This window comes from Peromyscus maniculatus, chromosome 13 (assembly GCF_049852395.1).
Source record: "Peromyscus maniculatus bairdii isolate BWxNUB_F1_BW_parent chromosome 13, HU_Pman_BW_mat_3.1, whole genome shotgun sequence".
Lineage (NCBI taxonomy): Eukaryota > Metazoa > Chordata > Mammalia > Rodentia > Cricetidae > Peromyscus > Peromyscus maniculatus.
Genome location: NC_134864.1, coordinates 28,821,896 through 28,892,549, shown reverse-complemented (window position 1 = coordinate 28,892,549; position 70,654 = coordinate 28,821,896). Strand labels below are relative to the sequence as shown.

Below are 70,654 nucleotides of genomic sequence, written 5' to 3'. Positions count from 1 at the left end.
TAGTTCAAGATGTGAGCCTCAACTCTCAGCTTCCAGTTCCAGTGACCATGTCTAACTACATGCTTCCCAGCTACCTGTCAAGACGGTGACAGACTTATCCCTCTGGAACCATAAGCCCCAAACAAACCCTTTTTTAAATTGACTTGGCCATAGTGTTTTATCCCAGCAGCAGAAAGTAACTAATACAAAGCTTTTTCTTGCTTTCTTGTTTTCACAGACTTATTCCAAATCTGCCACTGTTTTTTTTTTATTAAAAACATAAAATATTAATTTAATATTATTGGTTTGGTGGTGCTGGCTGTTGAACCTGGTATCACATGGGATGGGTGAATAACTAACATTATACCCCCAGGCCATGTTTATATTTTTTTTTAATTGCCCTTTTCCTTTTATAGGAAAAAAAAATCCTCACACCAAGTTGAATTTTTGTGATTCCTCATATCAGGAAATACCTCCCCCATCTCTTCTCACTGTGATGCTAGGCAAGGAATAGAAATCAAGGGTTGGGGTGTGGCTCAGCTGGTAGCAAGCTTGTCTAGCGTACACCAGGGCCTGGCGTCAATCCCTGGGACTGAATAAAATGGTGTGGTAATGCACACATGTAATTCCAGCGCTTCCCAGATAGGAAGATTTCAAGTTCAAAGCCCTTGCTGCATAGTGTATTTGAGGCTATCCTGAGCTACATGAGCTCCTCTCTCCAAAAATTAAAAAACCGTAGAAAATACTTACAAAATCTCCTTAGAAGAAGATGGGGGAGGGTTGTTGAGAAGAAGGAAAGTCTCAAAAAGGATTCTTTCATTAGCTTTGGTTGCCCCTGGGCCCTTGCTCTGGTTATTTATTGTTATTTAACAGTCCTAAACTCGGTGGTCAAAAGCAACACCCATTTTATTATTGCCAATGATTCCATGTGTTTACTGGGTCTGTTGGGCCAGCTCTTAGCTGCGTGTGATGTGGGCTGTGGCTGTGTTCATCTGGGCATGTGGCTGGGCGGGGCGGTTTCAGTCACCCTTTCCCATGGCTGCCAGGGACAGAGGCTGGCAGCTGGCAGCTCAGCAGGGCTGTTGGCTGGACACGCACTTGGCCTGTCCGTGTGGCTTGTTCTTTTCACAGCATGGCAGCTGAGTTCCCAATGTCCCCAGAGAAGTAAGCAGACACTGCCAGACCTCCTCTCTTCCAAGCGGGGTCTACAGAGCTTGGGCCTCCCTGGGAAGGCCGCATGCCTGCCATTGGCCATCTTTGTGGTCCTGAAAAGGCTCCTGTCTCCTCCAGCATCACATTCACCCTGGCTCGGCTTGCTTCCCTGGCTCTGCTGTGCTCTCGCCCTTTCATTGTCTTGGGGGTTTTGTTTGTTTGATTTTTTTTTTTTTTTTAAATTTTGAATCTTTTTATCAAAGAAACCTTGAAGAAGGAGAATTATGATCGTCAGGTAGTGGTGTTCTTTTGGGAAGGCTATGGAATCTTTGGGAGGAAGAACCGTACTGGAGGAAGTGGATCACTAAGGGTGGGCCTTGAGACTTAATGGTCCTGCCCACGTTCTGTTTACTTTCTGATTTCTAACACAATGCGGCTCCTGCCACGATGCCTTCCCGCCATGATACGGTGTACCCACATAAAATACAAGCCAAAACAAACCCTTCAGCCCTTAAGTTGTTTGCTGTCAGGTATTTTGTTACAGAGTCCAGAAAGTAACTAAGGGCCAGGCGTGACATGCATGTCTTTAACCGAAGTACTCAGGAGACGGGGGCAGGTAGATCTTTGATCTTGGTGAGATTGAGCCCAGCCATGCAGCCATGGGTATACAATGATACTCTGGGGTTTTGTTTTGTTTTTGGTTTTTTATTTTTGCCATTCCCCCCCCCCCAAGGAGTGAGGGGGAGCTAGTACAGAAACTTATCAAGTAACAATGGGTGTGTTTGCCTCATAGTTTTTGAGATCCAGGTTTAAGACTGGATGAGTCCATTGCTTTGGGCCTTTGGTGAGGATGGCCAATGGCAGTGCAGCAGAGAGAGACAGCATGGATCAGGTCCCACAACCCCCTTCGGTGGTCTTCTTTCAGTCTCCTAAAGACCTCCCACTAGACCTCACCCGAGAAGTTCACAGCGTCTTCCAAGGCACCATCCTAGGACACCAAGTGCTACCCACATGCCAACCATAGCAGGAGTGTGTCCACCGTCATCATCTAGCTCCAAAGCCTCGGGCTTTTGTGGGTGTGTCCTGGAACTTTTATCTCAGTATATTATTGACCAAGTAGTTTCATACCATGAAATAATACAATTGTTCTGTTTGTTTTTTGAGTTTTGAGACACAGTCACAGTATGTATATTTGGTTGTCCTAGAACTCACTATGTAGACCACACTGGCCCTGAACTCAGAGATCCACCTGCCTCTGCCTTCAGAGTGCTAGGATTAAAGGTGTATATATGCCATCACATCTGGCTTTTATTATTATTATTAGTAGTAGTTTATTTTTATTTTATGTGTGTCTTACAGTTTTTATCGCTGTGAAGAGACACCATGACCAGAGCAACTCTTATAAGAAAAATATTTTAATTGAGGGGGCTCATTTACAGTTTCAGAGGTTCGGTCTATTATCATCATGATGGGGAGCGTGGCAGCATGCAGGCAGATGTGGTCCTTGAACTGAGCATCCTACATCTTGCAGGCAACAGGAAGTAGACTGAGACACTGGACAGTATCCTGAACATAGGAAACCTCAAAACCTACCCCCATAGTGACACACTTCCTCCAACAAGGTCATACCCACTCCAACAAAGCCATACCTCCTAATAGTGCCACTCCCTGTGGGATTATGGGGATCATAAACAAACCACATTCAAACTGCCACATTGTATGGATGACCTGTTGTAAACTGTCATGTGGGTGCTGGGAACTGGATCTATCTCTCCAGGTACCCAAAATACTCTCTTGCAGACGTCATTAAAATCACAGTATTGAGAAGTAATAGACAATAGATACAGGTGGGCTGGAGAGATGGCTCAGAGGTTAAGAGCACTGCTTGTTCTTCCAAAGGTCCTGAGTTCAATTCCCAGCAACCACATGGTGGCTCACAACCATCTGTAATGAGATCTGGTGCCCTCTTCTGGCTTGCAGGGATATGTGCAGACAGAACACATAAATAATAATTAATAAATAAATAAATCTTTAAAAAAAAGACAATAGATACAACAATGATAACTATTTATCCCTATGTTTGATTGAATAAAATATGTGCTGCTGATTTCTATTATAACTCCTCCAATTGATTTAAAAAAAAAAAAAAAAAAAGACAGGGTCTTAAAGTGTAGCCCTGGCTCATCTGGAATGAGTATGCAGCCCACACTGGCCTCAAACTCATGGAGGTGTGTACCACTACACCCAGCTCTCTCTTTTTATTCAGTGAGGGACCAAGCTCATGGTTGCTGCTGCCAGTTGGAGTGGCTATTCCCACATCAGTTAACCTAATCTTGAAATGCTGGAGCTGATGAAATGGTTCAGAGGGTGAAGGAACTTGCCATGAAGCCTGATGTCTCTCCAGTCTACTCCAAGAACTTGCATGGTGGAAGACGAGAACTGACTCTTGATCTATAGATTTGCATCGTGGCATGAGGGCAGGACAATACACATACAAACAAACAAACAAACAAACAAATAAAGGTAATTTTTTTTGTTTTATTTAAGAAACTGTGAGAGATATAACCCAGAGACTTGTGCCCTGGGTGGTTCTAGACATTATCAGTTTGACAATCAATAATCAATACTGACTTTCAGGAGCCTTTTTAAATTTTATTTTTATTTTTTTAATTTTTTTTTAAAGATTTATTTATTTATTTTGTATACAGCATGTATGACCAGAAGAGGGCATCAGATCTCATTACAGATGGTTGTGAGGCACCATGTGGTTGCTGGGAATTGAACTCAGGACCTCTGGAAGAGCAGTCAGTGCTCTTAACCTCTGAACCATCTCTCCAGCCCCTTATTTTTATTTTATGTGCATTGGTGTTTTGCCATGGGTGTCGGGTCCCCTGGAACTGGAGTTACAGACAGTTGTGAGCTGCCATGTGGGTGCTGGGAATTGAACCTAGGTCCTTTGGAAGAACAGTTGGTGCTTTTAACCTCTGAGCCATCTCTCCAGCCCCCTTAATGGGTTATCTTAAAGGGGGTCCATTCCAGGACCTATAAAAGACCAAAGACCTCAAATTTTTAATTAAGCCTGCTTTGTTTTCACTTGTTTAGAAACTGGTTTTACTGAGTCCAGATAGAGGGCTCAGCCGTTTAAAGCTCTTTTTGCTCTTCCAGAGGGCCTGGGTTGGTTCCCAGCACCCGCATTAGACACCCCACAGCTGTCCCTAACTCCAGCTCTAGAGATCTGATGCCCTCCTTAGGCATCTGTGGGCACTGCATGCACATAATGCACAGACACACAGGCAGGCCAACACTCATACACACAAAATAAATCTTTCTTTTAAAATTTGGCTTTACTGGGCTGGAGAGATGGCTCAGAGGTTAAGAGCACCAACTGCTCTTCCAGAGGACCTGAGTTCAATTCCCAGCACCCACACAGTGGCTCACAACTATCTGTAATGAGATCTGGCATCCTCTTCTGTATATATAATAAATAAATAAACCTTTTATAAAAAAAATTGGTTTTACCAAGAAGCCAACTGACAAATATACTGTTGGTCTTTGGTCTTTTTTAGAGAACCAGCCACCCAGCTCTCAAATAAATCACACATGAAGGCTTATTATTACTTATATTTATAAGTATATAACTTAGCTTGGCTTAGTTTCTAACCAGCTTTTCTTAATCTAAATTAACCCGTCTATCTTTTGCTTCTAGGCTTTTCCTGTTCTCTAACTTCTATAAATCTTAGTCTTACTCCACGGCTTGCTGTGTGGCCGGGTGGCTGGCCCCTGGAGTCCTCTTCCTCTGGCTGCTTGATCTTTGCCCCTCCATTGATTTTCTTCCTTTATATATTCTCTCTGCCTGCCAGCCCTGCCTATCCTTCCTCCTGCCTTGCTATTGGCTGGTTCTTTATTAGACCATCAGGTGTTTTACACAGGCACAGTAACACAGCTTCACAGAGTTAAACAAACGCTGCAACACAAACAAAAGTAACACACCTTAAAATATTCAACTACACAAATATTTGGTGATTTTTTTTTTAACTTCAATTTACCTAAGATGTGAGGGTTTGTGGCATTCTACTCTGCCTCCTCTCTCTACTCCTTCTCTCTCTGGGCCGCCCTTCCTACTCTGCTCTCCATCCTCTCCATCATGAATGGTCGCTCCTGTCCAAATTCTCCTTGTATATCACGAAGTTAAGTTTCCTTTCCTTCAGTCTTTATACTATGTGTGGTGGTTTGAAAGAAAATGGTCCCCAAAAGGAGAGGCGCTATTAGGAGGTGTGGCCTTGTTGGAGGAGGTGTGTCACTGTGGGGGCGGGCTTTGAGGACTCTTTTGCTTCAGCTCACCTCCTGTTGCCTGCAAGATGTAGGACTCTCAGCTACTCCTCCAGCACCATGTCTGCCTGAACGCCACCATGCTCCCCGCCATGATAATGGACAGAGCTTCTGAAACTGTAAGTGAGCCACTTCAATGTTTTCCTTAAAAGAGTTGCCGAGGCCATGGTGTCTCTCCACAGTAACAGAAACCCCAAGACACCATGGGACTGCAGAAAAGTCTCAGTAGTTAAGAGCATACATCACTCTTGTGGAAGACCCAAGTTCCGTTCCCAGCCCCCACGTTGGGTTGCTCACAGCTGCTTGTACTATCAGTAACTGCTCCAGGGAGATCTGACCCCTCTGGCCTTCATGAGAAAAACACACACACACACACACACACACACACACACACACACACACACACACACACACACACCTAAACGTAAATCTTTTAAATAATAAAACAAAAAACTCTCACTAAGCCTGGAGCTGGGGATGAGGTGGGGGTGGGGAACTCCGAACTCAGTTTCTGCCTGTCCAATCTGCTTAACCAAACAAAGGCTTTAGTCACAGGTGAATTCAGGTGCTTAAATGATGTCATCAAGATTGTATTTCCCACTCTTCCTCTCAGGTTTATTTGTCTCTGTTGCTCTTCGCGTGTTCGCCCCGGTCATATAAATAGCCTATGATTCATGCTTAGAGAGTGAGACCCCTTCCCAGCTTTCCCAGTGTGTCACACAGCAAATCTCTTGGAAGAAATGTGATTGGACTTGCTTGGGACAATGCCCGGTTGCCCTGTGTAAACATGGCTGGGTTGGCATGATTGGATGGGGCGGATTGTGTAGCCAGTCCCGTGGGGATCATTCAGGATCTGGGAAGGCCAATTCTCTGGAGCAAAGAGGGAGGCTTTGTTGAGAAGACAAAGGCCACAGCTGCCCACACCTCACACTCTTTGGGATGGAAATGTGCCCTGGCAGTATCCCTGCCCTCCTCTGGCTCATGCCTCGGGCTGAGGGTTGGCTGAAGGACCTTTACACTTCAAATGCCTATCGGGATGGGAATGCTGTGAAAAGATGAGGCTGTCTTGTGGCCTGGCTTTTCGTTTCCTTTTTTCCCTTAGTGATTAGAAAGGAGCAACAGTTACAAGTTACTTCACGAAAAGCCCTCGGCTTGTTTTTATTTTGCTTGCCTGTAAGCCACGGCTGAAACTGAAAAGCCAGTGAGAGTAAGTAAGAATAGCGGGGAAAGACTAAAGGGAAAATTACCTCATAAACCCCAGGCTTTCCAAATGAAATCATGGCTGCTGTGGTGACTTCACGCTCAAGGGCTCGGTGAATTACAACAGAACAGGGCAACTGGATGTGCAAAAGTGCTCAGTCAACTGGGTAACCCGGTGGTGCTGGGGTCAGGGGGATGCTGGGTAACCCGGTGGTGCTGTGGCCAGGGGGATGCTGGGTAACCCCAGTGGTGCTGGGGTCAGGGGAATGCTGGGTAACCCGGTGGTCCTGGGGTCAGGGGGATGCTGGGTAACCCGGTGGTCCTGGGGTCGGGAATGCTGGGTAACCCAGTGATGCTGGGGTCAGGGGAATGCTGGGTAACCCAGTGGTGCTGGAGTCAGGGGAATGCTGGGTAACCCGGTGGTCCTGGGGTCAGGGGAATGCTGGGTAACCCAGTGGTACTTGGGTCAGGGGAATGCTGGGTAACCCGGTGGTGCTGGGGTCAGGGGAATGCTGAAGCTATTCACAGAAAGTAAAGTGACTGAGTGCTGAGTACTAAGCACAATCATGAGTACTTCGACAGACAGAGTCGGCTTATATCTGATTTTGTGTTGCATGGATCTTTTATTTCCTCCACATACTCCATTCTTTATGGTAAGTGGTGATTTTTAAAGGTTCTGCTTCCTTTATTTCCATTTGAAAAAGACGTAAAGGTCTGGGGATGTGCCTCAGTTGGTGGAGCGCTTGCCTGGTTTGCACAGAGACCCAGGTCCCATCCCCAGCGCGCATAAACCAGGCACGGTGGGACCCTAGAAGTGGAAGCCGGAGGCTCAGAAGTCCGAGGGGGTTGGAAAGATGGCTCAGCAGTTGGGAGCAAGTACTGCCCTTGCAGAGGACTCAAGTTCAGCTCCCAGCACCCACATCAGAAGGTTCACAACTGTCTGTAACTCCAGCTCCAGAAGATCTGATTCCTCTGGCTTCCTCTGATACCCATTCTCACATGCACAAACCCACACACAGACACATAAACGTAATTAAAATAATCTTTTAAATGTCTTTTTATAAAGAAATTCAAGGTCATCCTTGGTTATATAGTGAGTTTAAAGCCAGCCTGCCTGGGACCCATGGTCTAAAAAAAATAAATAGAAAATACAAAATAAGGTTCTATTAGGTTGCATACACTTATGTTACATATAATATCTTGAATCCTTCTAAAAACCCTGAGGTAAGTATGATTATCTTCAATTTAAGAACACTGGCTGCTCTTCCAGAGGACCCAGGTTCGAGCCCCAGTACCCATATGGCAGCTCTCAGCAGTTTGCCTCCAGTCCCAGAAAGGAGATTTTAAAGAATTAAAGATAAGTCCAGGAAAGATTAAGGTGTCTCAATGAAACACCTTGTTGGAGAATATTATAACATGTATTACATTTATTTTTGCTGTGGAACATTTGTTTAGTGATGCAGAGATGTGTTGCAGTCTTTTATGCTGCATTTGTTTAACTCTGTGAAGCTGTGTTACATTGCCTGTCTAAAACATCTGATGGTCTAATAAAGAGCTGAATGGCCAATATTGAGGCAGGAGAGAGAAATAGGTGGGGTGGCCAGGCAGAGAGAATAAATAGAAGGAGAAATCTGGGAGGAGGAGAAGGAGAAGCAAGAGAGATCAAGGAATAAGAAAAGAAGGGGCTGGCCACCCAGCCACCCAGCCAGCCATGGAGTAAGATTGAAAGTAAGATTACAGAAGTAAGAAAAGGTAAAAGCCCAGAGGCAAAAGGTAGATGGGATAATTTAAAGTTAAGAAAAGCTGGCAAGAAACAAGCCAAGCTAAGGCCGGTTATTAATAATTAAGAATAAACCTCTGTGTGTGATTTATTTGGGAGCTGGGTGGCAGGCCCCCCCAAAGGAGCCAAAAAGAGCAAAAGAGTAAAACCAAAACAAACAAACAAAAAACAGTAACACCTGTACCCATTTCTCACCACACCACATACAGGAAACAACCTCTGTGTGTGTCCACAGGTGAATGGACAAAAGGGTGCTACCCACATGCAACAGAGAACTATTCAACACTTGGAAGTCCTGGTGACGTGAGTGAACCTGTCCATGGAGGAAGCCAGGGTCAGAAGTGCTGCACGGTTTCATTTATACGTGGACAACAGCAGAGTGGAACTCGTAACAGGGAAGTAGATGGTGGTTTCCAGGACCTGGGGCTTGGTGCAGTGGGGAGATGCAGGTCAAGAGGTGTGAGCTTTCAGACGCTGTGTTTGTATAGTGTGTGGAGATGGATAGCTGAGATTGGGGTAATAAAGAGCTGAACGTCCAGTAGCCAGGCAGGAGAGAATAGGTGGGACTTCCGGGGAGAGAGACGGCTGTGGGAAGAGGAGAGCTGGGGAGACGCCATCAAGACGTAGGGGAAACAGGACAGGCAGTATGGAGATGAGGAATCGAGCCACATGGCAGAACAGAGATTAAAAAATAGGGGTTAAGGTATAAGAGCTAGTTGGAAACAAACGTAGGCTAAAGGCCAAGCTTTCATAATTAATAATAAGTCTCCATGTCATTTTTTGCAGGCTGGTAGTCCCGGCGAGAAAGTACTACTATGTTCAGTTATGAGATGAATCGATGATGAATCTGGAGATCCAACCTGTAACCCCATGAATGGCACACAGTGGGAAGGTGCTAAGAGAGACCATCTGAAATGCTCTTGATTTGCTAGGAGAGCAAACCTTTTTTTTTTTTATAATGATTATGTTTTTTTTAAATATTTATTTTATCTGCATGTGCACACAGGCGTGTGCGCATGTCTTTTTGTCTGTGTATGTATCCGGAATAGGGTGTCAGATCCCCTGGAGCTAGAGTTACAGATGCTTGTGAGCCACCAAAAATGGGCCCTGAGAACAGAACGTGGGTCCTCTGACAGAGTAGTAAGTGCTCTTAACCCTTGATCAGTGTCTCCAGTCATGGTTATTTTTAATTATTTGAATATGTGTATCTGTGAATGTACACATGTTAAGTGCCAGTGCCCTCAGAGCCCCAGTCTAGGGGCTGGAGTTATAGGGAAATGTGAGCTATAAGCCATAGAAATTGTTGTGCCATCTGCTAGAGTGAACCTTTATTTTTTCTTTCCTTCCTTCCTTCCTTCCTTCCTTCCTTCCTTCCTTCCTTCCTTTCTTTCTTTTTTTTTTAGATAGGATTTCTCCACATAGCCCTAGATGTCCTGGAGCTCAAGATGTAGACCAAATTGGCCTTAAATTTACAGCGCTCTGCCTGCCCCTGCCTTGAGTGCTAGGATTAAAGGCTTGCTCCACCACACCCAGAGAGTAAATCAGTGTACACAAAGACACACACACAGTTGGAAACAATGTCAGATGACGGCTATGTTAATTGGCATAATTTCATGATGTATGTGTATATCAAAACATTATACACCTTAAATATACACACATTTTAGTTGTCAAGTTCAGCTCAATTAACATGGGGTGAGTCTAAACCTAGTGGAGGAGCCCATCTAGGAGGGCAAATCTCCAGTTTTCCCGACAATGATGTCATCTCACTCAAGGCTTTTATTTATACCTATTTTTTGCCTTCCCTGGGTAAGTGCCTCGTGTGCCTTTTCCCAGTTTGACACAGCTTATCTTTGTCCACTGCTGATTCATATCAGCATCTCTGGCTGGTCCTAGATCAGGTAGCTACGCCTGTCCTGACTGATCACCTGTGGGGGAGGTAGGAGGGCAGAGTTCCCTAAATGGTGTGAGTATTCATAAAGGTGACCAGCCTAGCCTTGAACACAGGCACTCCCAAATGCACCATTTTTAATCTATTAATAGCTGGCAGCCGCTGACATTTTAATCACAGGTGGTGCTGGAGAGGAACAATCCAGAGATGAAAGGAGGCAGCGGCTAAGTGGTAGCAGGACCTGACTTGAAACACTAAATAACCACCAAGGGTTGAGTTTTCAGTTCTCCTGTAAGCAGCCTGAGGTGGCCTGGGGAAAACGGTTCACTGCTCCCTCGGCTGAGAAAAGCCAACACAACCAGGCACATTTAGAGGATCAAATCTTGTTCATTCTCTGTTCGCAAAGGTGTCCAAGCCATCAAGGATGTGTCTACCATAAAAGTCACCAAAGACCTGACAGATGTCACTTACAGAAGCAGTGTGAGCCGTGTACCCCGGGGGCCAAGTGGGGCTGGTCCCAGAGCCAGTGGACCAAAATGAATGCTGTTTTTTTTTTTTAATTACTTTTATTTCTGACTCACTGTGTCTACGACTCTGTGTGTGTGTGTGTGTGTGTGTGTGTGTGCGCGCGCGCCATGGTGCATGTATAAAGGTCAGAGGACAACTTGCTTTCATGCGTGACAATTTGGTTTTCTCTTCCCACTGTATGAGTCGTGGGACTTGAACTTAGGCCGTGAGGCTTGGCAGCAGTCAGTCACCTTCACTCTCTGAGCCATCTACTTCGCCTGCCCAAAAGCTGAACTTTTACTTTATATGCTTAAAATGCAAAGTAATGCTGAACTTGAGGATGCGGACACGGATGCTCTGGATGATGGGCATCTCCAGAGGAACAAAAGCTGCAGCCATGTGCTGATGACGGTCAGGCTAGCCCTCCTACATGCTCCCTTGCCTCAGAGATGATCCCCACTGCAAAACAAGGAACACATTGTCTCTGAAACAGAAGAGGAGACTACACAGAAAAAAAAAAAGATATCCCCGAGGACACCGAGGAGACAAAAACTTATGGCATGGGAATGTATCCAGCACAAAATAAATGCAAATAAACATGAAAAAGGGAGTTATGTTTTCAAAAGATTTTCATAACATGAGACGGGGCTAAAATACACCAAGTGGAAACAAAGGCATGTGTGATAAAATGTCTTCATACATAACGCAGTAAGTGAACTCATCGTGCATTTTAAGTAGGTAGAGGACAATGTCAAGCTAAAAGGAGGAGAGTACAGGGAATTTGAGAAGCTGGAAAGCAAAAAAAAAAAAAAAAAAAAAGGAAAAGAAAAGAAAGAAAGAAAACATAAGTTTCCCCACACTGGTACCAGAGGAGGCAGCAAGATCTCAGGATGAGTACATTACAGGCTCTTGTGTTCTGGGGAAGAAAAACTTGGTAGCAGAGTTAGCATCCTTTGTTGGGTTTTTACATAGCTGGTTTGTGACTCTGGTGCCTTTGCGAGTAGCTTTATTTTCTGAGAACGTTTCCCCTATTGGCCAGAATCCTGGGCTAGCCATTTAGCTCACAAAGCAGCCCCTGTCTAGATAGTGAGACAGTTCCTCGGCGTTCACCGCAAAAGCTCTGAAACTTGGCACAGAGAAAGCAAACGCTGGACTGTGTGTGGTTGCCTCCCTGCAGCAAAAAGACACCAAACAGGTTCAACCTGAAATCGCCCGCAACCTTGCCGGTGCTCACTCCAAAGTCCTGAGATCATTCGACCGGAGCGCCAGCTCTCCACATCTAAGCCTGAAGTAGAGGTTGATGTTCTGGGGTCTACAGCTTACGAATGAGCTCCAGGACACAGGACCTCCTCTGTTTGTCTCTGACTCACACCCACGTGTGTTTCGGGTCTTGGAGAAAGGTTTTTTGTGGATTAGGAAGAAGTAAACTGGTTAGATGAAACCAGGGAGAAAACATTGGGTGCGTGGGAGGGTAGATCACAAGCTTCATATATCAACAAAGCAATCGAATGCACACACACGCTTTGTGACTGACTGTTCAGTGATATCATTGTTTATAAAATAATTTCCTGTCTTCCTCTGTCCCTATCTAGTGAAGGCAAGGGGAACTCCAGAGAAAGCCACGCTGGTGGCATGGAGTCTAGAAACAGATTGGAAGAATGTGAATAAAAACAAAGATGTTTGGCTGGAGAGATGGCTCAGTGGGTAAGAGTATGTACTGCCCTTGCAAAGGACTTGAGTTCAAATCCCAGCACCCGTGCCAGGTGGCCCATAACCCGCAGTAACCCTGGTTCCAGAGAATCAGACATCCGCTTCTGGCTGCCCCAGTGTGGTGGTTTGAATGCTTGGCCCATTGGGAGTGGCTCTGTTAGGAGGTGTGGCCTTGTGGAGTAGGTGTGGCCTTGTGGAGTAGGTGTGGCCTTGTTGAAGGAAGTGTGCCACTGTGGGAAAGGGCTTTGAGGTCCCAGATGCTCAAGCTAGGTCTAGTGTCACAGTCACTTCCTGCTGCTTGCCGATCAAGATCTCTCAGCTCCTTCTCCAGTCATGTCTGCCTGCATGCTGCCATGTTTCCTGCCATGACCATGATGGACTAAATCTCTAAAACTGTAAGCCAGCCCCAATTAAATGTTTTCCTTTGTAAGAGTTGCCAAAAGTGTGGTGGCGCACACCTTTAATCCCAGCACTTGGGAGGTAGAGGCAGGTTGATCTCTGTGAGTTGGAGGCCAGCCTGGTCTGCAGAGCTAGTTCCAGGACAGCCAGAATTATTAGACAGAGAAACCCTGTCTCGAAAAGACAAAAAGCAAACAACAACAAACAGAGTTGTCGTGGTCATGGTGTCTCGTCACAGCCATAGAATCCCTAACTAAGACACCCAGGCACCTGCACTCACATGCACATACACAGACACACATATACAAAAATAAATATCTTTAAAAAAAGAAAAAGAAAAAAACAACAACTATGCAAGTGTTTTGTAAAAATGCAATAGTGACCGGTAAGCTTGAGTTTCCCTGAAGAAACAGTAAGGAGAAATGGGAAGAGAATGGCCATAGGGTGACCCCAGGATACAGTTGTGAAGCACAAAGTTTTACATCAAGTCTTCAGAGCAGAAGGTCTTCTGCAGTCTGGCAGAAGTCTCCCCCAGCTGTATCCTGGGACTATTCAGGCACAGCAATGATTAACGTTATTTATACGGTGCCATTTGCACCTCCAAGGTCCTTACCTTTTTAAAATAAATAGCCCCCACCACCACCACCACCAAATAGCTTGTTTAACACTCATAGGAGCACCATGAAATGAACACTGTTGCAGGCTCATTTTACAAATGAAGAAACTGAGGGACTGAACCATTAACTCTTCTGGCGAAGATTGTCACTGATAGTGTCATGCATGATAAAGTAAGGAAATGCCAGCGCTCCCGGGTCCAGCTGTTCCAGTTTTCATACAGACACATCCAGCTGTAGAGCTCACTTAGGATTGTGATAGCTTCGTGTGCCACAGGGTGCCCCGAGTAGGTGTGTTAAGGTGCTTCTGGGGAGATTAGCATTTCAACAGTGCAGGTGGTAAAGCCGCCTGATCGCTCTCTCCAGGGCAGCTGGGGATCAGCCTGGCCATTTCGGGCCTGAAGGCCACAAAAGGTGTAAGAAGGGGGAGTCTGGTGATGTGAGGGCCTCCGCTCCTTGGGCCCTCAGACTGGGATTAACGTCTCTGGCTGTTTCCCTGCCCTCCCTTACCTTGCTCCCATTTCTCTTCAATGCACAATTTGCAAGAGGATAACGTGTGTGTGTGTGTGTGTGTGTGTGTGTGTGTGTGTCTGTCTGTCTGTCTGTCTGTCTGTCTGTCTGTCCGTGTCAGGGCGTGTGCATGCGTGCGTGAGGTGGGGGTATGGGGGAGGGTCCATTCTCTTCTTCCACCATGTGGGTTCTGGGACAGAACTCAGGATGTCAGGCCAGCACCCTTACCCACTGAGCCACCTTGCCTGCCCTCTCTGATCACTTTCTGTTCCCCCGGTTTGAATCCATCCACTCACCCTGCACAGGACGGTACTGCCCATGCTGAGGGGCCTTCCCACCCTCAGTTCATTTCTCTGGTGTGCCTCACCAGTCTCCTGGGAAGTTTATAATTCAAACTGGTAAAATTAGCCATCCTGCCATCCACGCATTCAACTCATCCACTGTGGGTTTGAAAGTATTTGAGGGGGGCTGGAGAGATGGCTCCTCGCTTAAGAGCACATACCGCTCTTTCTTCCGGAGGACCTGAGCTCAATTCCCAGCACTTACATCAGGTGGCTCACAAACCACCTGTAACTCCAGGTCCAGGGGCATCTGACTCCTCTGGTCTCTGGGGGCACCTGCATTCACATACACAGACACATCCTTAAGATAATAACAATATATTTTTTAAAGTATTTAAGTCAGATGTTACCTATGATTTTTATCCTTGTGCTCAGGGACTAAAGCAGGAGGATGAGGAGTTTGAGGCTGCCCTGAGCTGAATAACAATCTCCAGTTCCACTCTCTCTCCAAAAACAAGCAACGAACATATTAAAAAATAGTGGTACATGGCCTAGAGCAGTGGTTCTCAACCTTCCTAATGCTGGAACCCTTTAATACAGTTCTTTATGTTGTAGTGACCCCAACAATAAAATTATTTTCATTGCTACTTTATAACTGTATGTTTATTATTATTATAAATCATAATGTAAATATCTGATATGTGACCCCGTCCAAGGGTCATGGCCCACAGGTTGAGAACCAATGGAGTGATGATTTGATTAAGAGCATGGGTTGCTCTTATAGAAGACCCTGGTTTGATTTCCAGTGCCCACATGGCAGCTCATACCAATCTGTAACTCCAGTTCCAGGGAATTCAATGTCCTTTTCTGGCCTCTGTGGACACCAGGCATGTACAAGATGCACACACATACATCCATATGCGTAAAATAAAAATAACAATCTTTTAAAAACAGTAAAATCAGGGGTTGGGGATTTAGCTCAGTGGTAAAGCGCTTGCCTAGCAAGCGCAAGGCCCTGGGTTTGGTCCTCAGCTCTGAAAAAAAAAAACAAAAAAACAGTAAAATCAGCCGGGCGGTGGTGGCGCACGCCTTTAATCCCAGCACTCGGGAGGCAGAGCCAGGTGGAGGATCTCTGTGAGTTCGAGGCCAGCCTGGGCTACCAAGTGAGTTCCAGGGAAAGGTACAAAGCTACACAAAGAAACCCTGTCTCGAAAAAACAAAACAAAACAAAAAAACAAAAACAAAAAAAACAGTAAAATCATGTTACATTGTATATACTATGTAGTTAGGCCTATTTATATAGCATTTACTTGTGTTATACACTACAACATATAATATAGAAGTGATTTAATGCATACAGAGACACATGGGAAACACACAAATATTAAGCCATTTTATTTTGGGACCTGAGCATCTTCAGGTTTGGGTGTGGGTCCTGGAATCCAAGCCTTGCAAGACCCACGAGTAACTTTATATCCTCTTGGATTTATTTCTCCAGAAAAAAAAAATCTAATATCCAAATCTTTCCAGGAGTCTAGCAAAACTTTGAGGTCCAGGGAGCAAAAAGATATTATGAATAACTTTGTATTAGAAAAGAGCCCTTTCAGGGACCAATTAGATGGCTCAGAGGGTAAGTTAGGTCACTTGCCACCAAGCCTAACAACCTGAGTTTGATTCTCAGGACCCATATCGTGAAAAGTAGAAAGCCAGCTCCCCCCAATTGTCTAAGCACTGTGTGGTACATGCACACACCCTGACCCCAGCCGTACGTTAAAAAAAAATCTTTTAGCCCTTGTATTAGTTATTTTCCGATCCCTGTGATCAAACAGCTTCCAGAGAGATAAGAGTCCATCTCCACCACCATCATGGAGGGCAAGCATGGCGACTTAGCAGCTGGAGCAGCAAGCCGAGAGCACCCTGGGAACGGCCTGAGCCTCTGAAACCTCAAAGCCCACCCCAAGTGATGTACTTCCTCCCAACAAGGACACATGTCATCACTCTCCATCTCGAGACCAAGTTGATAAGTTGGATCCCCAGTCATTCCTCCAATGATGCAGTAGGCCAATCAAGCCGAATTAATAAAATCCAGGTTTAATAAATAGAGCAATGCAACTCCCGGGGGACTCTTGGGGGAGGTAGGTGGGAGCACGAGGCGGAGGCAGGTCTGGTGACCAGGTCTTAAATAGCCTGTAGGAGTGGTCTTGAGCAGCCCTGGGGGAGGAGCTGACCCTTGGCGGGCTTTCTTTGGGGGGGGAGAGAGAGAGGTGGGGCCCAGGTAGGGCTTCCACCTAAACATCCCAGACTCCTTGGCTCTATAATGCCGATAGGGCTTCCACCTAAACACAAGTATCAAAATGTCTGAAACTATGGGAAATCTCTCTTTCAAGCCATCACAGCTCCCAACTGGCTTCTATTAACATCCAGCAATATCCGGGGATACATAACAGAATACTCTCACAATTTGCACATCAGAAGAATGCTGTAGAACGAGCAAAGATATCTGGCATTACAGCAGTGCACATTTACAGAGTTCAAAACATTTAAAGATTTGTGTGTGTGTGTGTGTGTGTGTGTGTGTGTGTGTGTGTGTGTGTGCTTATTCCCTTGAAGCTGGAGTTACAGGTGGTTGTGAGTCACCTGATGTGGATGCTGCAAGAGCAGTGTGGTGATTTGAAAGGAAATGGCCCCCAAAGGGAGCGGCACTATTGTGGGGGGATATTCGATCACACTGTGAACTCTTGAGTTCGCATTTTCATTAATTAAATAAAATGAACTTTGGGTCAGGAGGCTGTGTTAGCCACTAGTTGACAGAAAGTAATCACAGAGCCTCAGAAGGTCTCCGGAAGAGGCAGAGAGACACTGGGAGTAGTGGGGTGTGATTTGGAGTGACACAGACTTTTCTGGTTTGGCAAAGGGGAAGTACAGGTCTTCTGTGGATGCCAGCAAGGAGAAAGGATTAGCTAGTTGCTACTCTGCCTCTCTGAGCTCACGGGTTTCCACCCCAGCCTTTGCATCTTGAGTCTCACTCATAATTAGAACGATAGAGATTTAATTAAAGCTACCTTCAGCAGCAACAACAGGGCCAGGGCCTGTGGGAGCAGAATTCTTGCCATGCTGCGACCTGGTTGACCAGGCCACTGCTTAAAGCAGGCTGGGAACTGTGGAATGGCAATTGCTGGCTGAGATAGCCACTGTGCTGATGTTAAAACAACACACTACTAGGAGGCGTGGCCTTGTTGGAGTAGATGAGGTCTTGTTGAAGGAAATGTGTAGCAGGAATCTTAGAGAGTCTCATTAATAAAATCAAGCCTGAGGCCGGTTATTGGGGTGAACACTGGAAGATCAGAGAGCCAGAACAAGCCACAGCTACCTCACCTGGCTGGACCCTCAGCAACTGGTCTTGCTTCCTCAGACTGGAGGCCTCTGAGTCCTCATCCAGAATGGGTCTCAGCTGAATTGCTGTTCAAAAGCCTGAATGCTTAACCAGCCAAAATGCTTCTAGTTTCTGGTCCTCACGCCTTATATATCTTTTTGCTTTCTACCACCACTCCCTGGGATTAAAGGCTTGCTTTCTGGGATTAAAGGCGTGATGAGTCATCATGCCTGTCTGTATCCTTGAACACATGGATTTCTGCCTCTGGAATGCTAGGATTAAAGGTGTGTGCTACCACTGCCTATCCTTTATGTTTAATATTGTGGCTGCTCTGTCTCTGATCCCAGATAAGTTTATTAGCATGCACAATATTTGGGGGAATACACCCCAGGTAAGTTTATTAGCATGCACAATATTTGGGGGAATACAATACCTCAGAAATGTGTTGCTGTGAGGGTGGGCTTTGAGGTCTCATATATGCTCAAGTCATTCCCAATGTTTCAGATCAGTTCCTGTCACCTGCAAATCAAGATGTAGGACTCTCAGCTACTTCTCCAGCACTATGTCTGTCTGCACACCACCATGTTGTGCCATGATGACAATGGACTGAACTTCTGAAATGTAAGCCAGCCCAATGGAATGTTTTCTTTATAAGAGTTGCCGTGGTCATGGTGTCTCTTCACAGCAAGAGACAAGCGGCAAGTACTCTTAACCACTGAGCCATCTCTCCAGCCTTTACAGACTGTTTTATACGGTGTTTGGTTTTCCTTTCTTCTCTTTTTTTCTTCCTATACTAACCCAGGGTCTTGTGCACGCCAAGGTCATGCCAAGCACATATTGTTCCACTAAGCTACACCATAGCCCCTACGTCTTCGTTACAAATTCTTTCATTTACTCTTCATTAAATCATGGAGGCTGATAACATTCTCCTTCTTCTATGTGTGAAATAGTTCTGAGGGGTCAGGTGACTTGTCCAAGGCCATATGTCAACCCACCACAAAAGCAGGACCAGAATTAGGGACTGTTTCCTGGGTGGGAGAGGCCAGGGAAAGCCTTATTCTTTGGGATCTCTCATACAATCAGTGTAGCCATAAATAACTAAGAAATGAATGTGGTTGAAAGGTTTTGGTATCAGGAAGAACTAATGTGGTGATGTATTGTGTTCCCGCACCCCAGTAAAATTCATCTGAGGATCAGAGGAAAAAGCCACACTATATAGAAGTCAGGCAATGATAGCACATGCCTTTAATCCTATCACTTGGGAGGCAGGGATCTGTCTGGATCTCTGTGAGTTCAAGGCCACACTGAGTAACAGAGCCAAGTGTGGTGACACACACCTTTAATGCCAGCACTAATCATAGAGGTCTGGAGGTCTGTACAGACAGACAGGAAGTGACAGGACTGGGCAGGAAGAGGAAGTGATGTAGCTGGGCTGAGAGAGCCAATGAAAGAAAAGAAAGGCATATAGGGGTGGGTATACAGGAAGTGGCTCTCTTTGGAGACTGAGATGTCAGTGAAGTGAGGTTAGCTTGTGGCTTTCCCTATTCCCCTGATCTCTTTTCACCGCTGTATCTGGCTCCATGTTGTTTCATTTAATAAGACCGTCTAAGATTCGTCTACAAACTTGTAAGTGCCCATTGAAATCTGGAGTGGTGCCTGTACTAGGAGGAAAGAGCTTACAAGAAACGTGTACTTAGTTTAGTGAGTTCTTTTTAAGATTTGTTCATCTTAATGAGTGTGAGTGTTTTGCTTGCGTGAGTGCATGTGTACAACATGCGTGTGCCTGGTGCCCTCGGAGGCCAGAAGTGGGCATCAGATCCCCTGGAACTGGAGTTACAGATGGTTGCCCACTGCCATGTCAGTGCTGGGAACTGAAACTTGGTCTTCTGCAAGACCAAGCAAATGCTCTCAACCGCTGAGCCCTCTCTCCAGAAAGACACACCTTTCACCTGGAAAAGGTAAACGCTGTTTAACAATGCCTCGTTGTTCGTAGTGTGCCTTCCAGTAACGGGGAAGCATCTATGTTTTAAACAGAGATTTGCTTTGTTATAGCCCTCAGCTCTCTGCTCCCTCAACCTGACGACCGGCCGTGGAAGTGAGAAGGAGGAACTGGGCTCCAGCAACACCAGGTAGACTAAGAGCAGACAGGAAACACGTATGACTGGACCCGAAAGGATGTGACCCAGAAATGCCACCGCTGGCGACCAGTCTCAAGTTTCCATTTTCTTCAGAGTAACAAACACCCTTGGGTTCACTTCAGACCCTGGTAACATCTGTTCAGCGTGGAAGCCTTGCCTTCCTCTGCTTCAGAAATAAGGTAGAGGGTTTCACACTGGGTGAGAGGCACAGCAGTGTGCCAAGAAGCAGTTCTGAAACCGCCAGAAGGAAGCATCAGAGAAGCCCCTAGGTGTGGGGCATGGAGGAAGTAGATCGCCTTGTGGAAAGAAGCTCACTGAGCCCAGGAGGCTCAGGTTCTTGGGGAGGCTTGATTCCCTGCAGACAAGCAGGGCTGGAGTTTACAGGGCTTCCTAGGGCCTTTAAACGCAGTGTTTTCGGGGCAGTCAGACATATGCTCCTAAGCACCCTTGAAAGCTGGGAGCTGGGAGGGTTCATGTAAAACTCTGGGCTGGAGAAACGGCTCAGCAGTTAAAAGCACTGGCTGCTCTCACAGGGGACCTGAGTTCAGCACCTACATGTTGACTAAAAACCATCTGCAATTCCAGTTCTGGGGGATCTGACACCCTCTGGCCTCCCCAGGCACTGCACTCATGTGGTACATAGACATAAGATGCAAGCAAAACACCCAGACATACTTTAAAAAAAAGAGAGAGAAAAGCGTGAACTGCCCTATGTCCTGACAACTAGAAGACCCATACCTGTGGATATCCGAAAAGTGCCCTTAGTTTCCACCTTCGTGTGTCTGTGGATGTGTGGACATAACTGACAGAATATGGAGGGAAATGCAACCACAGAAGTGCAACTAGGAGAAAAAGTATTTAGGCGAGCCACATATAAGTAGACATATAAGAGTATGTGTATACACATACTCTTATATGTATAAGACAGACGCGGCCTTGTGGTGACTTCAGACAGCTGAAAGGGAACCTATGCTCTAGCCACACAGATCCGGTTTCAGCTGGCAGAATCTAGCTGCTGTTGACACTCCTTTATATAAAGAAGGGAGTAAGGGTCTGAGCCACCCCCAAACAGCCGTGGTTATTAGCAAGTACAAAATCATCCTTGTATATACTTGATGTCATCTGTCTTCTAGGGAAGGAACTCAGACACAGTGCACATTAGGTACAGCTGTGTCATACTGGGTATCTAAGAGTCTCTCAACAGCTATGAGGTATTAACACTGTAAACATTGAGTAACAGTTGTGAAAACTGGCCCTAGAGGAGCCCTGCACCCACCCCAGTCACAGTTTTGATTCAGCTTCTAAGAAAAGGGCATTGATGGGGCTGGAGAGATGGCTCAAGTGGTTAAGAGCACTGTCTGCTCTTCCAGAGGACCTGCGTTCAGTTCTCAGCACCCACACAATGGCTCACTACTGTCTATAGCTCCAGTTCTAGAGGACCTGACACCCTCACACAGACATACATGCAGACAAAACACTAATACACATAAAATATAAATAGATAAGAAAGAAAAGGGCATTGCTTTGCAAGGACCTTTACATTTTAGAAAGATCTATTTTACCCATGATGCATTGCTATCCCCTGGAATCGCTTTCACATTCTGTCTCATTGCTATGGGAACCTTTTTTTTTTTTTTTTTTTTTTTTTTTGAAACAGAATCTCATATAGCCCAGGCTAGCCTCAACTTCACTATGTTGCCAAGGATAACTTTGAACTTCCTTTTTAAGTAGTTTATTTATGATGATCAGTGACATGTTTGGAGAGGAGAGGGCAAACCAAAACCAAGAGAATTCATAAATACAGAAAAGATATTAGGCATATAGGAGGTTCCAAAGAAATATTAAATTGTGGGTTGGGATGTAGCTTGGTGGCAGAGCATTTACTAGTATGAGGCCCTGGGTTCAATCCCTAGCAATGCGTGCGCGCGCGTGCGCACACACACACACACACACACACACACACACACACACAGTACTTGTATCCTTTAAACCTCAGCTCTTTTGGTTTTTTTTGTTTTTTGTTTTTTGAGACAGGGTTTCTCTGTGTAGCCCTGTCTGTTCTGGAACTCACTATGTAGATCAGGCTGGTCTTGAACTCACACAGATCCACCTGCCTCTGCCTCTCAAGTCCTCGGATTAAAGGTGTGCATGAGCCACCACCGCCCAGCAACCTCAGCTCATTTAAGTAACACAATAATACAGTTTCACGTTGTGATGGTTTGAATGAGCCCCCAAAGCCCATGTATTTGAATACTTGGTCCCCATTTGGTGGGACTGTCTGGAAGGATTAGGAGGCGTGATCTTGTTGGAGGAAGTGTCTGACTGGGGATCAGCCTTTGTGGTTTCTAAAGTCTCACACCATTCCCACACCAACCACTAAGCCTGGCTGTAGAAGGAATCTTAAAAGTTCTTATTAATAAAATCAAACCTGAGGCGAGTTATTGGGGTCCATGCTGGTAGATCAGAGAGACAGAACAAGTCACAGCTATCTCACCTCGCTGGATCCTCAGCTGGTCTTGCTTCCTCCGACTGGAAGCTTCTGTGTCCTCATCCCAATGGCTCTCAGCTGAACTGCTGCTTAAAAGCCTGAAAGCTTAACCAGCCACATGCTTAACCAGCCAAATGCCTCTAGTTTCTGGTCCTCACGCCTTATATATCTTTTTGCTTTCTACCACCACTCCCTGGGATTAAAGGCTGGCTTTCTGGGATTAAAGGCGTGTGTCACCATGCTTGGCTATTTCCAATGTGGCCTTGAACTCAGAGATCCAGAGGGATTTCTATCTCTGGAATGCTAGGATTAAAGGTGTGAGTGCCACCATTTTCTAGCCTTTGTATCTAGTGGCTGTCTGTTCTCTGTCCCCCAGATAAATTTATTAGAGTACACAATATTTTGGGGAACACAATACCACCACACCTGGTTGATGGTTTTTTAGCAGCACTCTTACCCCCAAGGAAAAGTCAGGAAATAACAGAAGCCACTGACAAGAGTTTTATCATGACAAGGAGAAAGGGATAGATGTGATCAGGCCTGTGGAAGGACACATGTGAGAAAGAGGGTGGGGGAACACAGGGCTGCCTTATAAAGGCCAGGACACACCTGCACACACAGACCCACATGGCTGTTCCACGCATGCACATCGACCACGTGGTCATGTCAGCGTGATTATGTGACCACGTAACCATGGGGCATGGGTTATGTAGGACAGAAGACCTGGAAATGACTAGTTTAAGTGTCCTGCCAGGCATGCACGACCATGGAGGCGTGGTTGGAATTCCTATCACTGGTTAACTTTCTTTTCAATAATTAAAAAAAAAAAAACTGGATTATAATTGGTATTAAAAGAGAATAAGCTTAAAGTTCAAAGTGTAGAAATGACATTATTTAGACAGAAGCACACATCTGTAAGCTCAGCACTGAGACAGAAGGATTGCCTACAGAGTTTGTGGTCAGTCTAGGTAGGCTAGCCTGGGCTACAGTGTGAGACTCTGTCTTAAAAGAAGCCAAACATGTATGGTATGTACTCACTCATTGGTGGATTCTAGATATAAAATGAACAATCAGACCACAACCCATAGAACCATAGAGGCTATATATATAGCATGGAGGTCCCTAGGACGACTGTGGCATATAATAAATTTCAGTTTTACTCAATTATTGAAAAAAAAAATAGCCAAATGAATGGAAACACATGAACTATGAACCAAAGACTGAGGGGCTCCCAGCTGGATCAGGCCCTCTGAATAGGTGAGACAGTTGATTGGCTTGATCAGTTTGGGAGGCATCTAGGCAGTGGGACCAAGTCCTGTGCTCATTCCATGAGTTGGCTGTTTGAAACCAGGAACTTATGCAGGGACACTTGGCTCAGTCTGGGAGGAAGGGACTGGACCTCCCTGGACTGAGTCTACCAAGTCGATCACAGTCCTCGGGGGAGGACTTGTCCTGGAGGAGGTGGGAATGGAGGGTGGGCTGGGGGTAAGGGGAGGGCGTGGGAGGGGGGAGAATAGGGGAACCCATGGCTGATATGTAGAACTGAATGGTATTGTAAAATAAAAAATATATATCACAAAAAAAAAAAAAAGAAAAAAGAAAATGCCTTACGGGCTTGCCTCCAACTTGATCTTATGGAGGCATTTTGTCAACTGAGGCTCCTTCCTCTCAGACTAGCCAGTACAACTCCTATCCATACCATAGTCAGCTCCCCCTGGTTTCAGCTTCCCTACTACTCTTGAAACATAAATTAAAATCCCACTATGGCTTCTGTCTAAATTCCCAAATTCTATAGCAAACTACAACCAATCAGGGAGTTTAAAAAAAAAACCAAAAAAAAAAAAAAAAAACCCAAAAAAAAAAAAAAGAAGAAGCCAAACATGAGCTGGGTGCACCTTTAATCCCAGGACTCAGGAGGCAGAGAGAGGTAGATGGATCTCTGTGAATTCAAGGCCAGCCTGTTCTACACAGTGAGTTTCAGGACAGCCTGCACAGAGAAACCCTGTCTCAAAACAAAAACAAAAAAACAAAAAAACAAAAAAACAAAAACAAAAACAAAACACAAAAGAAGGGGCGGCAGCGGCAGCAGCAAACACAAAAACAAATAAAACATGGTATTTAGTGATTTTTTTTCTCCTGTGACCCTATTAAAATGCTAGTGAAAAAAAAAATTAAGAGCACAAGTGAAGAGTAAAGAAGAATTGAAAGAAGCCAAAGGAACCATCAGTTATCTTAACTTTCTGGTAATTATTTGGAAGTGTGGTTTGTGACATAGTAAGGCTCTCTGGGCAGAGAGGCTTCAGCTGACAGGTCAGTGAAGTGGCCATGCCACCTCATCCAGTGTTTAACTTTTCCTCTGGTTCTGTCTCATTTATTCAAAAGCTCTCCTCAAAATAGCAGATTTCCCAGTCTTCCTTCAATGTTTCTATCTAACATGAGGGGATCCCAAAGAAGACACCTGCGGTAGTTTGAATCTAAGTGGACCCCATAAGCTCATAAGGAGTGGCATTATTGGGAGGTGTGGCCTTGTTGGAGGAAGTGTGTCACTATGGGGCCAGGCTTTGAGGTTTTCCATGCTCAGGACACCTTCCAGGGAGTCAGTTGACTTCCTGTTACCTCTAAGTCAAGATTTGGACTCTCAGCTCCAGCACGTCTGGCTGCACGCTGCCAGGCTCCTCACCGTGATGATGATGGACTGAACCTCTGAAGCTGTAAGCAGAGCCCCCTCAAATAAATGTTTTCTTTATAAGAGTTGCTGTGGTCATGGTGTCTCTTCATAGCAATAAAAATCTTAAGTAAGACAGAAGTTGGTACCAGGGACTGAGATGTTGTGATAGACCTGACCATGCTTTGGTTTAGAGTAATATGTACTTTGGGGATTGGGGTTAGGAAAGCAGTGGAATACTTGAAGCACTGCTTACTGAGACATACTGAGTGTGATTTGATGAACTGTGGGGGGCTACCTCAAGAGGTTTTGTTAGCTTTATGTGGCGCTGTTTACCCTGCGAGGAAAGTCATGAGGCACAACAAAACCCACTATGAGAGCTTACTAGAAGGGAGAGACAGGAAAGGGTGTACTTAGGCGCAAAGGAGAGGGGAGGATATGTGGGATTCGCCTTTTATGGACTCCCCCACGCATGCGCATATGGGCCTACATAGCTACGCTACGCATGCGCATGTGCATAGATGACGCGATCGTGCTGCGCATGTGACCACGCAGCACACAGCTTATGTAGGACGTTCAGCCCAGTAAATGACTAAGTGTCTCGCCAGTGCATGCGCAGTCATGGGGGCATAGCTAGAATTCCTATTAGATTTCAGAGGAGAAGAATTTTAGTATGTTGCCTAGAAATCGTTCTTAGGCTATTTTGGTGAAGGAAGCGGCTGCTTTTTGTCCTTGTCCAAAAAGTTTGCCCAAGACTAAAGTGAAGAATTTTAGATTAATTCTATTGACAGAAGAAATCTCAATACAGCCTAATATAGACTCATGTGGTTTTTGGTGGTAACTCTAATTAAACTATATAATGAAAAGGAACTAAAGAGCCTTTAGTTGAGTCAGGTGAGATGGTGCACACCTGTAGTCCCAGAACTCGTGAGGCAGAGGCAGGCAGATCCCACCCAGCTTAATTTCCAACTTGTGAAAAGGAATTTAAGAAAAGCTTAGAGCCAGGTGTGGTGGTACACACTTTTAATCCCAGCACTGGAAAAGTAGAGGCTGGTGGATCTCTGAGTTTGAGGCCAGCCTGGTCTACAGAGCAAGTTCAAGAACAGCCAAGCGTAGTCAGTGAAGGTGGAAAACAGAAAGCTGGTGAAGATGTAATTGAATGAGAGGGCCATGTTCCAGCCCCAGCAAGCAGCAGAACTTTGCAGGTTCATCCACATGGTTCTAGCTTTAGAGTTAAGGATAGAAGAAAAAGATTATGGAAATTGTCTCTGTGGCTAAGGAGAGCGGCTGAGGCCAGGCATGTGTCAGGGGTTCCCTGAATGGAGGCCTGGTAGAAAGGCCATTATGTGAAGTTGAAGCCTAGATTGCCTTGGAGAACTCAAGATGCTAGAGTTGCCAGAGTTGTGGGATATTTACCGAGGAGGGCTGCTAACAGGGAGAGGAACCAGCCCAAGGGAAAGACGTGTGCTGCAGTCAACAAAGCTGAACAGAGTTAGAGATCTGAAGAGCATGTCTATGCAGAGTTGAGAGTTTGCCCAGCTGGCTTTTGGTCTTGCTTTGATCCAGTATTTCCTCACTATGCTCCCTCCCCTACATTTTGGAATGGTAATGTACATCCTATGCCATTATATGTTGGAAGTATGTGATCTGCTTTTCAATTTGATTTTACAGTGAATTATAGTTAAGAGATGACATGAATCTCAAAAAAGACTTTGAACTTTGAAACAGTGTTGAGACTGCGAAAGACTATGGGGAATTTTGAGGTCAGATTAAATGCATTTCGCATTATGATATTGTTAAAGGTTTGTGGGAGCCAGGGAGTAGAATATGGTAGTTTGAATGTATTTGGCTCCCATAAGCTCATAGAGTGACACTACAGGGAGATGTGGCTTTGTTGGAATAGGTGTGACCTTGTTGGAGGACGTGTGTCACTGTGCGGGCAGGCTTTGAGGTTTCCTATGCTCAGGATACCACCCAGCGAATCAGTCAACTTCCTGTTGCTACTGAGTCAAGATGTAGGACTCTCAGCTCCAACACCATGTCTGTCTGCATGCTGCCATGCTCCCCACCATGATAATAATGGACTGAACCTCTGAAACTGTAAATGAAGCCCTGCCGTTAAATGTTTTCATTTATAAGAGTTGCTGTGGTCATGGTGTCTCTTTCACAGCAACAAAAACCTAACTAAAACAACACCATTCTGGAAACCTTTCCAAAATTCCCCGGCAGACATCCTATCCTGTCCCCTGATGGAAACTGAGTCCTTGGCATGTCTGAGAATGGGGTCACACAGCAGAGGTGGATCATTACCCCACTCACTCATTGCTCTCTCCTTCTTTGCCATGATAAAAACTCCCTGAATTACACCTGGACACATGATCAACAGGATAGAAGCATCCCCTTCCAGCCTCCCTTGCACTTCATCATCACGTGACTCAGTTCTGGCCAATTAGATGTGATTGGAAAGTTTGGAAGCAAACTGTGGATTGATCCTTTAGATTCTCTATGCTCTCCGCTGTCTTGCTTCCTCCTGGCCAGCATGAAGGTCTGTGGTATAGGTCAGTATCAGTCACTCCCACAGATGACAGAGACCTAAGTAGAAGAAACCCAGGACCCAAATCTCTCTCATCAAGAAATTTCTTTACATGGCTTTCTAGTCTGAAATAAAGTTTGAAATTCTATTTATTTTCAGTCATTATTAAAGCAACATATCCTAATTACTGAGAGGGCCAAGCTTCACATAGATTAGTGGTTCTCAACAAGGTTCCCGCATTACCCGGGTGCTTGTTGGACATGCAACTCACTGGACTGTACATCTAGATTAATCAAGTTAGAATGCCTGAGTCTAGTGCAGATACCCATGGTGTCAATAGTCTTCCAGGTCATCCTGTTGCACGCTCAAGTTTAAAAAGCAGATTACTCACAAGCCCCAGGGGTGAGCTTACTACTATTCTTTTGCTAAATGGACAATGTATCAACCTGCCCTCTGAATTACTCTCTATACCCACAGATTAGTGTGGCTCTCAGAACGGATCAGGGGTTTCTTTGTGCAGTGGACAGCGGTTCATACAGAAACTCACAGCTATGCAAAGTGCAGACGAAGTGTCAGTGGTGTGTGTTATTTATTAAGTGGTGCTGTTTACCATACAAGAGAAGGCACAAGGCACAAGAAAACCCACTATAAGATTTTATTAAGGGAAGGGAAAGAAGGGGTGTGTATAGGCCTATGGAATGACCATGCAGGAAGAGAGAGAAGGAATAGGTGGAACCCACTTTTATAAGTTCCCCCTGACACACACACACATGCACATTTGGGCTTATGCAGCTATTCCACACATGCACATAGATTGTGTGTGTTCATGCAGCACACGGATTACATAGGACATTAGTCCCTGGGATGACTAAGCATCTTGCCTGACTACTGGACAGCACATGCTCAGTCATGTAGCTGGGGGTGTGGCTAGAAATTCTAACAGTGTGGTCAGCTACAAATGTAACCTCTGTATCAACAACCCACCAAAGCCTCAGGGACCCGTGCAGAAGACGGGACAGAAGGATTGTAAGTCGAGAGGTTGTGGAGGACCAGAGCGAAACTGTGTCCTCTGAACATGACAAGACCACTCCACTCATAAGCTCTCAGTAGCTGTGGTAGCGCAAGACCAGCACTAGGTCGAGCCAATCATCAGTCTACCATGGAGGGAGGAGGGGCTTGTGGGCCCCACCCCCAACTGAGGAGCTGTTGACAGTGGATGGTTTCTGTAGAGAAATTCTGAAGAGAGCCAGTTTTCATGAAGGGTGTGGCTCCTGGAAAGTTGACCATGCTCCAGTAGATGACTCCAAATCCATGAATATTCAGGTGGCACAAACTGGTTTGTTTTTTTTTTTTAAAGGGCACTAGGTGTGTTGACACAAGCCTTTAATACCAGTACTCAAGAAGTAGAGGCAGGTGGATCTCTATGAGTTCAAGGCCAGTCTGGACTATATAGTAAGTTCCAGGCTGGCCAAAGCTACATAATGAAACCCTGTCTCAAAATACAAACAAAAATGCATGCAACAAGTTGGGAAAAGAGCTGTTGGGGTGGATCTAGAAGGAGTTGGGGGGTGAATATGATCTAAATTCATTGTATGAAATTCTCAAAGAATTAATAAAATCATATATAGTTATGCTAATTAACTAGGCATGATGGCACACACCTTTAATCTTAACACTTGGGAGGGAGAAGCAGGCAGATTTCTGTGAGTTCAAGCACAGCCTGATCTACGTATCAAATTCTAGGACAACCAATACTACATAGAAAGACCCTGTCTCAAATAAAAAGAAATAGTCACCAATTAGTCCATGATGGATTCACTTTTTCTCACTAAGAATGTATATAGGCTTCTAAAGTTTATGGCCACATAGAAACTATGGGGCTTTGTTAGGACAGAATGGAGACTAGCTAGGCTACATTTAGCCTTTGCCTGATATAATCAGTACAGTTCATCTTTTCACCTTCTAGAATCAACACAGAGATAGGTGTTTACTTATGGTTTCAGAACAGAATTGAGAGGTGTTGACCTTTTAAAGTATTGGTGCCAGGCTGGGTAATAGACATGGAAAGGAGAGGAGAGGACAGAATGGGAAGGGCACTGGTGCTGGGGATGTCTCTCTGTACACTGTGAATATACGTTGTTCCCATGGGTTAACAAATAAGCTGCTTTGGCCTATGGCAAGGCAGCTTAGAGGCAGACGGGAAGGGAGAGAGATAGGAAGAAGAAAGGCAGATGCAGGAGAGGCGCCAGCTGCCACCAAAGGAGAAGCAAGATGCCAGTAGACTGGTAAAGCCACAGAACACGTGGCAAAACATAGATTAATAGACATGGGTTAATTTAAGACATAAGAGCTAGCTAGCAAGAGGCCTGCCATAGGCCATACAGTTTTTAATTAATATAAGCCTCTGTGTGTTTGCTTGGGTCTGAGTGGCTGTAGGACCAGGCGGAACTGGAGAAACCTTCTGACTACATGTGGGAGCAAAAGAATCTTCCTGCTGTCTCTGAAGGCTGCTAACATAAGCCTGCTGAGATAAGAGTGAACAGGAGAGGCAAACAGGCTCACTGACCAAGTACCCAGTCCTCCAGTGCAGTGTTCTGAATAAGAATAGTCCCCACAGGCTCGTGTGCTTGAATACTTGGTCCCCAGTTGGAACTGTTTGGTAAGGATTTGTTGGAGGCGGTGACATAGGTTGCCTTGGCCATGGTGATAGAAAAGTAACTAAGATGCCCAGTGACAGCCAAAAGCTTACTTGCAGGGGAGGGAGAGGAGGAGGAGGAGGAAGATGTGAATTTTAGGGGAGATGAATGAGTCTGAAGAAAGGACCACAGCCTGGGTGAAAGTTCATTGTGCTCTGGCAGGGCATCAATGATAGTCATCCCTCCTTGCCATGTGTACCGATTTCTCCCAGATGGTGTGATTACCTGGGGAAGTTTCACAAGCTGTAGGGCCCCCGACCCCCCATTTTGGGTAGCTGTTGCCTTGCTTGCTGACCTTGACCAGATGTCCTCCCTATGCTGATTCCCTGCCGGTTTTCCTTCCTCCTGAAGGCTCACCGGGGGTTCCTTGTTTGTGTATCCTGCATATTGGGCTTAAACAGCTTAGATGCAAGATTGTAAAACATCAGAACTTCTGCCCTCCGGGGTTCTCCCATTGTGCTGTGAGCCTGTATTTAAGGTTTCCTCCCTCTTTCAACAAACGGCATTCTGCTGAGGCAAATGACTCCACTGTCTCTTGTCTCTGTTTTTTGATCCACAGCCCCTCGCTCGGACTTGGTGAATGGGTAGCGGTAGCATGGCCACTACTGCAACCAGTGAGAAGCCAGGTGCTCTGTTTGATGTTCAAAAAGGCATTTTGGTGGTGTTTGTTATCTGTTGGCATTCAGAACCCCATCCCACCCCTTGAGGACCGGTCTTGACCACGTCATTTTATGTAAAGTCCCCTTTAAGAAAAACAAAACCCTTTTTCCGGTGGCGGCACTGCGTGGTGAGGATCTTTGCCATCCAAGGGTCGGCTGCTGTCCGTGCCGGTCTCTGGATGCAAGAATAGGGGGCCACAGCTGTGGCTCACTGCAAGGGAAACGGGCTCATCCAGGTGAACCCGCATCCCCTGGAGATGATTGAGCCCCTTCTGCTGCTGGGCAAGGAGCGATTTGCTGTGAAGGGTGGTGGTCATGTGGCCCAAATTTATGCTATCCGACAGTCCATCTTCAAAGCCTGGTGTGGACGAGACCTCTAAGAAAGAGATCAAAGATATCCTCATCCAGTATGACAGGACCCTGCTTGTAGCTGATCCCTGTCACTGTGAATCCAAGAGGTTTGGAGGTCCCTGTTGCCCATGCTGGATACCAGAAATCCTACCAATAAGCGCGTCTCAAGGTTCAGGGGTTTACCTTTGCAATAAACATCCCAGGGTAATGTTAGAAAGGAAGGAAGGAAGGAAGGAAGGAAGGAAGGAAGGAAGGAAGGAAGGAAGGAAGGAAGGAAGAAAGAAAGAAAGAAAGACTCTTTCTCCCTTCTCCTTTTCTCCCTCTGGCCATGAGGTATTGCTTTCTCTCTTTCCCTTTCTCTCTTTCCCTTTCTCCCTTTCTCTCTCCCTCTCTCTCTCCTCTCTATTCCCTCTTTCCTCCCCCTTTAATAAAACTTTTCACATGGATGCCGCGTCTGCATGGTGTGAGTAACTTTCCATCGCGACCGCGGCCACCCATGTGCCCCTTGGCTCCACACACTAAGCCCCCTGTTGGTTTTATTGTGGCACTCTTACCTGCGAGGAAAAGTCACGAGACACAACAAACCCACTATCAGAGTTTTATTAGTTTTATTAGGAGGGAGGGAGGGACAGGACAGAATGTGTGGTCAGGCTTGCTGAAAAGACATGTGCGGAGAGAGGGGAGGGTACACGGGACCCACCTTTTATGGACTACCCTGTGCATGTGCACATGGGCCCACGTGGTGACTCCACGCATGCACATAGATTACGTGATCACGCTGCACGCAAATTACATGACTACATAGCGCACGGATTACACAGGACCGTTCGGCCTGGAAATGACTAGGCAGAGATGACTGAATGTCTCCCCAGGGCATTCACGATCATGAGGCGGGGTTAGAATTCCTATCTCTCTCACCAGCCATTTTACATAACTGTTTGTTTCTCAACCCCAGCAGTACAACCTTCAATTAGACAGGAGGAATACACCTTTAAGTCTTGATTAACAGTAATCTGAAAGCTGGGAGGTGGCAGCGCACGCCTTTAATCCCAGCACCGGGAGGCAGAGGCAGGTGGATCTCTGAGTTCAAGGCCAGCCTGATTTGCAGAATGAGTTCCGGGACCGCCAGGGCTACACAGAGAAACTCTTCCTCAAAAAACCGAAAACAAATAAACAAAAAACAAAATAGTAATGTGACATTGCTAAGAAAGTAAACTACAGGTATCCTCAACACACACAGACACACACACACACAATAAGGATGTGAGGAGACGTCTGTTAACTAGTTTGTTTTAACCGTTCCATATTATTTACATCCATCAAAATATCACATTGTACCTCATAAACATATGCAATCATAATTCACCAATAAAAAGTCAAATTTTTAAAACTGAAAAGAAATGGGGAAGAACAGTGGTAATTTAGTAGTTGGTGTGATAAGAAATGAAGTAATTTGATTGAAAATTATAAATGCAACCAAAACTCAAAATAAGAACAACTATTAGCAGAAGGGCTGAGTATATATAAACTAATCTTTTTGACATTATATTTATTTATTTACTGTGTACATTTGTTGGGGGGGCATCATGGACATGTGAGGCTCAGAAGACAACTTGGAGTCAGTTCTCTTCTACTACATGGGGCATGGGGATCGAACCCAGGTCTTCAGGCTTGGTGGTAAGTGTCTTTTATCCTCCAGGCCATCTTGTTGGCCCATATAACTTAAATTTTCATTCCTCATAGCAGGAAGTTATTAGATAATTGCAGAAAATACTGTATCAAGGAGCATCATCCTTGTTAGTACATTATTTAATAAGACAACAACCAGAAGAATAAGAACAGGCAATTAAAATAGAACCCTAGAAACACACAGTAATGCGGGGGGGGGGGGGGGGGGGGCTGGAGGGGGGGGTACTTGTTTTCGTTATTATCGTCTTCTTCCCGCTTGAGTTTTTGTTTAACCTAGGGCGTGTTTACCCCTGGTTGCTGTCCATAAGGCCTGACAACAATCTATGATAGCTGTACTTCAGTTTCAAATGAAGCTCTAACAAGCAAAACTTAAAAAGACGATACAAAGTAACAGATAGGTAGCAAATGCATAACAAAACATCCCCAGGTGGGGCCCTCACACCACCCTATAGAGGTGATTAAAGTAACCTAATTGGGAGTGGGCCAACCAAGGTAATCATCAAAGTGGGGGGGGGGAGGTGGGGGGCCGTTTACAACATCCACCAGAAATAGACTAGGGAAGAATTTGTGTGCAGGAGCTGCGGATTAAGATTCTCTCCAGTGCAGGCATTTTCATTCCACGGGATAAACAGTTGGCTCTCTTTTCAGCTGTTCACCAAGCTGCAATGTTTTTAACACCCTTAGCTGTTTTTCTTTCCTACTGTCAGAGCTAGGGAGAGGACAGCCTGGGCCAGAACAGGGAGTTTTGGAAGGCAGCTGGAAATAAACATGCTTGAGGGCTCTGAGATGGCTCGGTGGGTCAAGTCAGTTGTGCCAAGCCTGACCGTGTGTGCTCCGTCCCTGGAACCCACATGGCTCCAGCAAATTGTCCTCTGATCTCCACACGGATGCCTGTTGCCCAAGTGCCCGTCTCTCCCAGACGCGCTCCTCATAAAGAAATGATTTTTTTTTTTTTTAAAGTGCGTGAGGAAGGCTCCTGGAGTCTGCTTAAGTTGCACATGAAGTACTTATAATGACAGAAATTTTGCTGTCAAATATTTAAAATTAAACCACCAGAGAGAGGCTGTACACAATGTGGGGGATGAATGAATTTTCCAACTCTAAAAGCTTCTCTGCGATGCCCTGCTTTACCCAGAAGCCACCAGAACATTTTTCAGAGCCTCAACTCCTCCAGTCTCTGGAAGCAGCTTTGAGAGTGACTGAATGGGGTGGGACTTCGGACAAAGGACCCTCGTTCATTGGCATAATCCTCTGGAGAGCCCTGCAGCAATGCCTTGTGGCCAAGCCATGGGAACCGGCTGGGGGCAGCCTGGTGGCAGCCTGGTGGCTGTCACCCTCTGTAGCATAGCCTCAGTCAGCTGCTTTCTCATTCCGGCAGAGAACACACTGTCTTGAAGGATCATGGATGCTTTTGGCTGGAGAATCCTCGCTAGCCACTCCGCTCTGGCCCTGCAGGTGAACATTCACATCCCTGAAGTCATGGGTATTTCAACCATCCCTGGCCTCAGCTCTTGTTCAGACCGCTACAGTAGATACAATGTTATGAGAACAACAGGGAAACGTGGTCTGTCTTTTAATTCAGCTGGTATGCTTCCTCTTAACACAGCACCGCTGTCAGTTTTTAAGTTTATTCTGTGCCCCAAAGTAGATGTCAGGATCTCTGCTTTCGGCGACAAATAATCCTGTTGGGAGATGGGCGAGGATGAAGAACAGCCCTGCAGCAGGGACATGCTTTGGAGGTGTTCCTTTGAGTGGGACGTCGTCGCATACTCTGATAGACAATTAGGCTCTGTTACATAATTATATAGTAACTCCTTGAAAACAACTGGCCCTCTTAGGACGTTGACACAGGACTTGATCAGGTTTCTCATCTACTTGACAGGTCTGCAACCGTGAGCAATTCAAGTGACTCCCCTGACTCAGTTTCTTCGGTGATAGTGTCTTCTTCATCTTTACCACAAGACTTAACTGTAAAGCCCTCTGCTTCCCTCTTTACAGGAAGTACTTAAGTGACCCATCCTGTAGCACGGATCTTAACAGGTCTTATTAAGGAAAACAAACCTGGGAGCCAGGTACTGGGGTCAACGCTGGAAGATCAGAGAAGCAGAACAAGCCACAGCTTCCTCACCTCGCCAATTCCTCAGCTGATTCTGTTTGCTCAGACTGGAAGCTGTCTGAGTCCTCATGCAAACAGATCTCAGCTGAACTGCTTCTCGAAAGCCTGAAAGCGTAACCAGCTCTAGTTCCTGGTCCTCACGCTTTATATACCTTTCTGCTTTCTGCCATCACTTCCTAGGATTAAAAACTCACTTCCTGGGATAAAAGGCATGAGCCACCATGCCTGGCTGTTTCCAGTGTAGCTTTAAACTCACAGAGATCCAGATGGATCTCTGCCTCCCAAGTGATAGGATTAAAGGCATGTGTGCCATCATTTTCTGGTCTCTATGTCTATCTAGTGGCTGTTCTGTTCTCTGACCCCAAATAAGTTTATTAGAGTGCACAATATTTTGGGGAACACAATACCCCCACACTCACTTTGGAGTTGGTTTGTTTCTGCATTCCCCATTCTTCTCTGTCTCTCAAGCCGACCTCCTAGTCAGCTTGTTAAAACACTCACTCTCTCAGTCTGCTTTGGGGACTAAAGCTTTGCTAGATTCAGGAATTGCAAATAAGAGTCAATTGAGGTATTTAAACTAATCTTTTTTCATTCTAAAAAAACTTTCTGAGCCAGGCGGTGGTGGCATACACTTTTGATTCCAGTACTCGGAACCCACATGTATGTAAGTGTACCGTGTGAGTCCGTAGTACTATCAGAGGCCAGCAGAGGGCATTGGACCTCATGACTGGAGTTACAGATGGCTGTGACCTGCCATGTGGGGCCTGGGAACTGAACTGAGGTCCTCTACAAGAGCAGATAGTGCTCTTAACCGTTGACCCATCTCTCCAGGACCTAGATTTGGTTGCTTTTAGTAATATTTCCATGTCTTCCCATTAATTCAAGCTTATTTCAGAGCAAACATTTGACCCATTCATAATTCACTTGCTACTAGGGCCAGTTAATACCTTAATCTGAGTAAATTACCTTAGATAAAATCCATACTCTAGCCCTTAAATTCACTCTCCACCTCTTCCAGGAAAATGGAACTTAGTATGTCCTGGTCAGGCCTGGGATCAAAAACTGCTTGAATGGTACAGTGTCTCAGGTCTCATCTGACCTTTTCCAGCCTCAGAGGTGGCTGCCCCATGTCAGCTTGGCCGCTGCTTGTCCTGTGGGTGAAACTGGTCTATGAAGTAATTCATGGCTTGGCCAGTGCCTTGCAGACTGGCACCTTCAGTTTGTCTGAACTCATGCCACAGCCACAGCCTCACACAGCAGGCCCCACCAAGTCCCTTCTCTCAAGTCTCTTACCCTTGTCTCCTTGGGACCCCACAAAGTTTCGGTTCTCAAGGCAATCGCCTCTGTGTCTTCTTCAGTCTATGAGACAAGCTTCCGGGCCTGGTGACTTTGAGAAATGATACTGTCTGCCTTGACCATGCTTTATGACCTCATCTCAACCCAGAAAGAGAAGTTGGGAATGGCTGGCTAATTGATATCCCCTCTCTTCCTTCTGTCTTCAACAACCCTAGGAAGAAGGCCCAGGCTTCTTCCTGTCTGAAAGAGCATTTCCCTTCATCATATCCTCCCTCTCCGGGAGGTGATTATTGCCCTCACCCTAGGATAGAAGGACTCAGGAAACAGAAGTTAGCTTATCATAAGGAAACATAGGGATCTTTCAAAGACGTTGTATCTGTTATGAGGGGGATAGGGGTGTGTAGGACCACAGTGATTTGCCTCTGATCAGCAAAAGCCAGGGCCTTGTGGGAGAGACTAGCTACAGAGAAGGTGGCAAAGAGCCAGGATACTCTCTGAGCACTGGGTACTCTTGGAGTTGGCTACTAGAATGGTTTCACGAGGCAGGGAAGCCGGTGTCTGCTGTGTGTGGCACGCGGCTCTCTCTGTCCTTGTCCTTGCTCTTGCAGGCAGAAGCACCAGGTAGCCCCACTGATAAAGACTCCGATCCAGGTAGGAGAAGGCTGTAGCCTCATCCTACTCATTTCTAGTTCCCAGCGTCTAGCCAAGGATGTGGTTCATCAAAGACTCACTGGGAATGCCAGCATTGACTGAAGGAACTGATTCTGGCTCTTGCTATTGACTCACCCTTTGACTTGTTGAATTTTGATAAAGTCTGGGTTTTCCTCCATAAAATATGTCTGATCATAAATAAACGGATACTCAGATATTTACAATGTACAACAGTAGGTTTCACATTGCCTTTGTCAGGGGTGGCTAGGGGTTGTCGGAGTCATGGCTAAGGCCTTGAATATGCTAAGGAACTGCCGCATCATTGAGCTTAACCCTAGCTCTTGTTTTCTGAGATTGGGTCTTGCCATGTAAGCTATTGGTAAAGAAACACAAAACACAGGACTCCAAAAAGGTAGGAACTTTTTTCCTTCCCATGTTACAATGAAGCTGAATCCAAAGTTAGGCAACAATCCAGAGTCCTCTCCTCTTGTGTTACCTCCAGGTTGGTGTCGTAGCCACATGACAGAAGCTAGCTGACCTCCACATTCTTGCCTATACAAGAGTCCAGTTTCTTTGTCTTTAAAGAAATCATTTGAGTTGGGCAGAGGCAGGTAAGTTCAAGGCGAACTCTGTGAGTTCAAGGCCAGCATGATCTACAGAGTGAGCTCCAAAGCTACACAAAGAAATCCTGTCTCAAAAAAACCAAAAAAGAAAAAAAGAAAGAAAGAAAGAAAGAAATCACTTGAAAGTCACCCACCTCATTTTCACTCACCACTGGCTTAAATAATCACATGACCACACTGGTTTGCAAGGTGAGAAGGAAGAAGTTGGGGCTGGGAAAATGGCTCAGTTGGTTGTTACGTTTGATCCCTAAAACTCGTGACATGTCGAGACAGAAATGGGTGGGTCCCTGGACCTTTCTGGCCAGCCAGTCTAGTTGATTTGGTGAGCCCCAGATTCTGTGAGAAATCCTGGCTTGAAAAAGAAGGTGAAGGAGCTGGAGAGATGGCTCATTGCTAGTGTGTCCTTGGCTTTCACGAAGACCAGAGATCAGATCCCCAGTACGTAGAAAGTCACAAGTAGGCCCTGTACCGTCAACTCCAAAGGACCTACTGCCCTCTTCTGGGGCATGTATTGCACAGTTTATACACATGAGAACATACGTTCACAGAGACACACATGCACAGACACATACACGCATAAGTAAAATAAATATTTTTTAAATAAAAAAATAAGGGTGGGGAGTAATTGAGGAAGGCATTGGATGTTGATCCTATATAGACACAGACAGACAGACAGACACACACACACACACACACACAAGCTCTTTAATCAATATCTGTTGTCACTTTGGGGTTTTTGGCAGTGGCCATGTGCTAGAGGAAGAGAAGAGAATGCACACAGAGGGACAAGAACTCTAAAGCAAAGCTCCAACCAGCTACTGCAACGTTAAATCCAGCTCCAGTGACTGGGAGAGAGGTGCCCTCCTCATTTGAGGTTCCTCACAAGACCTTTGAAAGATGTGGTACCTGTCCTCCCCACTTCTACCCACCGAAAGGAGAGCGATGGCCCAGACCCAGAAACACACTAATAAGAATCCAGTTAGAGGAAAATGAAGACAAGGCAGTCGCTGGTTTACTACAATGGGGAAACACCGTGTGAGCTACATTTATACACATTTCACCCTGGCCATTGCCAAGGATGATGGCCCTAACTCTGCCAAGGATTCTCTCTTGTCCTCTGTGTTTTGTATGTGTTTGTATGTCCTTCTAGAAATTTCTTCCAACAGCCACATCTGGAATGCTGTTAAGGATTCTGCTGCCCTACAGTTCAACTTGGGGCGTGCTAGCTATTGCTTTAAGAGGTAGACTTTGAGTATTAAGGTTCCTCATTCTTTTGTTTTGTTTTTCTTTTTGTGAGGCAGGGTCTCTCTCTATAGCCTTGGCTGTCCAGGAACTCACCATGTGGATCAGGCAGGCCACAGACTCCTAGCTTCCCAAACCACTCCAGGCTTTCCCCTCCTATCTCTTAAGCATTGCTTAAGTGAGCCTATCTCCTGAGGAGTGGTCTCTTAGCCAAGTGACTGACCAGCCCAACTGGATTAACTCTTTTGTTTCAGGCAATTTTGTTCAGTCTCCACCCAGGTCAGAGAAATGGCTTTCCCTAATGCGCCTCCACAGATCCCTGACCAAGCTTTCTGTAACAGGAGACCCAAGTCTTTATTTCTTAGACTCTTTAGCTGCCTGACCTGACCTATGACTTAGTTCTAATTAAGAGGCTGTGGTAAAAATCATAGACCAGGGGCTGGAGAGATGGCTCAGCAGTTAAGGGCACTTGTTGCTCTCCAAAGGACCGGGGTTCGGTTCCCAGCAGCCATGTGGTAGTTCACTACTATCCATAACTTCAGTTTGAGGAGACCCTACAACCTCCTTCTGATCTCCTTAGGCATGAGGCATACACGTGGTGCACATACATATATTTAGGCAAAACATTCATTCATACACATAAAAGAAAATAAATCTAAAAAATTAAAAAAAAAAAAGAATTATAAACTAGGCATGGTGGCATACGCCTTTAATCCCAGTACTCGGGAGGCACAGGCAGGTGGATCTCTGTGAGTTCGAGGCCAGTTCGGTCTACAGAGCAAGTTCCAGGTCAGCCAGGACTACCTAGATAAACCCTGTGTAAAAAGGAAAAAGAAAAGAAAAAGGAAAACGATATCTACGAGGTCACTTAGTAATGTAAGTTTACAAGCCTCGGTCATATACGTGGCCTGGTTTTGACTGGACTGTTGCTGCGTGGCACAGGCATGCCTTGTTCCTTTCATCCCCATGGCGGAGAAGTTGAGGTAGTGAGATGTAAGAGCTCAGTGGTGGAGCATGGAGCATTTGCTTAAAGAGTGCGAGGCCTGGGTTTCATCTCTGGTACTGCAGATAAAAAGAGGGGGTGAGGGGGGAATAGCAGCTGGCAAGAGAACAACCATGCAGAGAACACAGTCTCCAACAAACACCCAGCTAAGGAGCCGCATGGAAGGCTTATGGTAGATGGAGACATGGAAATAAAATCTTCCAAGCCGTAGCCTAATTAAGTTACATACATACCTCATTGTAACTATTGGTGTTAATTATGATTCTGTCCCCTCAGTGCTGGAGGTCAATCCAGGGCTTGGCTTTTGTTATATTCTACCACTGAGCTATATCCAGCCCATTTTAAAAAGTGTGTGTGTGTGTGTGTGTGTGTATGCATGCACAGTGCCTATGGAGGCCAGAAGAAGCTGTCCAGTCCCGTGGAGCTGGAATTGCAGATAACTGTGAATCATCTGACTCCCTCTTAACAGCTGAGCCATTGCTCTCCACCTGCCCGGTGATCAGTAATCATAACAGCGCCATGTGAACAATAACATGTAGTAAATCTTTACTGCCTGGGGGCTGGAAGTCCAGCTAGTCCTTGCAGGATCTGGGTCAGGAAATGAGGAAGTCACCAGTAAAGGAGGTTGTTTCTATGTCTGTGAGCTGGATGTCTCTCTCTAGTGTGACACAGTGAAATAGACATCTGACCTTCATTTCCTGGCGTCCAACAGCCCTTGGACTCGCCAAAGGATAAGAAATAGGATAGCGCTCTGGTGTCAGCAATAGGGTGAGCTTTTCTCCGGGAAAAAGACGTCTGTCAGTATCAACAATTTGTTTCATAGACCTGGAAGCAAAAGTAAAGACAGCGATTGTCGGCGAAGGGCAGGACCACACCTAGTGACTGGGTCTGTTTCACGATGCCCCTGTCCTCTGTTTAAGTCTAAGCCTATGCCAGGACTCCCAAGATGAGCTTGGGGTAGGAGGGGAGTTTACCCCCTTTGTTTTTTCCCTAACGTAGCAACATGAACTAAATTAGTTTTCCCTTTCACTACTATATGTTTCTTTACTTGGCTTCCTGAGACAGGTAGCAGCTGAGCCTTGCTGGTTAAGGGCTTCCCAGCTTTGACCCTAACAGCTCTGGGACTGATGCCTCCTCCAGCGAGTATGGAAGGTCATTGTATGGGCTGAGCTCCGATACTAGTTTCCAACATAACTCTTTCCAGAATTTTAGGGTAACAGTACTCGGGCTGCCGCGCCCCGCACCACCCCCCAACCAGCTGTGCTCACCCAACCCTCCCCTCCCCTGTGGCCGATCAAACAGGACATGGTGGAAGGCAGAGGGCTAGTGCAGCCACCTTGCTCTAAGGCGCTGACTGGAGCTTCAGGTTTAAACAGAGGGAGACTAGAGGCACAAGAAGTGTGTCATTAGAGTCCTGGTCTTGTTGACCTTTGTCTCCCGGGGGACCTAAGTGAGTCCTTGTTGCTTGAGGGGACAGGGGGGGCAGCCTCACCTTCACGGAGAACTGCCCTCTTCTGGGGGAAAGGAGTGCTCTGTCAGGGGCGGGTCTGATGTTTCTAGAATACAAAGGGACACAGGTGGAGAACTTAAGGACAATGACTCATCCCGGTGCCTTCAGCAACAAAAGCAAAGGCGGCCAGCGAGAGTGGGAGGGATTTCACCTGCTCTTCCTCCCCCAGGGCTCAGGGCAGGGGTCACTGCGTTTTAGCGAAAGTGACTTCTAGGTGCCTTGGTTCCACAGCGAACCAAACCAGAGTTGAGCCACTCACTCATCCTCGCCCGAACCGAACCCGTAAAGAAGCCGTTTCCCTGACGGACCAGTTTCTCCCTTAAGATCGGAGGTTCCAGTCAGCTCCACAAGGAAGTGCTTTCCAGTCAGCCCTCCCAAAACAGGGATCTGGTCGGACCTGATGGTAATCAGGTGTTCTTGTTTTTCTGTTTCCCTGTTCCCACCTCATAAACCCCAGTGTTGTGCAGGGCCCAGGGGAGTGGGGGAAGGGGGTTCTCATGCCTTTCAGGAAAATAGAGACTGTCCCATTCATGAATCTCAAACGAAAGTCAGTTACACCTGTGACTAAATCCATTGTAGTTTTGTTTTTGAGAGTACACAGCCTGCAGAAAAACAAACGGGGCAGGGTTCTGGGGTGCGGGGCTTTGAGGGAGGCAGTGCATCCAGAGAGGGAGAGGCTTTGAACCCTTTCTAATAGAGGACAGAGGATACCAGAAACTTCATATACATTATTTTAGTTGATTACAAGCTCAGAAAATAGCTTTTCTTTTTTTGGAGACAGGGTTTAATGTAGCCCACAAACTCACTACGTAGCCCAGTTTGACCTTGAACTTGCGATCCTTCTGACTTTGCCTTCCTGATGCAGGTATGTGCTACCAACCTGATTACAGGTATATACTAGCGACCAAACTCTTTGCTTTATAGATGCAAGACAAAAACTACCCACTGAGACACACCCCTAGCCTGGAAGCTCCCCCCACACACCAACCCATGTTTGTTCCAGTGTGTGTATATGTGTAGACTAATTTATGGGCGTTGACTCTCTCCTTCTACCAGGTGAGTTCTGGGGATCTAACTCAGGCGTCAGGCTTGGAGCAGGTACCCATGCCCACTGAGCCATCTCAAATGGGCACCAGTGCCATGTACTTAGTTTTGACAAAGCAATGTCACAAAAGGTCTTTCCAAAGACGTGCTTGCAGAGATATGAAAATGTCTGTGAATGTGATTGTTCACTACAGCACTGTTTAGTTTATTTTATGTTTTGTTTTGTTTTTTTTTTGTATTTGTTTTGTTTTGTTTTTTTGAGACAGGGTTTCTCTGTGTAGCTTTGGAGCCTCTCCTGGAGCTCCCTTTGTAGACCAGGCTGGCCTCGAACTCACAGAGATGCGCCTACCTCTGCCTCCCGAGTGCTGGGATGAACGGTGACAGCACCGTTTATAACTGCAGTCCAAATGTTCAAAGGTAAGAAAGAATTAAACTGTGGTCCGCTGAGGCGGTGGAGTACTATAACCTCACTGGAAGGAGTGAAGATATTCTAAAGAGACACTTGAGCCCTTTCCTTTAGCTCACAACAGAGACAACAGATCCCAAAGAACTGGAATTTCCCTGGGAATCTTACCTTAGGAGGACGGTGACGCCTGAGGCCAGCCAGAGGAAGAACTTGTATCCCAGGAAGAAATTCCACAACTGGACTGCTTGTCAGCCCACCTTGCAAGACAGATTGGAGCCAAGACAAAGATGGACCGATTGATTTGAGAGGCACACCCTGACCAGGAATACTTAGGTACACAGTCCTCCTGCCCTCTGTTTAAGCCTCAGCTCTGTCAATAACCTGAAGATGGACCTAAGGAGCTATTGGACCTCTTTGTTTATTCCTTTTCCCAATGTAGCTACTTGAAGAAATATCCTCTCTCTGCTTCTCACTCTATTGGTCTCGTCTCTGCATTTGGCTTATGGTGGACAGGTGGCCAAGCCTAGCTTATTAGGATTGCCAGGGCCTAGGCTTTGACACTTAAAATTCTGGTAAAATTAATATGCAACTGTAAAAATAAGTAAGACTTCAATACCCTGATATAAGCATTTTCTAATATAATTTTTCTTATTTTTACTGCCAAAAAATATGGAACCCTAAACACAAATCCAAAATCCAGAACACACACACACAGACACACACACACACACACACACACACACACACACATTTTTTATTTTATGTACATTGGTGTCTTGCCCGCAGGTATGTCTGTATGAGGGCATCAGATCCCCTGGAACAGAAGTTACAGACAGCTGTGAGCTGTCATGTGGGTGCTGGGAATCGAACCTGGGTCCTCTGCAAGAGCAGTCAGTGCTCTTAACCGCTGAGCCATCTCTCCAGCCCAAACACTCTTTTTTTTTTTTTTTTTTTTTTTAAGACAAGATCTCATATAGCTCAGGCTGGCCTCCAACCCCCTCTATGTAGCTGAGCATGACCTTGAATTCATAATCCTCCTACTTCCAGCAGTGACCCACAGGGTTGGCGGAATCTGTGGGTTTGACAGCTGGGCGAACCTTTCACTTAGTGAAGGCTGCTAAGTTGTGCTAAATGTACAAATGCAAAAGAAAAATTGTAGAGTCAGAAGAATGATGGGGAGGCACAACATGGAATACAAATTAAAAAAAAAACTTCATCGTCTTTCATAAGAGTCACCATCAGTTGGAGAGCATGGAAGGCAGAGTTGACTGAAGTGAGTTTAGGTAGGGGTATTTGATTTTAAACCCTCAGGCCAAAGGGAGGAAACAAACAGGAGTTAATTATCAGTGGCAGGGCTGCTCTCTGCAGGGACCTGCCCGCCACATTCTAGGACTAAGTACTCATTATCGGAGGGAGTGGGAAGCAGGTTTCTCACTGTTAGAAAAGAGAGGCACAGATACCAGAAGTGGGAATGGAAGGAAGGAAGTGCTGATGTCTCTGTCGGGAGTGTTTGTTGGGCTGAAAGTGGAAGTATCAGAACAAAGGTTTGCCACACACGCATATTTTATTTTTCAGACTGTTTGGACACAGACTCTTGCCTGTGCAGCCGAAAATGATCTCAAACTCCCAATCCCAGTGCCTCAGTCTTCTAAGTACTGGAATTAAAACTGTACACCTCTTTACCATCATACCCTGCTTGAATTCCTGATTTTCAACATATGAAGGTGTGTGTGTGTGTGTGTGTGTGTGTGTGTGTGTGTGTGTGTGTGTGTGTGTGTGTTAGCTCTGCTGAGAAACCCAGAGGCCATGATAGCCCAGTAGGAATGCACCAGCCCAGAGCCCAACTTGGTGTCTTAAAAAACGAGTCCCTTTACCATTGAGGATAGTCAGGACTTACTGGGTAAATGACCAATTCCAGGGGTTCGGGGCTGGAGCAGGGAAAATGTAACAGGCCTCTGGCACATATTGCTGTACAATAAGACAATCTAAGAATGGTGGACCTGATAAGGAAACCAGTTTGGGAAACTATTGGCTCCTGGATGCCGCTGGGTAAGGGGGAGCCACCCTACTCATTTGTGTGCCCACTGGTGGGTCTACCAGTGTCTGTGAGTAGTTCCTTTGCCCAAGGTCGCATGAACCACTGTGATTAAACTCAGTGGGTCACAAAACAAAAAGGCAGGAGAGGGCTGGAGGGATGGCTCAGAGGTGAAGAGGATTTGCTCTTGGAGCCACCCAGGTTCCCTTCTTAACCCTCACACAGTGGCCCATAGTCATCCTAGCTGTGGTTCCAAGGGATTCAATGCCCTCTTCTGGCCTCTGCGGGTACCAGGCACACAGGGAACACATGCACACGTTCAGGCAAAACACTCATACACATAATTTTAAAATCTTAAAAAAAAAAAAAAAAAGACATGAACGCGACAAAAGCATTTGTAGGGAAAAGGAGGGATTGGAGGAGGTAAGAGGAGTTGATGAGAGGGAGGGGAGAATAATCAGAATGCATTGTATATATGAAATTGTCAAAGAATAAATTTAATTAATATTAAAAACAGTTTGAGGAACTCCCTCTGGGTAAATCTGAACATTTTTACAATGATAATAGGAACGGACTATTAACATACTGAATGAACCAGGATTCCAAACATCCATGCTCCTGTAAGTAAACAAAGCAGCACCAGCTCCTGGAGGGGACGCTCTCCCCACGGCAGGACACAGCAGAAAAATGAAGAAGGGGTGATGGAGTACGGAGGAGGCGCAGGCTGAAGGTTTGAAGGACAGGACAGCCTCCTATTTTGATACATTTGATAGATTTATCAACCACAGAGGTAAAAATAATCCCCATAGTGGAGAGCTTTGGGAGACATCGTCTCAGCCATGTGACCAAGGTTAACAAAGGAAGCCGATGCTGAAATCATTACTTGACACTTTCACTGAGAAGGGCATAAGGTCACTTTTGAAGTGTGACTGTCAAAAATGCACAGCTTCAATCTAAGTGTGAGAAGACGTCAGATGATGCGGAGCTGGAAGGAGAAACTCTAAAACAGCAGGCCTTTACTTTGAAAAAATGCCAAGGTTATAAAAGACAAATACAAAGTAGCCCAGGTTAAAAAAAAAAAAGCCAGAGAAGCTAGACGGTGGTGGAGCACACCTTTAACCCCAGCGCTTGGGAGGCAGAGGCAGGTAGATCTCTGAGTGGAGGCTAGCCTGGGCTACAATGCAAGTTCCAGGACAGCCAGAAGAAACCCTGTCTCAAAGTAAGAAAGGATGGAAAGAAGGAAAGAAGGAAGAAAGGAAGGAAGGAAGGAAGGAAGGAAGGAAGGAAGGAAGGAAGGAAGGAAGGAAGGAAGGAAGGAAGGAAGGAAAGCCAACCAGCCAGAGAGGTTAACCAAACACAACCAATATCTGATCCTCATTTGAATTTAGGAAAGTTTGCTTCTGATAAAGGACGTCATCTGACAGGTAGAGAAACACAAAGGGAAGGTGCGTTAGATAACAGCTTCCCAGCAATGTCCATGTCCCAAGTTCGTGACCTAAGGAGATGCCCTTGTTCTTAGGACACACGCTGAGGAGGTCTCCAGGGGCCAGTGGGCCATGTATCTGCAACACACCATCATAAAATTCAAGGAAAATAAAATATATACGTATGAAGGAGGATTGTGTAGGGGGTTCGATGGTTGACAGAACTTGTTTCTTTTCTAGAGGACTCAGGTTCAGTTCCCAGCACTCACATTGGGTGGCTCACAATGGCTTATGATGCCAGCGCTACTGGATCGGATGGCCTCTCTTGGCCTCCTCAGGCCTGCCCATGCCTGCACATGCAAATAAACAATACATCTTTTTTAAAGGGGGGAAGAGGAGAATTTCCTCCTTTGAACAGGCTTACTCATTCATTTCCATTCTTTGTATGCACATACGTCCATGTACGCGTATGTGGAAAACCATGAACCAAACTGTAGAATCCGGGTGGTAAAGAGCATATGGAATTTCTTTGTACCATTCGTAAATTTTTCTGTAAGGCTGAAATTATATTAAAGTTAAAAATTATGAGCCAGAGTTCAGGCACGGTGGTGCACATCTTTAATCATAGTACCCAGGAAGCAGTGGCAGGTAGAGGATCTCTGTGAGTTCCAGGCCAGCCAGGGCTGTACAGTGAGACCCTGTCTCCAAAGAATAAAAATTGAAAAAAAAAAAAATTACAGACTAACAGTCTACACTTTGGCATAAGCCTGGCCTGAAGTGGTTTCATTTTCTTATTGACACACGATTCACTACAGAATAAGCAACGGCTGTGGTGAATACCACACACAAGTCACACGTACAAGGCACAGCCAAGCCTGTATTATTTGTAATTTCTTTCCATTTAATGAAGATCCCCTCTTGAGATGGGGAGATAGCATGATGGGCAAAAGTACTTGGTGCACAAGTCTGACCTGAGTTTAATCCCCAGAACCCACCCCAATGCAGAGGTGTGCGGCTGTCATCCCAGCACGCTTGCCCAAAGCCTGTAGACCGCCAGGCTGGTGCAGAAGCAATGGAGAGATTCGGTCCCGGAGTCAAGGTGGAGGGAGAGAAAGATTGGTGGAAGTTGTACCCCCCTCCCGCCTCCGCATGCCTGAAGGATTCCCCTCTCCATGTGTGTGCGTGTGTGTGCATGCATGTGGGGGGGGGGGCACGGGCGTGCGGGTGTGTTTTACAGAAAAAGAAAGGAAGGACGGGTGGGAGAGAGGAAAAATAAAGGCTTTTGTCTTTTTTGAAGCATTTATTATTTTGTTTTTATTTATTTTTTTGGTTTTTCCGAGATAGGGTTTCTCTGTGTAGCTTTGTGCCTTGGCTGAATCTCGCTCTGTAGCCCAGACTGGCCTCGAACTCACAGAGATCTGCCTGCCTCTGCTGGGATTTAAGGCGTGCCCTGCTGCTGCCGCCGCCGCCACCACCACCCGGCGAAGCATTTATTTGAGGGGTGCCCATGGCCACTTAAACATGAGACAAAAATCGGCTTTTCTTCCCTGATTGCTTCCCGTGGAGCCCTTGGTCGCAGTGACTATCCAAGTCCCAGCACAAGAAAAAAAATTTTTGTTTCATCAACCAAACAACAGAGCAAAACAGAACAAAATGGGCACATAGTATGTCGGGTGCCCGCAGAAAGAATGGAAACGAGTGTCTAAGAATAAGCCTGTCCAAAGGAGGAATTTTATCTCTTTATTGACCTAATGGGCTACTAGAACTAAAAAAGTATGAAAGCACCAACTAAGGACAAAATGTGATTGTTCTCCCCGAAGAAAACGTCTAACCCTAGAAGCAGAAAGGGCCTAGGAAAAGACAATGGCGTGCACGATTCTGGGACTACCCAGCCCTGTCTGTGAGTCATCTTGGCGACAGAGGTCAGCGCTCCTCATCTGGCACGCTAGAACGTTCATCATAGATACCGATCCACAAGTGATATGATGTCTGGGATTTATATCAAATAATGAAAGTAAGAAGACAGCTCTATGGTCAACAGCTCTTGGGCTGGTCGGGTCGCTCAGTGGGTAGAGCACTTTGCACAAAGCCCTGTGTTCGGTTCCTGCCTCAGCAGGTAGAGAGCTAGGTGTGATGTTACATGCCTGTGACCCCTGCAGGCCCAGGCAGGAGGACTGTCATGAGTTCAAGGCCAGTGTCTGTCTGGGTTACGTACTGAATTCCCACACCATCCTGAGCTATAGAGTGAAAAAAAGAAAAATAATAAAAAATAAATAAAAAAAATAAAAGTTTAAAAGCAAACAAAAACACCCTGGAAATGACAAAGTCATTGTATCTGAGATCACTCATCTATCTTTAGGACTTCCTAAAGATAAGATGGATGATTGGCTAGGGAAACGGCTCAGCAGAAGAGGAGGGGAGATTCCCAGCTCCCACATGGAAACCAGCTATAGCCCCAGTTCCAGAGACCCAAAGTCCTCTTCTGGCCTCCAGCACACATGTGATACATGGGCATACATGCAGGCGAGACACCCATACACATAAAAAACAACGTTTTAATTTAAAAAAAGGTTTTGGGCTGGAGGGGTGGCTCAGTGGTTCACTGGCCAAGAATGTACTACTCTTGCAGAGGTTCCAAGTTCAGTTCCCCGGACGTATCTTGGGAGACTCGTGACTGCCATCTCCGAGGACACCCTCACTCTTGTGCATGTACCCACATGCAAACACATAAGCACATAATTTAAAAAAAAAGAAATGTAACTTACTTAGTAAAGCGCTTGCCTCCCATGCGGGAAGTCCTGAACTTGATCCCTAGTTCCACATTAAAAAGAAATAGGCACAGGTTTGGCGCCCTAGTGCTTGGGAGGTGGAGGCAGGAGGATCAGAAGTTTAAGGTCACCCTTAGCTACCTAGGGAGTATCAGGCCAGCCTGGGCTACATGAAAATCTGTCTCTGAAGAAAAAGAAAAAAAAAATGGAAAGGATTTCTTCTCTTTAAGAAGAGAACACATGTATGTTATGTACTTTTTAAATATGTTAGAGGGCTTTCAAAATGTAAAACTAAAATGGAATATACCAATCTTTGTACATCAAGTACAGTAAATAGTATATAATAGATGCCAGAGTTTTAAAATCAAGTTTTAAGGTTGAAGTGTAGTCCAATGGTCAGTGTTTGCCTAGCCTCGGGGGAAGTCCTGGATTCAGCCCCCAACACTACAATAACTAAGTAATTAAATAAATATATTAAAAAAAACACACTTATTCACGTAGCCTGGAAGGGAATAAGCATTCCTGTCTTTCAAGAAAATATGAAGGGCTGGATTGCGGTGGCGCACACCTTTGATCCCAACAATCAGGAGCCAGAGGCAGGCGCATCTCTGTGAGTTTGAGGCCAGCCTAGTTTGACAGAGTGAGTTCCAGGACAGCCAGGGCTACACAGAGAAACTCTGTCTCGAAAAAAAAGAAAAAAAAGGAAAGAAAAAAAAATGTGAAGGAATTTCCTTGGCTCCTACAGGACACCCTGTGGAGACAATTGATCACTCTCATTTACACACACATCACTGGACTGGAAAGCCTTCAATTAACTAAGTTTCTGCCTTTGGAGGAGCACACTGACTTACCCATTCATTAGTTCATTTCTGATGAAAATGACGCAGCCCTGGTTCACACATCATGATGCTTGGTCTAAAGAGATGATAATGTTTTTCACTTTTTTCACATCTGGTCACCTACTCCCAGGCTACGACAGCCTTTGTTCTCAGAATAGTTCCCAGTGCCATAAGGGGTTCACAGCGGCTAACGATTAACCACCACGGGCTCTTAGACAGAGAATCTGACCGGAGAGCCTTAAACACAGCAGACCCTCACTTTAGATCTTCGCTCAGGAGATTGTACGGATCGAACACAAGACCCAGACTCATACACTAGTAGAGACTGGTTCGTAACGTGTAATCCATAGGAGGATAACTACTCAGCCGTTACAATGGCATGATGGTAGTTATAGGCCTCACTCCAGCCTTCCATCTTATGGCACCTCCGGAGGTAGCCACCTTTAATATTTTCTTGAGAATCATTCCAAAATATGCAGGCATTCAAAGATGTTTATGAAAATGACTTTGTACTGTTTTTACAGTGTGTGCGCGTTTGTGTGTACAGTCATGGGCCAGATGGTGTGTTTCATAAGAGTGAACAGCCTTGCCAGGTGTGGTGGTACACACCTTTAGTCCCAGCACCTGGAAAGACAGAGGAGGATATATTTCTGTGAGTTCCAGACCAGCCTGGCCTATGTAGTGAGTTCTAGACCACCCAGGAGTACATGGAGAGATCTGTTCTTAAAAAAAAAAAAAAGTGGCCCAGTGACATCATGCCCATTTTGGATAAGGACACTGCATGATGTCCGCATAATGAAATCACCGAACCACCTGTTTTCAGCAGGTATTACCATTGTTAATTGATGATCAGGCTGACTTCCTCTACCTTGTGATACATCCACAGCAAATTATGTCTTTCCTCATGTTTTTTTTGTTATTTGGATTCTTTTTGTTAATTTTTTTTTTTTTTGTAAACTTCTAACCTGTAGATTCACTTGCCAAACTTTAAAAGTGTGTGTGTGTGTGTGTGTGTGTGTGTGTGTGTGTGTGTGTGTGTAAGCATGTGCCTGAGGAGGCAGAGGGCATCAGATCCCTTGGAGCTGAACTTCGGTGGTTTTGAGCCTTCTGATAAAGGTGCTAAGAACTGAACCAGGTCCTCTTCTAGCGCAGAAGGGCCCTCACCCTCCCGGTCATCTCCCCAGCCCTCCTCACTTAACAGCAGGTTGTTCTTACAGCTGCGTGAGCTCCTCTTGAACGAAGTCTGTGTCTCCCGTGTCTGTCTGTAACCATTTACTCTGGCTTTCTTGCATTTGAGAAAATGAACGAACAAAAATGCTTTTTGACAAGGTCTCAAAAAAAAAAAGCCGGGCGGTGGTGGCGCACGCCTTTAATCCCAGCACTCGGGAGGCAGAGCCAGGCGGATCTCTGTGAGTTCGAGGCCAGCCTGGGCTACCAAGTGAGCTCCAGGAAAGGCTCAAAAGCTACACAGAGAAACCCTGTCTCGAAAAACCAAAAAAAAAAAAAAAAAAAAAAAAGACAAAATAACAAAAAAAGGGGGGGTTGGGGATTTAGCTCAGTGGTAGAGCCCAGGCCCTGGGTTCGGTCCTCAGCTCTAAAGGGAAAAAAAAGTCCACGCTGCCCTAAAGCCCCCTTGCTAATTTACAGGAGCTGTAGCATTGGTTGTCGGTTGAAATACAAAACAGAAAAATAACTTATTTTATGGAATTTGCTTTGAATTTAAGGAGGACTCGGAGAGAGCAAATGTCACATACTCTTCACTGTGGGAACCTCACCGGGAAAAGTTGCCTCTCTCCTCCCGTCTCCCTTCGTGATCCTCAATAGGGCCTTCATAGTAAACCTTGGACACACTTCCTGTTAATTTTATTCCTAGATATTTCGACTTATTATAAAATGGTTCACTCTACAGCTTTGGACAGCAATAATGTGATAAAAACGTGAATGGATTAACCTTCGGTGAGAAGAAAGGACGAAGTTAAAGACTCCTGGGGATGATTCAGTGGCTGAAAACACTTGCTGTGTACACACGAGGACTCACCCATGTAAAAGCCAGGTATGGCTGTGGGTGCCTGTAACCCCGGAGCTGATGGGTGGGTCCAGAGAGCCTGGTTGCAGAACCCTCAAGGTTCAAGTTCAGGAAGGGACCCTGTCTCAAGGGACTAAGGCCAAAAGAGAGAGAGGAAGACACTGCTCTGGCTTCCCAACATGAAGCATGTGCACCCCCACCCCCACGTACACACACGGAAAAGTGAACAGAAAAAGCACCCGGGGTAAAAAAAATCTAGTAACTTCCAGCATGGAGATCTTGGTGTCTCTGATCTTAGGTCAAACTTGGACCTTCCAGAATGACAGGATTTCCTTGACAGCCAGGCAGTCCATGCCCAATACCTTGTTTTATGTCTTTTAGCTACATCATACTTGAACGTGTTGTTTGAGTTATCTTGGCTTTAAGAAAAATATAATTTGGATATTAAATGAGAGCATTTAAATGTTTCAGAAGCTATGAAGCACAATGAAGATACCAGATGTTGAAAGTAGCCGGGCGGTGGTGGCCCACGTCTTTAATCCCAGCCCTCGGGAGGCAGAGGCAGGTGGATTGATCTCTGTGAGTTGGAGGCCAGCCTGGGCTACAGAGTGAGTTCCAGGACAGCCAGGGCCACACAGGGAAACCCTGTCTCAAAACAGACAACATGTTGAAAGCAAAGGATAAAGACTAGGCTCAATGAGTTAGTTTTTTTGTCTGTAAGAGATTATCTGAGCCGAAAGTGACCGTGGCCCGGAAAACCTGAATTTGGGGGGGACCTCAGAGACATGCTCCACCATGGTCGTTGTCACCAGACACTTTGGTGGGGCTGAAGGGAGGAAGGTTAGAGCAGCACCCGGAAAGTCTCCAACACTGATGGCGTCCGCGGCCGCTGAGTTGGTGGAAGCTGCCGGTCTAAGTCTGTACCGTCTCAAGATTTTAACTGAGAGTCAAAAGTAGGGTAGGCGATAAATGGCTATGGACGGGACTTGAGATAGATGGGGATAATTTGGCTCTGGATCTGTATCATTCCAACTCTCCCCAGCCAGGACGTTTTAATCAGACCACCAGTCCACAGAAACAACACCATGTGGCCTTTTTCAGGGAACTTCGGTCTACATCACCCAGGTAAATAAAATTGACTTCTACTGTGGGAAAAGAAGGGGGGGTGGAGGAGGTTTGTGCTGACTGGTAGAAAGCCACCAAACACAAACGCAGCCCGGCCAGCTATTTACACTCATACTTGAAGAGAAATATCCTGATAATGTTGATAAACTCACCCGCAAGATGGCTGGCTGGGGTCATCCTCCTGGATGGGGGGGCGGGCCTTGAAAAGACAATGGTTAGCAGCCAGAGCTCCTCAGACTTGAGATGTGACAAGATGATATTACAGGTCCCCAGTGCAGTGTTTGAAGCCCAGCAGCCTGCATATTTTATAAATAATACCCTTGCTGCTGAGCTGCAAGCAGAAGAGATCCAATGACTAGGTGAGTCAGTCTCCCCCCCCCCCCCCCTCCCCGCCGCCGGGCCCAGCACCTGATGGCAATCCAACCTAAGCAGCTGTCCAGATGAAACAAACCCCTCCCTCCATCATTTGGCAGGCCTGGTACCAATAGTAACAATTACGCTTAACGGCTACCGGCCTCTTCTCTCGGCCTCCCCAAGTCTGTGTCCTTTGAAATCTCTCTGCCTGCTCAGGGTCTGCAGACCGCGACAATTAACTTGTCTTTTTTTTAAAAACAACTCTGCTTGGCTTAAGGCACCAAACGGGACTGCGTGTATCGCAAAGAAAATAAAAAAACAAATACACACTGATGGGGAACGTTTATCGCTAGGTAGCTGAGAGCACAGGGCCACCTCTCGGTTGAACTTAAGCAATTCGATGGAGAGGCGTTTTAAGAATCCAGTAAATAACACGTGGCAACAGCAACTAACCCCAAGTCAATGGAATCAGTGACGCGGAGAAGGCCCCGAGACGTTGAGAGGGACAGAACCGAAGCTTGTTTTTCTGCGGTGCAGACAGCGGATGTAAAAATACTGCGGGTGTTACGAGCTCGCGTTGGGGGGTCGTCTCCCTGTCCTGGCGCTGTGCAGAGCGGGCGCCCAGTCCTGCAGGAATGCCAGGTTCCTAACGAGCTCGGCTCCGGCCTCAGGGGTGGGGTGGGGTGGGGTGGGGTGGCGGTGGGGGAGGGGCGCGGCTCCAGCTGATCACAGAATCCGGCCAGCGCGTTCCCGCTTCCTAACGGCCTCGAAATGATTTACACCAGCAGAAGGTGTGCACTGGCGGGGTCCAGCTGGCCTTCGCGTCACGGTGAGTTTTATTCTGCAGTTTTTTTTCTCCCCTCTCCTCCTCCCCCTCCTGGTTTGAAAGCGGCGTCTGCTTCTCTCTCCACCCCTCCCCGCTCGCCCTGTAAAAGTTTGTTTTCAAACCGTCAACCCCGGTTTCCATCTCTGTGGCCGGAGGATCGCCTTCGTGAGCCAGGCATACTTGGGAGAAAAGAAAAGCTACCTTGTGTACATAATGAGAGGCACCGCGTGGCCGCGGATAACCGCCGCCGGGGAAGGAACGTTTCGGCCTCGCGCCGCCGCGGCTGGGTTTAGCCGATCCGAGGCGGGTTCCGTCCAGTGGCCCCGAAGCCACGGTCCCAAGTTAGCAAACAAAGCGACTAAGCAAGCAAGCAGTCACCGCCGGGCCCGGGACGGGACTCCTGCCACTCACACGGCCCAGCTCCTCCTCCTCCTCCTCGCGTTCCTCCTCCCTCCTCTCCGGAGTCCCCCCAACGGATGTGAGCCACCAATCCCAGCCACAAACAACCCTTCAAAAGCAGAGAGAGGCGGCCCTCCAACGGGCGCCCCCTCCCCGCACCACATCAATCCCGCACCCGGGCGCAGCGGCTGAGTCATCGCCAGCCAGGTCCCGGAAAGCGCTGCGCCCCGGGGCGGTGGGTTCTCCCCTGGACACGGTCCTGCAACCGCCTCCTGCGCCGATTTCCGCGTGTGCACTCTGCAAACCACCGGGGGCGCGCGCCGGGTGGGGGTGGCTCTTAAGGTTCCTGCATTACGGGGACGCTTCCCGCAGTTGGTTCATTTTGGGGGGGGAAAAAAAACAAACCACCCAAGCTTCTTTAACGCTGCGTTTTTAAACGCGCTCCCCGAGGGGTTGTCTTTGGGAAGGGGGCGCGGCGAAGGCTTGCTTTAATTTCCAACGTCATCGTAAACAGACTCCAAAGTCTAGCGGGTCATCCTGTGGCCGCCTTGGTGTGACTCGGCTTTAACCTTGTTTTCACCGGGATGTCTCCTGCCGGATCTCCACCGAGGTCACAAAACCAGAACAGCCACAGAGCCGAAACTGGAGACAGCCAGCGGCGCTGACGTCGCTGCTCGGCTTATTTACGTTTGGGGTTTTTCTTCTTCTTCTTTTTTTTTAAGTAGTGGGGAAAGTCTTCTGTGACATGTGACAGTTGGTTTGCTTTGCTTTTTTTTAACAATCGGGCATAAGTGAAAACTAGACCCAGAAGTGCGGGCATGCGCATCTTGAAGTCAGCCAAAACAGCATCTGGGTTGTATTTGGGGAGGGGGTTATTCATCGTGGAACTCCTATTGGAGCTCCCCTCTCAAGCAAAATAAACCAATAGGAACGAGTGTGTACTTAATGGCTAGTTTCTGTTTGAAATACTGAAGGGTGGAGGAGGGTATCCTCTGGTGGGGACTGCAGTCCACAAAGTAGACACTGTTTACCGAAACGGACGAGCAGCTCCGGCGTGAACACCCCTCTAATATAAAGGCGTAACTGCGGGGGTTGGGGGGCGGGGTGGTGGTCGCAGCGGGGCGCAAACTGTGCGCCCCGGGTCATCCTCCAGCCGAGACATTTAAAGAGCATGTGAGCATGACAAGTGTCTCTCCGCAACGTGTTAGATTTCGAAACTGCCTTGCAATCCAATCCGGAACTCAGAGCCCGGGGGAACAGACATTCGCCTAGTATGCCTGTGTCTGTGTCTCATCCTCCCCCCTCCCACCCCCCACCCCCCCACCCCCACCTCCCACTGTCAAGAAAGAGTCCACGCGGAGAAGGGTGCGCCGCGCCGCGCCCGCGTGTCAATGGCAGCTGCGCCTTCTGGAAGAAGTTGGTTCTTGTCCGGAATACTTTTCCTCTTCTGCCCCACCCCTTGAATCAGAAGCCGCTGCCTCTTGCGGCTGGAGCCGGGACAAGTGGAGTTTGGGGCAGCTGTCAAAAACAAGGCTGGGGGTGTCTTTTCTTTCCTGGGGTGGACAAAGCGGGGGGGGGGGGAGGGGGTGTCTTTAACCCTCTCCCCATCTGTTGCAAACTAAACGCACTCTTCACCCGGGAGGAAAGGCCTCCCTAAGGAGACGCCGGTGTGGCCGCCGAGGGCTGAGGGATGTGGACCGTACTAGCGCTACAGGCAGGCGGGCATGACCCTGTTTGTGGGCTCCGCCACCCCCCGAGAGGGACCGGTGACCGCGGCCCCCCGGACCAGGGCTGTTGAGCTGGAAGGTGCGGGGGAGGGGCAGAGGAGCGGCGGGGCGGGCGGGCGGGGGACTGGGCGGGCGGCTGGGGGCGGAGGCAGGACCTCCTGTACCTTCCCTCTGCTCTCTCACTCTGACAGCGCCGAGGTGCGCGGAGTGGAGCGGGAAACAAAGGAGTTGAGTAGGGAGGGGAGTGAGTTGGGCCAGGGAGAGCCCCCGGCTGGCTGCCAGAAGATCCTGGCTGGAGGAAGCCCAAGTGTCACTTGAATTCCAACCCTGGGAGCCAGCGCCTGGGACCCAAGCACCTTGTTTAGCAATAGTGGCTGGAATACTCTCCTGTAAGTTCCCCGAGCGCCTGTAAAGGAGGATCATCGCCCGCACCCCCCCACCGCCACTCCGACTGCTGGCCCCTAGGAACCCCAGCTTCACCTCTCGCTGGGACGGGAGTTCCAGAATGAAAAGCAAAAAGGGTAAGGCTGCGGGCGGGCTGTGAGCCCCCGAGGCACCAGTGCGGGACATGTGCGGGCCGCGCCGGAGCGGGGGACACTGACTTGGTGGACTTTTCCGCCCGGTGGCACCCGGGCTTGGAGAGGTGGCCGTTCTCTTTGTTGAGGCTCTGTCTCAAATGGCAGTTGCTGTTCCTTTCCTTCTAGACACAACACGAGGGGCTGTTGTGGGGAGACAGCCTCACCACGCTGCTGGCACGTTGTCAAGAAACACGCTCAGCGCCTTGTTTGTGCGCCTCCAAGTTTCATTGTCTTCGCTGACACCCCATGCTCGGCCCAGCCGCGTGGTTTCTAGTGCTGTGTCTGGGACAGGGTTGTGGGGTGGGTGTTTAAGGAGACCCTCACACCTCGCTTTTCCCTGTGGGGGGTCGTTGGCGCATTCCAGCCGCCCTTACCTTTTGTCTAAAAGTTCGGTTCCGGGTGCTCTCACTGCTCACCAGACCCTGGTACTGTTTTTAGGGATGTGTTTTTTTTTTTTCACTGTCAAAGGAATGTGATCCCGGACCCACACATGGTCTTAGGGTGAGCATAGCCTTGGAAAGCTGGACTTTTAAAATTACTAGCTTCTAAAAGTTTTCCCACGATGAATTTAGGACAGCGTGAGCTGTTAGAATACCAGTACCATGCAGTCAGAATGTGTCCAAGTGTGACAAGCAGGCTTGGTTGTAAGTGCAAAGAGCGAGACTGTCATTGTTTCCACCAAGCTTTACAACTCAAACTTGCCGTCAATCTGATTTAAAAACAAAATACACAGGGGAGGGGGAAAAAAAAAACCCGAAAGGTCAAAAGCCTGTGAAGTCCCTTTTGAAGCTAACTTTGGAGTCCCTGACTGGGAGGTCCCTCGAGTGTTCAGTCGTGGACTAGAGTTGGCTTTTCTGTTGTGATTTATGTGGAGTGGTTCAAAACAGAAGTTAATCGCTTGGGGAAGCTGGCGGGGGGGGGGGGGGGGGGTGCGCTGCTGCGCATGCCCAAGAGCTTCCACGAGTTTGTTACTCCACATTCTTTCAGACCCCGACCGCGGCTGCAGTTCCAACGACTGCAGTTCCAACGGAACACGGTTGCGCTGGCCACCGCCGCACACACACACCCCTCGGGGTTCCTCCCGGCTCTCTGCCCTGTAGAGTTGTGCCGATGTAGTTCCGTGGGAGACCCCGAAACTACGGAACTCGGGAACTCATGAAGACCCCGGGTACTTGGTTAAGTAGGCCTCCTTGCCCACCTCCATCCCGGGACAGGGAGAGCCTGGGCGCTTAGAGTTGGGAACCGAGTTTGTTTAACTGAGCACTGGGGAAGGCTTGGGGATCCTCTGCAGAGCCCTGTCACCCTTTGACTGACAGATCTAGACCGGGTGGGAGGCGTCCTGTCCCGACCGCACCTACAGGAGGCTGTTTCGGTTTTGAGTGAAAACGCAAAGCTGCGTTTCCGTGGGTGGGGAGGGGGGCTGACTACAAGCCTCCTACTCAGGTACCACCCTCCCGGGTGTCCCCTTCCACGGATGCAAGGTCTGGGGAAAACATCAAGAGGTTCCCCCAGCCCAGGGCGCGTGGGTCCCGCGAGTCAATCCCCAACTCGTGGAAACAATGAACGGTGACGTGTTGGAGGGGAAACTTTGCTGCCGCCGCCTCGGAGCTTCTGGTGGGGAGAGAGCGGAGACCGCGGAGGTTGCCCGGGCTCCTTTCCCTTTTTAGGCTTCCCCAGCACATGGTCTGGGACGGGGGCAGACCCCCGAGGCGGCAGTGAGCCGCAGCACCGCCCCATCTCGAGTTCCTTGGGGACCACGGTCCAGCTCAGTTGCTGACTTGAACGGTTAGCAAAGCGGGCTTCAGTCAGGGGTGAAGAACTCCAAAGAACAAAAGCTGCTTGCTTGCTCTCTCTCCTCGGGCTCCTCCCTCTCCTGCGAGCCTCCACTGCCCTGCCTCCTCCTGCCTGAGACTACCTGGGAGGGGAGGGCAAGCTTCCCTGTCCTTGGGCCAGGACTGCTTAAACCTTGTCCCGCCTATTGTCCGCCGTTGGAAAGTCTGAACATCCTTTCAACTTTCCTTAGAACAAAGACTGGTCTGATAATCAAGTGCCTTCATAGAAAGCCGAGACGGCCCGAAAGAGCTCCAAAAATGGCTTCGGAACAGCCTGGAAGAAGAAGGCTCGCCTGGGAAAACCCCCAAGTGTCCTCGCGGGGGCTCCAAGCCTGTTGACTCAGTTCAGGGCTGCGCTGTGGATTTAGGGACTTGGGTGTGAAGTTCCATCCGAGTTACTCGTCCAGAGGGGAGACTTGTTAAGTTTGTTTTTTCTTAAACTTTTCCTTTGATCTTTCCCCCCCATTCTTTTTCTGGTCTCCATTAGGGCTTTAAAATCCAAGCTCTCCCACCCCCAACCTCGATGTTTCAGAGCGTCAGAAAAAGAAAGTGAAGAAGCAAGATTTGCTTCTTAGAGCCATGGGATCCACAGGCCATCTTGTGGCTTTCTGAACAACATTTCCTTGTATGTGGGTAGAGTAAGAGGCTTGTGATTCTGTCCCACACCCACCCCTCTCCCTCCCCAACCGCATTTTTTTTTTTTCAAAGTGTAAGCAAAGCAAGACTATTGGAAACAAGTCCTGACCGGGAAACTTTTAAAAAGCTCCCGTTACAGTAGGAAATGAGTAACGAGGAAAAAAGCCTTTGTTTTTCCAAGTCGAGCCACAATCGGGTCGGGAGGGAGTTTTAATGGAAGCAGCCCTGACAGTAGCAAACGTGGTCCAGCAGAGCTGAACACATCAGCTGGCGCGCCCAGGGCACCGAGTCTCAACTTCCTGTTCCTTCAGCCTTTGTGCATGCTTTGGAAATACTTGTGAAGAGGGCCTTGGCTGGCTCTCTCTCTCACTCTCCCTCTCTCCCCCTCCTCCCTCCTTCCCTCCCCTCTCTTCCTCCTTTCCATCCATCCATCCTCCCTTCCTTCCTTTCTTTTTTTTCTCTCTCAGATGAACAGGGGTGGCAGTTTGGTGCGGCCTAACTGAAACCTGTTTTGTGTCCCTAAACCTATTCTGAAAGATCGCGCTTCTTGTCACACCCGAGGGATCAGATCAAAGGCCAGACTTTAGGGGTTTTTTGTTTCAAGCACTTTGTTATTGCCAATTTACAGTTGGGAATTAACTGTTCAATGAGCAAATTTTCACACTTTCCCCCTCCTAGATTTAAAAGGAGGAGGCAGGGAATAGAGTGTCTGGCTTTTCTGAAGTTGGGGGAGTTGTAGCAAATTGCTTTATTCAAATGCTTTTAGTTACCCAATTAACCTGGCATGTTTAAAAGTGAGATTTCCTTGGTTATCAAAGCAAATGTGAAACAGGAACTCATTTATAATCGAAGAGTTTTTTTTTTTTTTTAAATGGTTTTTCACCCAAATTTCAATATGGGACTTTTAAAATTGCTCAGACTCTGTACAAGGATATCACTTTCGGTTTTAAAATTGCCCTTTCTTTAGACTTTTTCTTTCTCGAAATACTAATTGCATCTTTAGGAAGGGACCTTCAATTGTGTGGCAGTTAAAAATGGAGGGTGTATGTGGTTATTTCTGGCAGTTTGTTAAGCCTTAAGCTACAGTGAATTTGCAAAATCATCTGCCTCTTTTGTTAGAACTTGCTTTTACTTTGTCTTTGTTGGATTTGGGCCTTTCCTGTAGGAATGCCTTCTAGCATCTTCTGCCCCCTGCAGTCCAAAGCTAAAAATGTGTCAACAAAGTCAGTCTGCTCCAGGTTGTAAAAAAATTCTTTAAAATTCATGGAGTTGGTGTATCACTCTGAAGAGTATTCTGTTTTTATTTCCTGGATCAGTAAAGGGAGGGACTCAGTTAAGATAGAATAAAAAGCTATACCAAAGCTTTAAAAATATACATCTTTGAAAACTTTCCCCTCAACCAGAAACACAGTTTCATAGATGATAAAGTTTACATTGCCCGACTTGTAGGAGTTAACGGCATTTGTTAGATAAAATGTTTTAAAGTTCAAAATATGTTAAAATGTCTGCAAAAGTCAAGCTGGCTTGAATTTTCATTGCACTCTGATTTAAATACTCTGTAGGGTTTGGGAATTCTTAGCATTTCTGGTAGGATTAAAGTATTTACCACCAAAATGGCTTCCTTTGTGGGTTGCATATTCAATTTTCTTTGTCATGTAAGAATTAAAGACTGATGGGTAGGGTAGCATTCGAAGTTCATATCTAATTGACAGCTTAAGGGAACATCCAAGTATATAAAAATGTACGGTGCTTGTTTTCAAAGCGAACCTTTCATGAAAGGAAAAAAATGTACTTATTCACTGGAGTACTGTCTCTAGTTAGCAGTGACCTTAAAGACAGGGTAGTGAGGTACATTCCCGCACTGCCCAGCACTCTTCCTGTTTCGAGTGTGATGACTTACTCCCTTCGAGTGCAATTTGTCTTTTCTAAGCATCATGTTAAAAAAAAAAAAAAAGTTATATCTCAGTTGCCAACAGCAAGAAAGACTGGGAATGAAGTGGGTGAGTGTCTACAGTCGGACTACTCCCCAGGCCTTTCTATGGAGACCCTGCCCAGACTGAGAACTTCACACTCCGTGGTTGAGAAAACACAAGGGGATGGAGTAGTCTAAACAAATGAGCTTTGAGATGGTTCCCCTGCTGATACAAGTGAGTGACAGTGGGCCCTTGTCCTTTCTCAGGCATTGTTGCAGCATCCGGCAGTGAGACTGAGGATGAGGACAGCATGGATATTCCCCTGGACCTTTCCTCTTCAGCGGCCTCTGGCAAGAGAAGGAGGAGAGGCAATCTGCCCAAGGAGTCTGTCCAGATCCTGCGGGACTGGCTGTATGAACACAGATACAATGCCTATCCCTCCGAGCAAGAGAAAGCACTGCTCTCCCAGCAAACACACCTGTCCACACTGCAGGTAAGGGGAAAGCCGAAGGTTAGTGCCAGAACTGCCCCCCTGTGGTGCCAGAGTTCCACCACCACCTTGGTGTGTCCCTAGCGTACAGATATGCTTTTTTCCCTTACCCTTAGACGGTTGATAGCATTCCTGTGTGTCATTAAGCTCTTCCCTAGCCTCCTAGTCCAGAGAGAGAGAAACAGGACCTTTCCATTTGAAGCTTTATAGTGTGAAAAGCTAATAATTGGCTATTTATAGAGGACAGAAACACTTGACACTCATCTGTCAGGAAGCATTTCCTTCGGTGCCTGAAAGCCCCTGTGCAAGGTGTATTGGAAAGGAGGTTAAACCTTACTCTATTGCCCAGGAAACTGGTTTGATATTTAAACAAGGACAGAACCTCAGTGAGGTAATTCGTGTTATGTCTGTTGACACAGTCATTTGAACTGAGAGAAATCAGTTACTGGGGGGTGTGGCCTCTTTTATACAGGAAAAGCTTCCCTGTAGTTGATTAACTTAAATGCTAGGGCAGTAGGTAGGAGGTTGAAGCAGACTTAAAGGTGAACCTTCCTTAAAGTTATTTGCAAGTATTTGAGATTTTATACCTTTTCCCTGCATCCGTGACACATCCAAAGCAAATTTGTACTTGTGACGGGCTGACTTGGCTTAAATGCCTCGCAATAACTTGTCCGTCCAGAAGCTTTTTCTTTCCTTTCTTTAATCATTTGCTGTTGTTGGGCCCCTGGCATGCTAGGCAAATGTTCTACCATTGACTGAACTGCTTCCTCAGTCTCAGATAAGCCCTTTATGCCTCCTTGAATTCAGAGAGGGAGGTCAGGTAGGCACCCTACATAGGATGTGTTCAGAACCTGTTTGTCAAGTGCACAGGACCAAGTGTTGAAGCAGATCCCTGTGATTTCAGGTCTGTAACTGGTTCATCAACGCCCGCCGCAGGCTCCTCCCTGACATGCTGAGAAAGGATGGCAAAGATCCAAATCAGTTCACGATTTCCCGCCGTGGGGCCAAGATTTCAGAAGCTAGCCCTGTGGAAGCTGCGATGGGCATCAAAAACTTCATGCCAACTCTAGATGAGAGCTCGTTTCATTCCTGCACAGCTGGACCCAACCCAACCCTAGGGAGGCCAGTGTCTCCCAAGCCTTCCTCCCCGGCATCCATGCTGGCTCGCCCATCAGTGATCTGCCATACCACTGTGACTGCGTTGAAAGATGGGCCCTTCTCTCTCTGCCAGCCGGTCGGTGTGGGACAGAGCACAGATGTACAGCAAATAACAGCCGGCAACTTTACAGACACCTCTCTCGTGTACCCAGAGGACGCTTGCAAATCTGGACCGAGCCCAAACCCTCAGAGCGGTCTTTTCAACACTCCTCCCCCTACTCCGCCGGACCTCAACCAGGATTTTAGCGGATTCCAGCTTCTCGTGGATGTTGCACTCAAACGGGCAGCAGAGATGGAGCTCCAGGCCAAACTCACAGCTTAACCCTTTTTCAGACAAAATAGGGTCCTGATGGTCAGGGTGATGGCAAGAGATGCATTATTTTATATATTTTTCTATTAATATTTGCACATGGGATTGCTCATACGAAGCTTCCTGTTACTGAGATGTCTTCAATGGAATACAGTCATTCCAAGAACTACAAACTAAAGCTACTGTAGAAACAAAGGGTTTTCTTTTTAAAAATGTTTCTTGGTAGGTTTTTCATAATGTGAGATGGTTCCCAATATCATGTGATCTTCTCCCCACTCCTTTTTTTTTTTGATGTTTTTTTTTTTTCAGACTGTGCAATACTTAGAAGCCGTAGTGTCTTTCTATTTCCATGTGGAACAGGATGCCGACATACAGTCTAATGAATAAACATTCAGTTTTTTTTTAAGATTCAAGCAAGTATGAATCTAGTTGTTGGATATCTTTTTTTCATGATGTAATAAAGTATTTTCTTTAAAAGTTATTGCAATGAAGAGTATTTTCTTGAAGGAAGTACTTAGGAACATAGTACACCCATGAGCAGGAAGTTGGGGGCAGAGAAGAGTGTGACTTAGGAGTGTGTCACTGCTTTGAAGAGCTGTGGACAACAAACCAGTATGAATAAACAGGATGTGTGATATTTACTCTTGAGTGGAGGGGGAGCTGGCCCTTCAGTCTCTGCTTGGAGATGAATGGCGAATTGCAGTGAGGTCTCATCGTCCCCTCAGTAATGGGCTGCCGCGGCTTTCAGACAGGCCAATGTTAAACGAAAGGCTTCAAGCCACTGTTCGTAGGTTAAATTTTCACAAGTAAACAGTACAAGCAATTTTCATACGTCTTTCTGAGATTTGTTCTGGTGGTGCAGGTGATATAAACTTTTGCATTTGAGTGCCGCACTCATTTGTAGAGAAATCACCTTTGATACACTTTTGAAAGCATGTTCCAGAATGATAGCATGACCAGGGAAGTACCATCTATGATGACATTCTGAGTTTATTAAACTTTCCAAGGTCATAAGTTTGAAAAAATTGGTGCCACGTCCAAGTGGCGTTTGTTGGGATAGGAAATTACTTACAAAGTCGTGTTCTTTTCTCTTGTCGCATGCCACAGAAGCATTCTTACAGAGTCATGCTTAGTGTGGAGTCCCTTTGTTGTTAAAGCCCTGTCCTCTGTATCCCACGACACCGACAAAGTTTGAGGGTGTATCACAGCTTCTGTGTGCCCATTTTAGCCAGTAGCAAATTCTCACACAGTGAAGTTGACCTACATGAGAAAGCGGCCGCTGTAGAAAAAGATACACTCCAACAGTTCCCTTGTAAGTGAAACAGAAAAACCCCACGGTGAACACCCAGGAGGGTAACAAGATGAAGGGAAAGTCTGTCAGATGGCTGCCTGACCATAGTACAAATGAAATGAAGGTGGTTAAGGAATTGTGCTTACGTCAAAGCTGGGTCAAAGGTCACTAACTCTGCTTTAAATCTGACCGCCTACCCATGTTAAGGTGTTACATTAAAAGACAGTGAAAAGAACCCCAAAAATATAAAGCTGGGAGGGAGGTAACTCAGGCCTAAAGGGATGCATGAGGTCCTGGCAAAAGAAAAAAAAAAAAAGGAACAAGGTTAAGTGTCAGTGAGACCCCATGTTTTATGCAGTTTTCCTTATTTGAGATCCTAGTTATCAGTAGCTGATACAGAGTAAACACAAGCCATTATGTTGAAACATGTCATTCAAAAGCTGTCATCAGCTGGGCATGGTGGCACACCTGTGATCCCAGCACTGAAGAAGCAGGAGAATCCTAAGGTTGAAGCCATCCTGGGCTACTTTTTGTTGTTTTTGTTTTTGGGTTTCTCTGCGTGACAGTCTTGGTTGTCCTGGAACTCAGACCAGGCTGGCCTGAAACACACAGAGATCCGCCTACCTCTGCCTCCCAAGTGCTGGGATTAAAGGCGTGCGCCACCACTGCCCAGTTACCTGGGCTACTTTTTGAGACCCAGATTTACAACAAAATTATTTATGGGGCTGAGGAGTAATTTAGTCTGTAGGGGTGCTTGTCTAACGTGCAGACGACCCTGGGTTCTGTCTCCCATGACATAGACTGAGCAAGATGGCACATGAGAGTCAACCCAGCCTATATTCAAAGTTATACTCTGTTACGTGGGTACGTGGGGAACTTGGCCAGCCTGGGCAGCTTAAGACCGCTGCCCCACTCCCCACCCCCCACCCCACCCCTGTCTCAAACTATTTTAAAAACCAAATAGAGAAACAAAACAAATAGAAATGATTCTTCTGCGTCTACTGTTTACGTGGTACAGGTTTTCATTTGTGTACTTTTACCATTTCATTGGGTCTTTAATTTAGTCTGCCTTTGAATCAATGTGTTTGGTCACTTTACACCTAATCTCTTTCCAGCACCATGCCCAGCCATCTGTTGATAGATTTGTAGTCTCTCTGTGTGTTTGTTTTTTCCCTCCTTTGTATGACTTCATTTTTGCATTATTTCAGTTTAATTAGTATTATCTAGTATTTTGTCTTTAGTTTTTTTGTAAGTTGTCAGTCATGAACTATACTGTTAGTTTATTTGCTGTGTTTTTTGGAGACAGTCACACTAAGTAGACCAGGCTGGCCTTGAACACATAAATATCCCACCTGCCTCTGCCTCCCAAGTTCTGGAATCAAAGGCGTGCACCCCTGCACCCAGCTGTACTGCCAATTTCGAGTGGTTGTTGTGGGGATTACAACGTGCATCTTTAGTTTATTGAAGTCTCCGGTAAGTTCTGTTCACCTAATCTCCCGCTCTGCTTTCCTGTGTCTGTAAACAGGCATCTGTATACAGTGAGCTTGAGGATCCAGATAGAAGTTTTGCTTTAAAACAAACCAAAACCTTGAGCTTGGTCTGGCTTGGTAGAATATGCCTTTAGTCCTGGCACTAGAGAGGCAGAGGCAGGGGGATCATTATGAGTTCCAAGGCAGCCAAGGCTGCATTGTGAGACCCACTCTCAAAATGAGGAAACAAAACATGAGCTTTGTGGGAGACAAAGCATAATAATACTGGTTTAGCATTCCCAGTGTCTTCCATTCTTTCCTGTAGATTGAAGTGACGTCTAGTGTCATTCCTTCTCAACTGGAGGATGCTCTTCTACAGGAGTGGAGTGCGAAATGGGTCAATTCTCAGCCTCCCCCGGAGAGAATATTTTATTTCTCAGTCAACTGAACGTCATTTCACTTCTGTCTTGGAAGGGTACTTTCACTGATGGAGAATTTTAGGTTGGTCTTTGTTTTCCTTTGGCGTGCATAAGGTACAACCTCCATCCCCATTGTTTTGGAGGAGACACTTGCTTCCTTTTGTCTTTTCCATTAATGGAGTGCATTTCCTTGGCTGGGTTGTTTCTCCAGTGGAACCTTGATATGACTAGGTGGGATTTTCTTTTGTTTTCATTCATTTTTGTTTGCTTGCTTTGCCTTGGAGTTCACTGGACATCTTGGATGTATAAGTAAAATCAGGGAAGTTTCGGCCATTTGTTTTTTGTTTTGTTCAAGACAGGGTTTCTCCTGTAGCCTTGGCTGGCCATTCATTTTTAAAATACAGCCGGGCGGTGGTGGCGCACGCCTTTAATCCCAGCACTTGGGAGGCAAGAGGCAGGCGGATCTCTGTGAATTCGAGGCCAGCCTGGTCTACAGAGCGAGATCCAGGAAAGATGCAAAGCTACACAGAGAAACCCTGTCTCAAAAAAAAAAAAAAAAAAAAAAAATACATTTTCTATTTTCTTCTCTCCTAAAATGCCAATAAACTTATATTAGATCACCTGAGGTTGCCTTACATGTTTATAAGGTTTATATATTCACTCTATTTCAAATTCAGCAGTTCATCTAACTATCAGCTTACTCTTTGTCTTCAGTCTGCTGTTGGGTCTATCTGGAGTCATTTTGTTATACTTTTTATATATAGATTCCCATTTGCTAGAAATAGAGCCCAGGGCCTCACCCATGCTCTGCCGGTCCTTTACCATTGAGCTGCCCCAGACTCCCATCTGATGCTTTGTTTTACAAGCTCTCACCTTGTAGACCAGGCTGGCCCCGAACTTGAAGCGATTATCCTGCTTTTGTTTCCTGCACGCTGGTTAAAAAGGAGTCCACCACCACATCCAGCTTTATTCTTGTTTTTGAAAAGTCATGTCCATTCTATTGTGATCACTGGCTTATTAATTATGTATTAGTCCTGTGTAAGCTCTCTCTCTCTCCTATTTGTGATGTGTATGTAGGCCGGAGAATGACATTAAGTGTCCTCAATCACTTTCCATTTTATTTACTGAGCAGGGTTTTTTTCCTAAACCCGGAACCTCACACGCACTGCCCTGAGGATCACCAAGCCCGAATGCTTGGATTACAAGTGGGCTGCTATGCCCACCTAGCTTTTACGGTGGATGCTGGGGTTCTGAACTTCAGTTCTCACATTTGCATGGCGAAGCTTTATCCACTGAGCCATCGTCCTCCGCGTCCCTCACAGGCTATTTATGATTAACAGCCTTAGAGCACTTGTCTGCCAATTGTGATGTGTCATGAGAGTTTCTGTTGGCAGCCTTTTACTTCAGTAAGGGGTCAACTTTGGGGGCCAGTAACTTTTTCTTTAACTGTCCACCAGACATTGTGGATGGGACATGAGTAATGAGTCAGTTCGATGACATTCCTCTAAAGAATGAATTTTTGTCTTCAGCCAGTTCTCCTGGTTGGATTAAACATCATGTTGTAGCTGAGGTCTGAACCTACTCTTTCACTGTCCTGCAGTGGGCTGACCTCACACTCTCAGAGTCCGCCTCTCTCTGCTTCTCGGATTAAAGACATGGGCCACCACTCCGGGCCACTTAAGTCACTTCCTTGAATATTAAAATCACCTTGAAAGTTTTAAAAACTATTGTGGCCAGGGGCTGGGAACTTTTTTTTTTTTTTTTTTTTAACTTTCTATTGATTATATCTTATAGCTGAGTCTGGGAAACCTCTGCCCTGAATAATTCCTAAATTAGCCTTCGTTTCTTGAGATAGTATTACATGTAGCCTAGATTGGTTTGGCATGGAAGAGACAGGTTCATCCTGAAGTCCCGATTCTCCTGGGTTCCCCCCCTCCTTTTTTTTCTCTCTAGTTCTCTTCTGCTCCAGTGCTCAAGACCAAACCCGGAGCCTTGTGTTGGTTCTGTGGTGTTCTTCTGCTGAGCTCAAGTCTTACACCTTGTTTCTCTCAGGAGTTGTCTGTACTCTTGGGTCTGGCTTGGTAGCACATACTTTTAACCTGGCACTCTGGAGGCAGGGGGAAGAGACATCTGTGAATTCAAGGCCAACCTGGTTGTATAGTGAGTTCCAGGCCAGCCAGGGCAGGGATATGCTATGAGAAGCTGTCTATAAAAGAAAAAAAAGGTTGGCCCTTCTTTTTCCAAGCTATTTTTTAAAATGCACTTTAGACAATAGACAATTTTGGAAAAAAATATATAATTTGATGTAAAATTATTTTGTAACCCAAGTCAGTGTTTTTCCTTTCTTTCTTCTTTCCTTCCTTCCTCTTCCTTCCTTCCTTCCCCTTCCTTCCTTCCTTCCTTCCTTCCTTCCTTCCTTCCTTCCTTCCTTCCTTCTTTCCTTCCTTTCTTTCTTTCTTCCTTTCTTTCTTTCTTTGGTTTTTCGTGACAGGGTTTCCCTCACTGTCCTCGAACTCCCTCTGTAGACCAAGCTGGCCTCGAATTTAGAGATCTACTTGCTTCTGCCTCCCTAGTGCTGGGATTAAAAGTGTGTGCCACCATTGCCTGGCTAGTTTTTCAATTAAAGTTTCAATATAAATTTGCTATTTGGCACTGGACTCATGAGACAGGATTCACATGGTTGTTACTGCCTAAGAAGCCAAGCCCCTATTAACCCTGAAACCACTGGGAGAAGGTAAACATTCATTTTTATCTGACCCCACCCCCCCAAATGAATATGTATCTCTGGAACGTGGCAAGAGAACAAAAAAATAGTATGTAGAGATGGAGTTTTAGATTTTATTAAGCTCATTAACGGGAGAATGTGTTGAGTCTTGACCTCTCAAAATCATGACCTGTAATTAAAAATAGGCTGCCCTGTGGGCTGCGTTTTATGATTCAGAGGCTGAGAAGAGAATGCTCAACAACTGCGTGGCAGATGAAGGAAAGGAGGTAGCTTAGGCCAGTGGTCACAGCAGCAGAGCCGACAAACAAGGGAGACATGATAAATGGATGAGTAAGAATAGCAAGTCTGACAGAGATTTAACAAATGTCAAGGAAATAGGATTTCTGAATGAAGTGTTTTATAGGCACCGATAGCCCGTGCAACCCTGGAGGTAGCGTGTGGGTGACTTGCACATGACTCAGATCCCATGATGGAAATTTACTCAGCTTTAGGAGACTGTTGTAGGCAGACATTTAGCAAACAGCATTTACAGGTAAGTAAAACGAAACCGAGGGGAGATCTCTGAAGACAGTTGTTACCCTAGGAAGCATGACCAGCTTGCTTTCTGCTTTAGAAAAAAAAATTTCAAGCTCCATTTCACTACCTTCAATTATTTTTTTTAATGTAATGTGTGTGTGTGTGTGTGTGTGTGTGTGTGTGTGTGTGCCACCCCACATATATATGGGGATCAGAGGACAAATTGTGGGAGTCAGCTCTTTCTTTCTAATGGAACCTGGGTCATGAGGCTTGGTGAGGAGAGCTTTTACTCACCTACCATCTCACTGGTTCACTATTTATAAATAAAATTACTGAAACTTCAATGTGTTGACATTTGATAAGATCATTCTAATTTATGGTATTGAGATAAATTTAGCTCTTGTCTGAAATTACTGCATATACACATATGCCATAATTGATAGGATATATATAGCTGAAAGGTATGAATTCTCATATAAATTTTAATGTGAAGTCATAAATTGAAATAAAACAAAGACAGTTGCTATTCTAATTTTGTTTGTCTATTGTCACATAGCCTAATCATATTTTATTGCTTTAAGTTCTTTCTAATGAATTTCAGTTTGAAATTTATTTGATTCCGTAAAAAGCAGATCTATACTATTGTTTCCCTTTATCTACCTTTCTTAGGGTTTCAGTTACTCACGGCCAAACAAGGACCTAGACTATTACATGGAAAATTCAAGAAATAAGCAACTCATGTTTTAAATTCTGTGCTGTTCTAAGGAGCATGACAAAATCTAGTGCAATCTTACTCTGTGACTCATCTCCCTTTTCTATACAAGGGCTACGAGGCCTGCCTGTCAGTCACTTGGCAGCCACATTACTCACTGAATGGACTGATGGCATCCAGCGCTAGTGTTCATAAGGCAAAGATGCAAGTGTAGTGAGCCATGATGGCAATTAGCATATGCCAGAGA

At 46.3% G+C, this 70,654-nt stretch overlaps 1 protein-coding gene, 3 long non-coding RNA genes and 1 pseudogene across 11 annotated transcripts in view; 2 read left to right on the top strand and 3 right to left on the bottom strand.

The window, feature by feature from the left end:
• The window catches only part of LOC143268356 (uncharacterized), a 9,252-nt gene extending 2,420 nt beyond the window's left edge, over positions 1–6,832 (bottom strand). Inside the window, exon 1 of the long non-coding RNA XR_013044210.1 lies at positions 6,708–6,832. This is a non-coding gene — a long non-coding RNA (uncharacterized LOC143268356). The remainder of the gene's footprint in view (positions 1–6,707) is intronic.
• Positions 6,833–30,840: 24,008 nt separating this feature from the next.
• Positions 30,841–31,412, top strand: LOC102913029 (small ribosomal subunit protein uS9 pseudogene; annotated as a pseudogene).
• An 8,985-nt stretch (positions 31,413–40,397) lies between these two features.
• On the bottom strand, positions 40,398–41,782 carry LOC121822023 (uncharacterized). Its single transcript, XR_006062940.2, has 2 exons — positions 41,368–41,782; positions 40,398–40,700 (listed from the first exon to the last, which is right to left on the bottom strand). It is a non-coding gene; the product is annotated as an uncharacterized LOC121822023 (long non-coding RNA).
• Positions 41,783–48,829: 7,047 nt separating this feature from the next.
• LOC143268294 (uncharacterized) lies at positions 48,830–53,954 on the bottom strand. The gene is made up of 2 exons (XR_013044039.1): positions 53,205–53,954; positions 48,830–52,060 (listed from the first exon to the last, which is right to left on the bottom strand). It is a non-coding gene; the product is annotated as an uncharacterized LOC143268294 (long non-coding RNA).
• Positions 53,955–54,090: 136 nt separating this feature from the next.
• On the top strand, positions 54,091–63,756 carry Tgif1 (TGFB induced factor homeobox 1). 8 transcript variants are annotated; one of them, XM_076549894.1, is made up of 4 exons: positions 57,884–58,104; positions 58,960–59,186; positions 61,584–61,810; positions 62,712–63,756. In XM_076549894.1, exons 3-4 carry the CDS (start codon positions 61,628–61,630, stop codon positions 63,285–63,287), a joined length of 759 nt encoding a protein of 252 aa, XP_076406009.1. In that variant the 5' UTR covers positions 57,884–58,104; positions 58,960–59,186; positions 61,584–61,627; the 3' UTR covers positions 63,288–63,756. The 8 variants fall into 8 exon arrangements, with proteins under 8 accessions (XP_006972321.3, XP_076406002.1, XP_076406004.1 ...); XM_006972259.4 differs by lacking the exons at positions 57,884–58,104; positions 58,960–59,186 and adding an exon at positions 54,091–54,235; XM_076549887.1 differs by lacking the exons at positions 57,884–58,104; positions 58,960–59,186 and adding an exon at positions 56,212–56,437.
• Positions 63,757–70,654: the final 6,898 nt, after the last annotated feature.

Excerpts from the sequence above, each read along its gene's own strand:
- Tgif1 (XM_076549887.1), top strand. The coding sequence starts at position 56,356 with ATGACCCTGTTTGTGGGCTCCGCCACCCCCCGAGAGGGACCGGTGACC. Across the intron at positions 56,438-61,583 it reads CAGGGCTGTTGAGCTGGAAG|GCATTGTTGCAGCATCCGGC; the intron begins GTGCGGGGGAGG and ends GTCCTTTCTCAG. Across the intron at positions 61,811-62,711 it reads CACACCTGTCCACACTGCAG|GTCTGTAACTGGTTCATCAA; the intron begins GTAAGGGGAAAG and ends CTGTGATTTCAG.